The sequence below is a fragment of the Pinus tabuliformis genome, chromosome 4_1 (genome assembly GCF_031772625.1).
Source record: "Pinus tabuliformis cultivar Carrire ecotype Pingquan chromosome 4_1, CPIR1, whole genome shotgun sequence".
NCBI lineage: Eukaryota > Viridiplantae > Streptophyta > Pinopsida > Pinales > Pinaceae > Pinus > Pinus tabuliformis.
This window is the reverse complement of record NC_142303.1, coordinates 815,137,460-815,209,548: the sequence shown is the minus strand read 5'-3', so window position 1 is coordinate 815,209,548 and position 72,089 is coordinate 815,137,460. Positions and strand designations below refer to the sequence as shown.

Genomic DNA, 72,089 nt, shown 5'->3' with positions numbered 1-72,089 from the left:
TATTTTGGATAAATTAATGATGTAAAAAGTTATAATTTAGAAAAATAATAACCCTTTATAACTAAATTAATTAATATATAATTAATTAATTTAGTTATAAAGGGTTATCATTTTTCTAAATTATAACTTTTTACATCATTAATTTATCCAAAAAAAATAATAATTTATCCTACCCTCAGTCAAACTAGCTGTTATCCCTAACGACTAGTTAGCAACTCTCTACATCTATTTATCTAAATGCCTAGATCAGATTCCTCATCTTGTCCTGAAGATGAACCACACTTGCTGGTTTGAAATGCGTCGACGAGAATCTCTCTTATGTTATTTCTTCCGAAAGATGTTATGATAATTATTATAATATAAAATTAAAAGAATGGTCGTGGTCCAATGTCACATTGTGACAAAACTTTTCTCAATATGAAAATCAATCATGGTCCAACACCACAATGTGAGAAAGATTGTCTCAATATGAAAATCAATCATGCTCAACCATTATCAACCACAGTCAACGATGTTTATTTTAGGGTTTATAATATTTATCTTAGGGTTTAATATTTAATCCCTTGGGTTTAGTATTATTCCCTAAGGTTTATAAATGAATAATAAACGACCAAGTTAAGTTAACTTCAATATTTTATTTATTGTTGATATTGAAATATTTTCTATATCTCCATATATAAGAATGTTGAAAGAGTATCGCACAACTAACTTGGATCGACAAAATCCTAAATTCAACCTAACTTTAGATTTATCAAGTACCTAAACAGATCAAATCCCTCTACCTACAAATTTTTCCTTAATTTGTATCGAAATTAAGATGAACCTTGACATTATATATATATCACGAGCATTATTAAAATATTTTTTAATAATAATAATGTTCCCTTGGGTTTAACATTATTCTATTGTGTTTATAATCCCTCGAGTTTATAATAATAATAATAATCTCTTGGGTTTAATAGTATTCCACTGGATTTATTATTTCCTTAGGTTTATAATATCAATCATGGTCAACTATCGTCAATCATAGCCAACCATGGTCAACTATGGTTGAATGCCGCATTGTGACAAGGATTGTCTCAATATAAAAATCAACCATGTTTATTTTAGTGTTTATAATATTTATCTTAGGATTTGTATACTTTGGCTTTACAATATTAGTCCCTTAGGTTTAATATTATTCCCTTGGGGTCATAGTCTCTTGGAGTTTTAGTATTAATCCATTGGGTTTATTATTCCATTCAGTTTATAATATCAATCCCTTGGGTTGATAATATAAACTATGGTCAACCATGGTTAGCCATGGTCAAATGTCGCATTGTGAAAAATTGTTTCCATATAAAAATCATGGACAATCATGGTGAACCATGGTCAACCATGGTTGATCATGGTGAACCATGGTCAACCATGGTTGATCATGGTCGACCATGTTTTATAGAATGAAACATGGTCAATGATGGTCAACTATGGTCAATGATGGTCATCCATGGTCGAACGTTGCATTGTGACAAATATTGTCTCGATATGAAAAACATTCATTCTCAACCATGGTTCGACATCGCATTGTGACAAAGATTGTCTCGTTATGAAAAACATCCATGGTCAACTATGGTCAACTGTCACATTGTCATAAGGATTGTCTCAATATGAAAATCAACAATGGCCAATCATTTTTATTTTAGTGTTTACAATATTTATCTTAGGGTTTGAATACCTTGGGTTTATAATATTTATCTTAGGGTTTGAATACCTTGGGTTTATAATATTAATGATCTAGGTGGATATTGGTGGCCACCTACCAAGTCCACTTGGACCCCCACCATTGTTTCTTTCAACTTTTTAGTTTCCTTAATTGTAGCATAGTTTACTATTTTTAGCAGTTTTTTAGGTCCTGAACTTTCAAAGTCGTTTTGAGGCCCTAAACGATGTCTTTTGGGAAAACTGGGAGCAACATGGGTTTGTGGACCGATGTTTCTCTTCCCAAAGTTGTAGTTCTCGGATAGATCTTTCTAACGAGATACTGTGTGCGTCAAACAGAGATCGTATGCCAAATTTACAACCCCGGGAAGTTGATGTACCAATTTACCCAAACGGGGCCCATAGTTTGGCATTTCATCTTCTAGAATTAGGTTTTTGGATGTTTAGGGTTTTCCATTGTTTCTCAACAATAAATAGGGCTTCGAGCCTCATTGTAACACAGTTCAGAGGCATGTAGCCACCACATATCTTCTCAGAGATAAGCTACCATCGCCCTAGCTGGTTTATTTCCATTTTTGTTTGTAAGCATATTTTAGTATTTTACATTAATGAAATGAAGTATTATTTTTGTTGCATCTTTGTGTATATGGTTATCTCTGTATTTTGTTGCGTTCATGTTTAAATCCAGATCAGTGGTATAATAGCAATCTGCTTTTTTCCTCTGTTTTTCTTTGCATTTCCCCAACGAGGTCAGGATATAAGGAGTTAGGGCTTCAGCTGGTCGAACCTTTGCAAGATCAGCCTCGGAAATCCCGACGCCCTCCCATGGCGGATGAAAAGAAAGACGAGGGGGCAGGAGATCCTATCAAAATCTTGCTCGAAGAAGCCCTCAAGCAACAAAGGAACACGATGATGGACAACTTTGCCTAGATCCTTGAGCGGCTACCCAGGGGCGACGCATCGGCTTCCAACAGCTACTCTGGAAACGCCACACCATTTAAGGTACAAGTTAATTTTGAAATCCCCATATTCGAGGGTCAAATAAACACAGATGCTGTCGATAAATGGTTAAATCTGCTAAAGGGTTATTTTTCTATTCATGATTTTTCCAGTCGGGAAAAGATTATTTTCACTCTTCTCAAAGTAGCCCCCCACATCAAGGACTGGTGGGAAACCTACTGTGAGCATAAGGATGAAAGTACAGGCTCACTATTTTCGGCTGCACCCACTTGGAATTCATTCCGGGATGCCATCAAGGAGTAGTACTACCATGTCGGAAGCTATGAGGATTAATGCATAAAGTGGACCAAGCTGCGGCAGAGAAGGGACCAAGACGTGTCTGAGTTCACCAATATTTTCCATACCCTTTGTACAAAGTTGGGTATCAAGGATTCAGAGTAGCATTTGGTACTCAAATACCGTGGCTGCCTACACAAGTACATCCAGGAAGAAATAGAATTCCTGAACATCTCCTCGCTCGGCACTGCATACCGATATGTCATCAGGGTCGAGCAAAAGTTTAAACAGAAGAAGCGAGACTTTGGATCTACGAATCTGAAGCAAGGGAAAGGTGCCCCCAAACCGCAGAACAAAGGACAAATCCAAGGCGGGGCGACCCAAGACAACCCGCCAAAGCTGCAAGCAAAGAACAATGCCGCGAAGCCGAAAAAGGACACGGGAAAGTGGTGTGAGTTCCATAAGAGCTCCACTCACAACACAAGTGAGTTTCGGGCCAAGCAGTCACTAGTGGTTGAGCAAAAGGTTTCAGAATTGAATGCAGGTTCTGACTCTGAGTCATAACCAGACAAGGGGAATGACAAAGGGAAGAAAATTATCGATGCGGAGCCCAACGCCACCTTTGCCACCACGAAGATCCAGAAGGAGGAACCCGAAGATCCAAAGGAGGAGGAGCGTCTCTTCCACTCCCAGATGTGGGTAAAGGGATCTCCGCTACAATTCATTGTCGACAGTGGGAGCCAAAAGAACCTCATTTCGGCAGAGGTTGTGAAGCGGTTGGGCTTACCGACCACAACACATCCACAACCGTACACCATCTGGTGCTTCACCAAGGACGGGATCTTCGTGTGAGCCAGCAGTATCACCTTCCATACAACATCAAGCCCTTCATGGATGAGGTATTGTGTGACGTTTCTCCCCTTGAAGTTTGTGATGTATTACTAGGACAACCATACTTTTGGAAGAGACATGCTGTGTATGAATCAAGGCCCCGTGTTGTTATTGTTACTTTGGGAACTAAGTTGTACAAAATACCAAAGGTAGCACCACCTACCGCCATCTCTTTGATTACTGCAAAACAATGCAGTAAGCTCATTTTCAAAACCGGGAACTTTGTTTTCCCGATGATATGCCCTCAAGGAAAGACTAAGACGGTGGTCACGACCTCTAAACAGGGCCCCTCCGCATGACAACTACAAATGGACAAGGTCGTGGAGGAGTACAAGGACATCTTCACCTCCCCCGTAGGGGTTCCTTTGCACTGTCAGGTCAAGCACTCCATCGATCTGACCCCATGTGCACCGCTGCCTAATGGACCAATCTATCGGCGCTCCATTCTGGAGAATGATGAAATCAAGAAGCAGATTCAGGAGCTGCTGCAGAAAGGTCACATCCATCTAAGTTCATCGCCCTGTGGGAGCCTGATCGTGTTGGTACAGAAGAAGGATGGGACTTGGAGACTCTGTATTGACTATCAGGCGCTGAACAAGATCAATGTCCGTAATAGGTACCCGATCGCACGGATTGATGACCTCTTGGACCAACTAAAGGGGGGGAAATATTTCAGCAAGATCGATTTGAAGTCAGGATATCACCAGGTACCAATCGAACCCTCCGATGTGTGGAAGACTGCCTTCAAGGCCAAGGAGGGCCTGTTCGAATGGTTGGTGATGCCTTTCGGATTAACGAATGCTCCTGAAACCTTCATGAGGCTCATGGATGACATCTTGCGGCCATTCACCAACTCATTTGTAGTGGTATACTTGGATGACATCCTAATCTTCAGCTAGAGTTGGGAAGAGCACCTCCACCACATCCGACAGGTTCTCCAAGCACCGCGGCAACATAAGTTATGTGCCAATTTGGAGAAATGCACATTTGGCATGACCCAGGTTCAGTATCTGGGATACATTATTGATGAACAGGGGGTGCATGTGGATCCATCCAAGATCCAAGTCATTCAAGATTGGCCATCTCCAACCACTCTAACAGAGCTTCGCAGCTTTCCAGGTCTTGCCAACTTCTACCGTAGGTTCGTGTTGGGATTTCCTCATATCACTTGGCCCTTGAGTCAAGTCACCAAGGGAGGAGCGAAAGCAAAATTCTTTTGGTCTGAATCTCAATAGAGTGCATTCACAGAGTTGAAAGATCGCCTCTGCACGATACCCGTGTTCGCATTACCAGACTTGCAACAACCATTTGAGGTCGAGACAGATGCCTCTGACTATGCTATTGGAGTAGTCCTTACTCAACACGAGCATCCAATGGCATATCACAGTGAGACACTTTCAGACACAGTTCAGAAGTATCCAACTTATGACAAAGAGATGTATTCCATTGTGCAGGCCTGCCAACAATGGAAGCATTACATTTTGGGGAAGGAAATGGTCATCCACACAGACCATCGACCCCTACAATTCATACAAACCCAAGGGAAATTGCATAATGATCACCATCAAAAGTGGTCCACATACCTGCAACAGTTCCATTTGAATATCAAGTATAAGAAGGGTAGCACCAATAATGTTGCAGATTGCCTCAGTTGACTATTGATCATGGCGTTAACCACTGTGCTCAACTCTTGTGGACACGAGACTTCTGATTGGCCACTTCTCTACAAAAGCGACCCAGAATTCGGCCACACATACCAGACACTCTTGGAGGGTTAGCATGTTCCAAATTTTCACCTCCAGGATGCCCTATTATGCCACCTGGGTCGCCTTTGTGTTCCTTCAAGCGAGCGTGCCAAGATGATTTGGGAAGCACACTACAGTCGGGTTGCTAGACATTTCGGGGTCGAGAAAAGGGTGGTAAAACTGCAGAAGTATTTCTATTGGCCGAATCTTCGACACGATGTTAGGAAGTACATCAGATCATGCACTGCCTGTGCCATTGCCAAACCAACCATAAAGAAGCAAGGCCTCTATATCCCGCTGCCTACCCCTAGTCGACCTTGGGAATCCATCTCCATGAATTACATGTCAGGGCTTCCTTCCACTAAGCATGGAAATGACTGTGTTTTTGTGGTCGTCAATAGGTTCTGGAAGATGGCCATTATGGCCACCTGCAAGAAGAATATCACAGCAGAAGTCACTGCTAAACTATTCTTTGAACGAGTGTGGGTACACTTTGGGATCCCATAGTCTATCATCTCAGATCGGGACAACAAGTTCCTCAGTACATTTTGGTCTAGTCTTTGGTCGATGCTCGACACCAAACTCACTAAGTCCACAGCCTTCCATCCTCAAACTGATGGCTAGATAGAGGTTGTCAACAAGATGATCGTACACATTCTGCACATGTACAACTCAAAGCATCCACGCACATGGGACGAGAACCTCCCCTATGTTCAACACAGCTACAACCGAGCTCTCCACAGCTCGACTGGCCACAGCCCTTTTTAGGTGGGCTTGGGATTCCAGCCACTATGTCCCATTGATGTGGCCATGCTAGTTGCAGCTACTCACACAGATTTGGCTCATGTCCAGTCCGAAATAGATAAGGCAAACAGCTTCATTGAGCACATCCAACATATTCGCCAGTAGGTCCATGACATTCTGGAGAAATCAAATGCTAAGTACAAGTAGTGACATGATCAACATCGGGTGCCATACAAGTTTCAGGTGGGCGACAAAGTCTGTTTGCATTTGCAAAAGGAACGCCTTACCAGAGCCTATTGGAAACTCAGACCACTCTGATATGGTCCTTACATCATTACCAAGGCTATGGGAGACAATGCATTTGAGCTCAACATTCCCCCATTCCTTGGCCTGCACCCAGTGTTCAATGTGGACTGCCTTCGGCCATACTTTACACCATTACTAGACACATCCAACATTGCAGAACAGCTCACACCCACAGAGTTAAATCCAGATTGCATGGAACAAGCTGCAACTAATTGGATCATGGACACACAGATCAAGCACACTCACCAACAGAATATCCAATTGTATCGAGTTGTCAAAGCAGGCCAACTCCTTCACCAGGGCAAGTGGCTCACCAGGGACCATGTTCAGCAGAAGTTTCCTCATCTCATGGAGGAACTCAATGCAATGAGGACCATTACTTCCTAAGGGGGGAGGAATGATCCAGGTGGATATTGGTGGCCACCTACCAAGTCCACTTGGACCCCCACCATTGTTTCTTTCAGCTTTTCAGTTTCCTTAATTGTAGCACAGTTTACTATTTTTAGCAGTTTTTCGGGTCCTGAACTTCCGGAGCCGTTTTGAGGCCCTAAACGATGTTTTTTGGGAAAACTGGGAGCAACATCGGTCCATGTTGCTCATGTTGCTCTTCCCATAGTGTAGTTCTCAGATATATCTTTCTAACGAGATACTGTGCGTGTCAAACAGAGATCGTATGCCAAAGTTACGACCCCGGGAAATTGATGTACCAATTTACCCAAACGGGGCCCACAGTTTGGCGTTTCGTCTTCTAGAGTTAGGTTTTTGGATTTTTAGGGTTTTCCATTATTTCTCAACAATAAATAGGCCTTCGAGCCTCATTGTAACACAGTTCAAAGGCATGTAGCTGCCACATCTCTTCTTAGAGATAAGCTATCATCGCCCTAGCTAGTTTATTTCCAACTCTGTTTGTAAGCATATTTCAGTGTTTTACATTAATGAAATGAAGTATTATTTTTGCTACATCTTTGTGTATATGGTTATCTCTGTATTTTGTTGCATTCCTGTTTCAATCCGGATCAATTAATCCCCTGGGTTTAATATTATTCCCTTGGTTTCATAATCCCTTGGGGTTTTAGTATTAATCCCTTGGGGTTTTGGTATTAATCCCCAAGGTTTATTATTCACTTTGGTTTATAATATCAATTGCTTGGGTTTTTTATTCTCTTAGGTTTATAATATCAATCATGGCCAACTATCGTCAATCATAATCAACCATGGTCGAATGTCGCATTGTGACAAGGATTGTCTCAATATGAAAATAAATCATGGTCAACCATGTTTATTTTAGTGTTTGTAATATTAATCTTAGGGTTTATATACATTGGGTTTATAATATTAGTCCCTTGCGTTTAATAGTATTCCCTTCATTTCATAATCCCTTGGGCTTTTAGTATTAATCCCTTGGGTTTATTATTCCCTTTGGTTTATAATATCAATCCCTTAGGTTTAATATTCCCTTGGATTTATAATATCAATAATGGTCAATCATAGTCAACCATGGTTCACCATGGTTAACCATGGTCAATCATAGTCAACCATGGTTAACCATGGTCAAATGTCACATTGTGACAAAAATTGTCTCCATGTGAAAATCAAGGACAATCATGGACAATTATGGTCAACCATGGTCAATCATGGTCGAACCTAGCATTGTGACAAAAATTGTCTCGATATGAAAAACATCCATAGTTAACCATGGTTCAACGTTGCATTGTGACAAAGATTGTTTCGATATGAAAAACATCCATGGTCAACCATGATCAACCATGGTCCAAAGTCGCATTGTGATAAGGATTGTCTCAATATGAAAATCAACCATGGTCAACCATATTTATTTTAGTGTTTATAATATTTATCTTAGGGTAAATACCTTAGGTTTATAATATTAGTCCCCTAGTTTAATATTATTCCCTTAGGTTCATAATCCCTTAGGGTTTTAGTATTATTCCCTTCGATTTATTATTCTCTTGTGTTTATAATATCAATCCCCCAGGTTTATAATATTAATCATGGTCAACTGTGGTCTAATGTCGCATTGTGATAAGGATTGCCTCTATATGAAAATCAACCATCGTGAATGATGTTTATTTTTGTGTTTACAATATTTATCTTGGGGTTTATATACCTTCGGTTTATAGTATTAGTCCCTTTGGTTTAATATTATTCCCTTGGGTTCATAATCCCTTGGGGCTTTAGTATTAATCCTTTGGGTTTAAAATATCAATCCCTTGGGTTTATAATATCAATCATGGTCAACCATGATCAATCATAGCCAACCATGATCAACCATGGTCAATCATAGAATTAAACATGGTCAACTATGGTAAATCATGGTCAAACGTCGCATTGTGACAAAGATTGTCTCGATATGAAAAACATCCATGGTCAACCATGGTCCAACGTTGCATTATGACAAAGATTGTCTCGATATGAAAAACATTCATGGTCAACCATGGTCCAACATGGCATTGTGATAATGATTGTCTCAATATGAAAATCAACTATGGTCAACCATGTTTATTTTAGTGCTTATAATATTTATCTTAAGATAAATACCTTAAGTTTATAATATTAGTCCCCTAGGTTTAACATTATTCCCTTGGGTTCATAATCCCTTAGGGTTTTAGTATTAATCCCTTGGGTTTATTATTCCATTGTGTTTATAATATCAATCCCTTGGGTTTATAATATCAATCATGGTCAACCATGGTCAATCATAGCCAACCATGGTCAAATGTTGCATTGTGACAAAGATTGTCTCAATATGAAAATCAACCATGGTTAAACATGGTTCAATGTCGCATTGTGACAAAGACTGTCTCGTTTATAGTATTTATCTTAATGTTTATATACCTTGGGTTTATAATAATAATCCATTAGGTTTAATATTACTCCATTGAGTTTATAAGGCCTTGGGTTTTTAATATTATTCCCTTGAGTTTATTAAATTGTGTTTAATTATTTTTTATAATGTTTGCTTATGTGTGCTATTATTTATTTCTAAAATTATTTTAAATTGTTATTCATTAATTTATATTTATTTATTATTATATAATATTATTAGTATGTAATATTAATAATATTATAAATTTATAATGTTTGATTATCTGTGCTATTATTTATTTTTAAAATTTATTTTAATTTGTTATTCATTAATTTATCTTTATTTATTATTATATAGTATTATTAATATGTAATATTAATAATATTATATAATACTTTTATAATAATATTATATTATATTATTAGTAATATTGATATTGGTTGATATACACCTATCGTGTTTATCAACCAAATTTAATATAAATGTGGTTGTGCTAGTTAAAAAAAAATGAATATGTTGTAAAGTAATTAGAAGTTGAAAAAATATTTCAACAAGAGATTTAAATAAACTATTTGAAAATATATGTTAACTAATTTATGTGGATATCAACTTCAAATATATCTATGTATAGAGGAAGAAAAAAAATTATGGTTAAAATTTTAATTTGGTCCTATATATACTCTATTTAGCATTAAAAAATACAAGTTAAACAATGAAAAATAACACATTATATTTTGCATTCTAAAATCTTATACTTTTCAAAAATATTTCAACAAGAGATTTAAATAAACTACTTGAAGATATATGTTAACTAATTTATGTGGATATCAACTTCATATATATCTATGTATTTTTATTTTTTTCTAGTTAAAATTTTAATTTAGTCCTATATATACTTTATTTAGCATTAAAATTTACAATTTAAACAATGAAAAATAACACATTATATTGTGCATTCTAAAAAGTTTGCACGTGAAGAAATTAGATCCCTCTCGGCTCATGTTAGATCTATACTTAAGATGGATCTATGCTAGTAATATATTATATAACTTTCCAGATTATTTTATTATTATTTAATTTCATAGCCGTTTGAATTTATCGTTGCATCTCTACTCTAAACTTGTGGGTTGTTGATCTTACTTTCCATTCTTTTCCTAATGATTAACTTAGTAGAGGTTCGAAACACATTGATCCAAAAACTGATGTGATCTATCAGGAAGAATTTTGCTTGATAATTATGAATGACAAAAGCCTCAAACTGAGACTTCATATATATATATATATTAAAACTATAGAAATTATATAACATAATCAATAAAAATTAGATTAATTTTTTATCAAACTAGATCCATTTTAGATATGAATTTGTCAAATATTGAAAATTTTGTAATTATACATTTAAAATTTTATTTCCAAGTTTCATTTATGTCTAGTTAATTGCTAATATTTGTTTTAATTATTTATTTTTATGTCATTGTGGAATTTTTGCTATCATTGTTTCGCTATGAAGTTTTAGAAGTTAAAATAAAAACCCATTTGAGACGAAATCATTATGAACCTCGGGTATGAATTTCAGATCTTGTTTCACTATATTTTCGGAGATATGATCTGCGGAAGTTATGGTTTTTGCAATCTCCAGAATTCCATCTCAAACAGGTCATCGTGGCATTTTCGCTATAATTTTGTTTCTACGAAGGTTAAGACTCTGAAAGTAAAACCCATTAGAGCTGACATCTTGGTGAAGATCGGGTCCAAATTTCAGATCTTGTCTCGCTATATTTTCGGAGATATGATCTGAGGCAGTTATGGTTTTTGCAGATTCCCGAATTACATTCCAAACAGGTGACCTTGGGAAAAATGTCATAACTTTCTCTCTAGGCATCAGATTGAAATTTAATAAGAAGTTATAGAAAGAGTACGGACTTTAGTTTTCTGTGTATTGTTTTCAGATCCGAAGGTCGGAACATTGACACATGGAACATCGTACAAGTTCGCTCTACTAAAAAATTATATAATCAGGTCATCGTGGGAGGTTGGGCATAACTCTTTCTTGGAGAATCTAATTTTGATAAGACTAGTGGCATTAGAAAGAGGACTCAGAGAGATACCGCAGGAATAAATTTCAAACCTAGGAGATCCGCAATTACAGAGATACAACAGATTATATATCGAGCTTCTACAAAGCGAAAAATATCCAATCCAGTCAACGAGCTGCGGTTCGATCCAATTCGGGGCACGTGCGGTCTATGGTCAGGTTTGCTGATATCAGGTGCACACATTCCTTATCTTTTTCTAATACATATCTACTCATATCTTTTCAAGTATGAATAATTCACCATAGCTACCAACGATTACCAAAGGTAGACCTAGCACAGTTACTCTACAGAGCCTTTATGAGTATATAGAGTCTTTAGAGAAACGTAGAGAGGAAAGAGAAATCAAACTACAAACAGAGTTAGAAGCCATGTTGGAAAATAAATTCACAACTCTTGAAGACAAGAACCAAGGAGTTAATATTGCTACCTTGTTTGATTGCACATCCTATGAAATGTTGAGAATTATATGCATGGGATGGGGGAGTGATTAAAAAGGTGTTGGACAAACTTTTCTTTTTTCAACTTCTTCAAGTTATTTTTAAAGTCATGATTCAACCATTCATTTGGTATATTTGAACTCAGCAACATTATAAATGTCTTTATAATGGTGTAGGTAAGTGCATCATGTTGACAAAATTTTCATAAATCAAATTCCATTAGAGCGTATTATCAAAAATCTAATTGGCCTAGAAATTATGAGTGAATTCCACATCTGTGATGAAAAAGACAATCCTATTTTATATTAATCCATACAATATTATCAATCTTACATGTGATTTTATCATAACAATAGGCCATGATATCATTATGGCATGACATTTTTGTCCTTTTCAAGTACTTCCTTTTCGTCTTGTGCAACTAGAGTTTTATTGTTCTTGCATTTTAAATAAGGGACCTTACCATGGTTATGTTTACTACAAGCATAAAACAAGAATAAAACTCTTATGGCTAAATTGTCGGATATGTGTTGTATTATTTGAATGTAAGTAGGCTATGCATTTAGTCACAATTAAAGAGTACAAGGTCATTTTCAACCCATGGTTTTATATCCATCACATTCTAATACCACGTAACATATTAGCATTAAATGATGTTGTAAAATACCTATGAATCAATAATGACATGATCCTAGTAACTAAAGAATAAGAAACCATGTTAGGTGAAATTTGAATTTTCGTTTTATTCTTTATTAATTTGTGTATTCCTCTTCCTCTCAAAATGAGTTACATGTCTTAACTAAGTTTGACAACTATGATCATTTTCTATGTTTTTTTAATCAAATCCAAGACAAAGGAAAAAGACCTAAAGACTAAGGAAGCATGGAAATCGTAAAAACCATCAAAGCATTGACCATTTCAGAGGACCTTAAAGCTTAACAAAAAGAACACAATCAACTTAAGGATTGCACTAGGACAAAAGCTCATAGAAACTTCACAAAAAGTGCTACTAGGGGAAAAACAATACAATAGTCAAATTATCATTTCAAAAAACTTCGTGACATATTTTAGCTTAATTATTGTATGTTATTAATATAATTTTATTTCTCTTGTACATATCATAATATAAGAAAATAAGACGACCATTACACATGTTTTTGGCCAATTAAGCAACAATTACTTTAAAGGTAAATTTGTAAGTTATGATTTTATTTATTGTAAGTATTTATTAATAACAGTTGGTAGGTTATTGTGTATTGATTTCTCATTGGAAATTATTTATCGGTTTCTCATGTGGAAATGCAATGGTAAGACTATGGATGTGAGCCAACGTGACAACCAAATCTATCTCACCAATTAAATCAAATAAAGAAATCCATTTAAGATAAAATATTATATATTGAACATCCCCGATGGGGATGTGGCTCGAGTATAATGGTGACATGGGTAATCGCGCCCACCACCCTGGTGATTGAGTGACATGAGGGGCATTAAAGGATGGAGGTGCCATGGCCACCCCCGTGCATGCAATCACATGCATGGTGAAGTTAATATGGATCGTCAGATAATAGTCAATGGAGACCAAAGTGGAGAGTGACAGGAATGATTGAACCATCACCTTGTGGAGAATATACCCTCTACCATTATTAGAAGGCTTGGGGGTGAAATTCGGGAAGCTGGTAATTTGAATAGAGAGGAAAGTAACAATTGATTTAACAATCAAGATGGCCTCCCAAAGTTAGGAGAGGGCTTGACACACCAGCATTGCCAAGCATATTTTTATATTAGAAGAAATTTAAATAGTCTCGTCGTGAAGCTCAGAGAAGTTGTGTCAGTGGAACAATATGGAAACCTAGAGGAGGGAAGGGGTTTGTTGGTGGTCATCACGCCCGCAATTACAAGATCAACCATCACACTCTACATGCAGAAGGTGGAATATGACTTCTCTTAGGTGATTGTGAACCCTTTCAGGTTCCTTTGCCTAGTAGTCATTCACTTTCTGAATGCCTAGCTCATTGGACTGCTTGTAATCCCCAATGATGAGAGTGTGAGTTATTTTATTGCTTGGTTGAATTGGTTTAGTTGTGGTGATTGTGTTAGATTTTAGTTTGAGCACTGGGGAAGATTATTGTTTGTGTTAGTTGAGCCTTGGGTGAATTCATACTCACCTGTTATGGGTTATTAGATTCCTTTTAATCTTAGTTGGGTCGACTTACTTGCGGTTTTTGTGTTTCGAGATCAACTGAAGTTTGAACCCCGATGAATTTTTAGCTATGGATTGTGTTTTTTTTATTCCTGTATAGACCTCTGTCAGTCAGACACCACGCAACATCAGCGCATGAAGAGCTAGATAAGTGGGGGGATGAGGCCCTTAGGGCCACAATCATGCCCAACAATAAGCCCAAGGGGTTTTTGAGGCTTTCCAATTGGGCATTCCCACTGATATTCATAATGAGATTCAAACCCTTGAAACCATGGCAGTAAGAGATAGACATGCTCTTTCTGATTCAGAGTTATTGGAGGAGTTTGGGTAGATAGTTTCAAACCCTAGACATACTAGGGGCCAGAAAAAGGAATGCCTCCGAGATTTATTTATGTATTGGAAGATGAAAACTTTGATTGGTAGGATTTTAATGGAAATATATGATGATCAATACAATATCTTTGCTATCGATGCAAAAAAATAAAAAAATAATATATCTATATGTGTGTGTGTGTGTGTGTGTTAGAGAGAGAGAGAGAGAGAGATTCCACATGGACATGATGGATGCTTTCTTGGATCAAATTGAGCGTCATATCCCATGCATGGCTACCTCATCTGCCCCTCCAGTTATGGTACAAGAAATCTGGCACCAATCACCTCTTCTGACTCATAGTTGATGCATGTTTGTTGTTAGTTTTTTATGGCCTGATGTCTTTATAAATACTCTAGTTATGCTTCCAATGTTACATTTTATGCGTCTTTGGACTTGCTACTCTATAGAAATATGGTAAAAAATACATGTTTTCCCACTGGGCAAGGCGAGACCATCTGCCGCAAAGCTGGATGACAATGTATGGATGAACTATGTACTAAATTTTTGGTTTATGTGAGGTAATACAACTTAGCTTACAAAATAAATATTATATATTAAATAAATGTATGAGAAATGATATAGGCTACACACACACCTAGTGAAAAGATGCATCATGATAAAAAGACATGTCTCAACTAAAGGACATAACTCTTAATGAAATAAAACTCCCATATATATATAGATATAGATATTCACGACATTGCCTTCTCTTTTAGGAATTATTTGTCCTCAATGTATATTTATGGAAGGGATTGATGTCTTTTCTCTTTTCTCATGATGTATTTGCTTCATTATCTATTCTTGGAGTTGTCATAGTTGTTGATGCGAGAGGATATGAGTCTCTCAGTACTGAGAAAAACTATCAAATTGTAATAATATCTAACTAACCTAATTTAATTCTTGTAGAATGTTGCATTTCCATGATGATTTTTTATCATGAGATTCAATTGCACCGACATCAATATTTTTCAGAAGACAAGTTAGTTATATCCATCCTAATTTTTATTGATACACTAACTAGTAAAGATATCTGCTATTATGATTTGGATGTTGACAATGACTTCTTGTAACATGTTTTTTGTTATTACGCTTCTAACATTTGCTTGATTTACTTTTGGAATATTATTTTTTCACTCACTAGCGTTGATTGGTTGGTCGTTGGATCTTTGTTTGGAATTTCCATCGTTTATACTCCAACATGCGAAAATATTTTTACTTTAACCAAATTGGTATCTTCTTGATATGATATTAATTGGATCTATCTATGCTCCCTTCTCCTTAACTTGGATTTTTTTATCTGATGACCTTAATGCTTCATTCTCAATAAATTGTTCAAACTTTTTGTTTAGTGACTTCTTTTAATCTGTTAACTTCTTAAATTGTTGAATCAAGTTTTGACTATTATTCTTGATGCGAGAAATTTCTTCTATTTTATCTATGATAATTTTATCAAATTCCTTTTGTATCTTCTGCATTGTTTTTTTATTACCTTGAAGGATTACTTTTGAGATATATTTGAGGTGTTTTGATGAAGATACCAGCAAATTTGACTTCATTGTAGTGCCCTAGAGTGCTATTTATTTCTTCCTATACAAAAACATCAAAAACTTTTTCTCCATGTTTAAGATAAAGGTACCCAATTTTCCAAACTAGGGTAAATCGAGAACTATGTGGATCTTTTTTTTTTAAATATAGTGGCAACATTGAATTGACCACTTACAAGTCCTTTATTTCATATTTTCTCTTGCAAAAAAATATTCCTTTTTTAATTATAATTAACTTTGAAATTAATAATTAATTTGCCAAAACATAATTTTCTTTTTAATTCATATTCATAACTATATTAATTTATTTTCTCTGAATAATTGCTTTTAATATAAATACTCCACAACCTGAAATTACACAAACTTTATGTGAGAATATTTCCATTTTGTTAAACCATCTTAGATCCATCTAACTTTGGATCTATCATGCATCGAGAGTTAATAAGAAACAGCTCAGTTTTTCCCGGGGTTTGGAGTGCATAGTGAGCCTGCTAGGAGAGTTATGTCGCTCGACCTTCTCAGACATGTATGCACATCACCTTTGTTTGGTAAGCTCTATTTAGTATTTTTAACTATGTTCTGCTACCACAACTTCCATGGTGCTCAACTCAGTTGAATCGACAAGTGAGGGTTTCTTCTCTACATTAACTGATTACTTCCGTTTTTTATTTTGTTTTGTTTTAGAGTCTTCATTTCGGTGGCGGTAGGAAGAGAAAGAGACAAACTCTAATTGGTGGTAGGTATCATCTCTTCCCATAGGTATTATATTCTTATTTACCTTGTTTTCCTTTTATTTGTTTTTGAGTCTGGTTGCTAACAACTTCCTGTTTCCTCTTCTTTGTTTTGGAGGGTTTTCATTTCGAACATGGCACCAGAAATCTAGCTCGGCTCTTCTTCTGCATGGGAACGACTTCGGGTAAGCCCCAGGGAGTCAACAGGTAAAAGAGGCCCATGGTTCTATGTTGAAAGAAAGATTACTGGGACAAGTGAGCAGTTGATATGCCTTGTTCAAGCTAATCCTTAGGGTAAGTCGACAGAGGGTAAATGATAGGGAGCACCTGCTTATGGGCTAACTCTATTTGACCCTGTCCAGGGCATCTGGGACATATTGTCCCTAATCCCCCAAGTTTTTTTTGTTTTGTTTTTGTTTTTGTTTTAGGGTCTTTGTTTCCACGGCGGCAGGGAGAGAACGAGACAAAATATAACTGGCAGTAGATCTCATCTCTTCCCATAGGTATTATATTCTTATTTATCATGTTTTCCTTTTATTTATTTCTAAGTCTAGTTGCTAAAAATTTCCTCTTTCCTCTTCTTTTTTGTGCGGGGTTTTCATTTCAAACATAGCACCATAACACCGGCATGGCTCTTCTTCTGTGTGGGAATGACTTTGGGTAAACGTTAGGGAGTTGACAGGTAAAAGAGGCCCATGGTTCTATGCGGAAAGAAAGATTACTGGGACGAGCGAGCAGTTGATATGCCTTATTCAAGCTAATCCTTAGGGTAAGTCGGTAGAGGGTTAAACATAAGGAGCGCCTTCTTATGGGCTAACTCTATTTGACCCTATGACTGCCCCTAATTCCCCAATTTTCCAATGGGATTCCCTTATTTTTCCACTGCGTTTGGTGGATTAGAAACTTGTTGTAATTGGAGGATGGCATCCCTCTCATTGGGAGGCAACAAATTCTTTTTTATATATGATTTCAAGTCCAGTACATGGCACATGGGACCTATATGCCTAGGGTTCGATCCTACTTCACTTGCCTTGTTTCTCGTGATGTGATTATCTATGTTTCCGGAGGTCATGCGTTGTTGCGTTTGGTAATTTGTATTTCTTCCATAGGCAACAAGTGATGTCCTATAATAGCAAGGAGAATGTTTGGGAAGTGGTGGCATCTCTTCCTAGAGATATGCATATTGTTACTTACGCAACAATGTGGCGTGATAAGATATTTTTGAGCGGTTCTGCTTTAAGTGTGGTGATCGGGTGTGTTACATGATGGACAAGTCTTGAGCATGGGTTTGTTCACCCAATTAGGTTGCTTTCAATTTTTTATATTATTGCTCAGAAATGATGGAATTATTTTCCTACGCGGCGAACTTTAAAAGCGCAGATGGGACTAAGCAGGCGAACAAAATCATTTAGGGCAAGATAAGATGTAGACATTGTTTTATTGTCTTTGTTAGTGTGAAAAAAAGAGCAAACAACTGATACAAATTTTTGTAGTCTAAACGTTAACATATTTGTCTTTTTGGCAATTATTCTAGTTAATTCTAGCTCTGAAATTTGGGAGGGAATTTTTAGAATCTTCGGTTTCAATGATATAATTTGCAGAAATCTAATGCTCTATGGTTTTTTTCCCCGGAGCTTAATTCATCTATACACTCAAAAATCCTTTTTAAATAACGTAAGTTCACAGTCTTACCAAAAATTGTATAACAGAAATCCTGGAAAAAAATAGGATTAATATCATTTCACATGTTTTAATACCTTCTACATTATAGAATCATAACATCCTTATGTGCTTGTTCCCAAGTTCCCTTACGTAAACATTTGCAAAGAGCTTCCTCCCATCATGGGAGATATATGGATTCTCCAAGAAGCCCCCGTACTTAACTTGGTATTCTCTAAGAAGCCCCCATGCTTAAGAAAAAATATAAAGTTACATGATTGAATTCTCAAAATGTGAGACAAACAACCTATATTCAATAAAAACCTTAGCATCTTCTATAGGAAAGCCATCACTTGCATTGTGAGGCTTGCATTGATAATGATCTAAATTTGAATGTGACAAAACTAAGTTGTGTGATAAGTATGTAATTTTTGTCTTTTGTTTTTTTTTGTTTTTGTTTTTGTTTTTTTTTTTTTAAAGTTGTAGGTGGAAGTAAATCATTGTGATTGTTGGCCTTCAAAAAGAATTCTATTAAAAAAATGAAGGTTGTAATTTAAATATCAACAAGGGAGATGCAAGGAGAACTTGGGAGGGAAATAATAGAAATGAAAAATTTGAAGACAAATGGACAAAAGAGTCAAGGAGCATGTCCATGATGAGTGGGCGTGCCTTTTAACCATGTTTCTTTACAATTTTGTATCAACAATGAGTAATAATATAAAAAAAATTATGTATAACACACTCCTATGTAATTATCTCCCAATCCTAATAAAATCCCCATTATATGTTGGGCATCTAGGATAAAAATTATATTCATTTTGGTGTGATTGTTTTCTCTACCTACTTACACTATTATGGTTGTATTTACTTACTACCCCTCAACACTTGAATCAAATCCTTGTTGGCTTGTATGCTAGTATGAATAATACTTGTGCTTTGCTATTAAATGATTAGCTTGTTTAGAGTATTGAATCAATTAGATCCATATGCTTAGTTTTTTAGCTATATTTATAAAGACCATCATATCACATTCATTTTGAAGACAACCCCTATGTTTTCCACTAGATGAGCTAATATTTGCGTACCAACTCTATCAAAACTGACTAGTTTTATATAATTGTATATAATACATATGATCTCTCCAAATGGGTTTTCCATTTTATGATGATATTTATCCTATTTTATTTAATTATTTTATAAATAATTTAAAATAATTATTTAATATTACATTTTTGAGTTTATTTCACAACTTTAATTTACCGGCTACTAGAAGTTTTTCAAGTGTATTATTTGTAAGTCAATGAATATTTTCAATATTAATATTGTGACTAGGATTAGATTTGTTATTAGTATAATCTTTTCATGTGAATTGACAAGTTAATATTTTGATTAATTATTTGAAAAATCATTTCAAGTTTTTAATTTTATTAATGATAAATAATATATATATATCAAGAAAATGTTGAATTTGTTTTTTAAGTAAAGAATTAAATTATAATAAATTTATAAAAATAATATATTAAAATTATTTTGTAATAAATAATTAGTCTATAACAATTTAAATATAATTTTAAGTTTTAATAAAAAATAATAACTTCTTTCTCCATCATCCACATTTGTATTCATTTTATAATTTAACTATTTATAATATAATTATTTAATTATTACATAATTAACTTAAAATAATTATTTAATATTAAAATTTTGAATTTATTTCACAACTCTTTCCAATGTATTATTTGTAAATAAATGAATATTTTCAATGTTGATGTTATGACTAGGATTAGATTTGTTATTAGTATAATCTTTTCATGTGAATTGGCAAGTTAATATTTTGATTAATTATTTTGAAAAGTGATTTCAAGTTTTTTATTTTATTAAAGATAAATAATAAATATATCTATAAATTTAAAAATGTGAATATATAATTTTATTATAAGCATTAATAATTATTATAATATAAAATTGAAAGAATGGTCGTGGTCCAATGTCACATTGTGACAAAACTTTTCTCAATATGAAAAGCAACCATGATCCAACGCCACAATGTGAAAAATATTGTCTCGATATGAAAATCAATCATGCTCAACCATGATCAATCACAGTCAACGATGTTTATTTTAGGGTTTATAATATTTATCTTAGGGTTTAATATTTAATCCCTTGGGTTTAATAAACGACTAAGGTTTAATAATAATATTATGAGCGACATAGTTAACTTCAATATTTTATTTATTGTTTATATTGAAATATTTTCTATATCTCCATATATAAGAATGTTGAAAGAGTATCGCACAATTAACTTAGATCTACAAAATCCTAAATTCAACCTAACTTTAGATTTATCAAGTACCTAAACAGATCAAATCCCTCTACCTACAAATTTTTCCTTAATTTTTAAGTTCGAAATTAAGATGAACCTTGACATTATATATATACAAAATGTGAAAAGAGATTAACCTTTAAAAAAATTACATATCACAAACATTATTAAAATATTTTTTAATAATAATAATATTCCCTTGGGTTTAATATTATTCTATTGTGTTTATAATCCCTCGGGTTTATAATAATAATAATAATCCCTTGGGTTTAATATTATTCCATTGGGTTTATTATTTCCTTAGGTTTATAATATCAATCATGGTCAACTATCGTCAATCATAGCCAACCATGGTCAACTATGGTCGAATGCCGCATTGTGACAAGGATTGTCTCAATATAAAAATCAACCATGTTTATTTTAGTGTTTATAATATCTATCTTAGGATTTATATACTTTCGGTTTATAATATTAGTCCCTTAGGTTTAATATTATTCCCTTGGGGTCATAGTCTCTTAGAGTTTTAGTATTAATCCATTGGGTTTATTATTCCATTCAGTTTATAATATCAATCCCTTGGGTTTATAATATAAATTATGGTCAACCATGGTTAGCCATGGTCAAATGTCGCATTGTGACAAAAATTGTTTCCATGTGAAAATCATGGACAATGATGGTCAACCATGGTCAACCATGGTTAATCATGGTTGACCATGTTTTATAGAATGAAACATGGTCAATCATGGTCAACTATGGTCAATGATGGTCAGCCATGGTCGAACATCGCATTGTGACAAATATTGTCTCGATATGAAAAACATTCATTCTCAACCATGGTTCGACGTCGCATTGTGACAAAGATTGTCTCGTTATGAAAAACATCCATGGTCAACCATGGTCCAACATCGCATTGTCATAAGGATTGTCTCAATATGAAAATCAACCATGGTCAATCATGTTTATTTTAGTGTTTATAATATTTATCTTAGGGTTTATATACCTTGGGTTTATAATATTAATCCCCTGGGTTTAATATTATTCCCTTGGTTTCATAATCCCTTGGGGTTTTAGTATTAATCCCTTGGGGTTTTGGTATTAATCCCCTAGGTCTATTATTCTCTTTGGTTTATAATATCAATTGATTGAGTTTTTTATTCTCTTAGGTTTATAATATCAATCATGGCCAACTATCGTCAGTCATAACCAACCATGGTCGAATGTCGCATTGTGACAAGGATTGTCTCAATATGAAAATAAATCATGGTCAACCATGTTTCTTTTAGTGTTTGTAATGTTTATCTTAGGGTTTATATCCATTGGGTTTATAATATTAGTCCCTTGTGTTTAATAGTATTCCTTCATTTCATAATCCCTTGGGCTTTTAGTATTAATCCCTTGGGTTTATTATTCCCTTCGGTTTATAATATCAATCCCTTAGTATTCCCTTGGGTTTATAATATCAATAATGGTCAATCATGGTCAATCATAGTCAACCATGGTTCACCATGGTCAATCATAGCCAACCATGGTTCACCATGGTCAATCATAGTCAACCATGGTTCACCATGGTCAACCATGGTCAATCATAGTCAACCATGGTTAACCACGGTCAAATGTCACATTGTGACAAAAATTGTCTCCATGTGAAAATCATGGACAATCATGGACAATTATGGTCAACCATGGTCAATCATGGTCAAACGTAGCATTGTGACAAAGATTGTCTCGATATGAAAAATATCCATAGTTAACCATGGCCCAATGTTGCATTGTGACAAAGATTGTCTCGATATGAAAAACATCCATGGTCCAACGTCGCATTATGATAAGGATTGTCTCAATATGAAAATCAACCATGGTCAACCATATTTATTTTAGTGTTTATAATATTTATCTTAGGGTAAATACCTTAGGTTTATAATATTAGTCCCCTGGGTTTAATATTATTCCCTTGGGTTCATAATCCCTTGGGGTTTTAGTTTTAATCCCTTCGATTTATTATTCTCTTATGTTTATAATATCAATACCTTAAGTTTATAATATCAATCATGGTCAACTGTGGTCTAACGTCGCATTGTGATAAGGATTGCCTCTATATGAAAATCAACCATCATCAACGATGTTTATTTTTGTGTTTACAATATTTATCTTGGGGTTTATATACCTTCGGTTTATAATATTAGTCCCTTGGGTTCATAATCCCTTGGGGCTTTAGTATTAATCGTTTGGGTTTAAAATATCAATCCCTTGGGTTTATAATATCAATCATGGTCAACCATGATCAATCATAGCCAACCATGATCAACCATGGTCAATCATAGAATCAAACATGGTCAACTATGGTCAATCATGGTTAAATGTCGCATTGTGACAAAGATTGTCTCGATATGAAAAACATCCATGGTCAACCATGGTCCAACGTTGCATTGTGACAAAGATTGTCTCGATATGAAAAACATTCATGGTCAACCATGGTCCAACGTCGCATTGTGATAATGATTGTCTCAATATGAAAATCAATTATGGTCAACCATGTTTATTTTAGTGCTTATAATATTTATCTTAAGGTAAATACCTTAGGTTTATGATATTAGTACCCTAGGTTTAATATTATTCCCTTGGGTTCATAATCCCTTAGGGTTTTAGTATTAATCTCTTGGGTTTATTATTCCCTTGTGTTTATAATATCAATCCCTTGGGTTTGTAATATCAATCATGGTAAACCATGGTCAATCATAGCCAACCATGGTCAAATGTTGCATTGTGACCAAGATTGTCTCAATATAAAAATCAACCATGGTTCAATGTCGCATTGTGACAAAGATTGTCTCGTTGATAGTATTTACCTTAATGTTTATATAGCTTGGGTTTATAATAATAATCCATTATGTTTAATATTACTCCATTGAGTTTATAATGCTTTGGGTTTTTAATATTATTCCACTGAGTTTATTAAATTGTGTTTAATTATTTTTTATAATGTTTGCTTATGTGTGCTATTATTTATTTCTAAAATTATTTTAAATTGTTATTCATTAATTTAAATTTATTTATTATTATATAATATTATTAGTATGTAATATTAATAATATGGAGGAGGAAACCTATGAGCAGCCCACAAGAAAAGTCGGAAGGAAATCCCGTAGAGAAGCAAGGGAAGAGGAGGCAGAAAGGCTCAAAACCCAAGGAAGCCAGCCCACAATAGAGATGTCTATCGGGAGAAACTCCAGGAACAGGCCCCCTAAGGGAGGCTCCCACCCCACCCCTGGTAAATAATGCGCCTCGTCTCTTGGAACTGCAGAGGTCTGGGTAACCCCTCGAAAGCAGAAGCGGTCAAGGATCTTCTCAAAATAGAACCCTCAGACATTCTAATGCTCCAAGAGACTAAGATAGAGGGGAAAGCCCTCCTAGACATCAGCAAGAAGAAATGGAAGAAAAGCACAGGAAGAGCAGTCAGCTCAAGAGGCTCATCCAGAGGGCTTGCAACTCTTTGGACAGAAGATCTCTTCCAGCTGAACAAATACCATGAGACCCAGCACTGGATCTTCACGGAACTAACGCATTGTACAAGTAAGTTAACCATCTCCCTTTTCAATCTTTATGTACCTGTCCTGTATTCTGAAAAGAGAGACTGTTGGAACTCCCTTATTGAATTCCTTGAGCAGCAGTCCCCTAGCAATATTATTCTTGCTGGGGATCTAAACATTGTTTTAAAATCCAAAGAAAAAAGGGGAGGAACTAACAGCAGAGACCCCATGCTTCCCATGGTGGAAGACCTCATACAACAGTGGGAACTTCTCGATTTCACTCCAGTCAAAGGGCTCTACACATGGTCCAACAACAGAGTGGGTGAGGATCATATTTCCGCTCGTCTGGATCGTTTCCTAGTCCAAGATGCACTGATGATGAACAAGAAGATAATTATCACCAAAATCCTACCCAAACTGACCTCAGATCATAAACCAGTCCAGCTCATTCTGGAAGATGAAGAAGACCTTGGTCCAATCCCCTTTCGATTCAGCCCTCTTTGGACAGAAAGGGACGGTTTCATAGACACAGTGAAAACAGCATGGGCCAAACCCGTCACAGGGTCCTCTAGTTATGTGTGGGAACAAAAGCTCAAAGCCACAAAGCAAGCCCTGAAGGAATGGATAAAGAAACCTGCCCCAAATCCAACCAGCCAAAGAAAAGAAATTGTTCAGTCTTTAGAGGCTCTGCAAGTCGAAATGGAAAGCAGAGATATCACTCCAACGCTGCTTGACAAAGAAGTTAAAATTCAATGTTCAACATTTCGATCCTTCCGGATGGAGGAAGAGTACTGGAGAATCAAATCTTGAAGTCTGTGGCTGAAGGCTGGCGACCGGAACACCTCCTTCCACCGCCAATATCGAGCAAGACTCTCCAGAAACCATATCTCTGAAATAACAACAACAGAGGGGCAGATCTGCAAAGGGTTCAGCCAGATAAAAGAGGCAGCTGAAAGACATTTCAGACATCTCTACACCACAGGTAATCAAGCCAACGAGGAGGAAACTGCTGATCTCCTCTCCAACATTCCTCTCCTGGTCAGCCCTGAAGACAATTTCGCTCTCATTAACCCCATCACTGAAGAAGAAATCACTAAAGTCATCTGGTCTATGGATTCGGACAAGGCCCCTGGGCCTGATGGATTCACTATACACTTTTATAAGACTTGCTGGGACATCATCAAAGCGGATCTTTTAAAGATGGTAAAAGGATTCATGAAAAAAGCTAAGGTAGGAGGAGGAACTAATTCCACCTACCTCGCCCTTATCCCTAAAGAATCCAACCCCGAAACCTTCGCCAGATTCAGGCCAATATCGCTTTGTAACGCCTCCTATAAAATTCTGGCAAAGCTTCTTGCTAACAGGATAAGCCACTGCTCAACAGGCTGATCTCCAGCAATCAAGGTGGCTTTGTAGAAGGCAGGCACATCCTGGATAATGTCATCCAAGTGCAGGAGATAATTCACTCAAGCAAACAGCGAAAAGAAAAAGGTATGCTGATAAAACTTGACATGGCCAATGCTTTTGACCGAGTCAATCGCTCCTTCCTTTACAAAGTCCTCCATTCCTTTGGCTTCTCCCCCCATTTTGTCAATCTCATCGCTGCCTGCACTCACAACCCCTGGATTGCCCCTCTTGTAAACGGTCGTCCTACCTCTTTTTTCCAAGCCCAGAGAGGACTCAGGCAAGGATGCCCGCTCTCTCCCTTCCTGTACATCCTGATGGCGGACTCCCTTAGTAGAAAGCTATCAGCTGAAAAAGTTTCAGGCTCCCTTCCTGGCCTCAAACCCTCCATTACCTCTCCAGCTCAGAACCACTCACTCTTTGCGGATGACTCTCTCCTCCTGGGAGGCGCCTCTGTTAGAATAGCCAAATCCTTTGACTCTGTCCTCAAAAGCTATTGCAGGGTCTCGGGAGCCTCTATCAATGAAAGAAAAAGTGAAGTCTATGGTTGGAACATTGGGCAGCAAGAGCTCACAAGTATCTCTAACATTCTTGGCTTTAACGGACATGCCCATTGGGAGAAGATAAAATACCTTGGCCTCCCCATCACAAATGGCTTCAATAAGAGGTCGCTGTGGTCCGAAATCATCAGCAAAATTAAAACAAAAATTACAGTCTGGGGAGGATATTGGCTCACAAAAGGAGGCAAGGTCATCCTGATCAAGACTGTGTTATCTGCGCTCCCGATTTATCAAGCAGCCTTCCTCCTCGCCCCAAAAAGTGTTACGGACCAAATCTCCAAAATCCTTCGTGACTTCCTGTTATGAAACCAGCTCAAGAAAAGATAGAAAAGATAAATCCACGCCTTAGAATTCAGCCTCTTCGAGGGGGCAACCTCCTTTACATTACATAAATCAACAATTCTTGGATGATACAAATGAAAAAACCTCCTTTCTATATATAGGAGTCTAAGGGGTCATAACATAATTAGAGCTGGCATAACAATAATAAAGTAAGGGCACAATAATAACAATAGTGGGCTTCTATGGGGTACATTAGTAACAATATGGGCACTACATGGGTACATCTATATAATAAGTGGGTTTTACTAATAACAATAAGGGGTTACACTAGTAGTATAGGGGCCTAACATGCCCCTCTCCTTCAAAAAGCGTTGTCCTCAACGCTTGAGTAGTTCTTGATGCTTTTGTATAAAATTCTTGTCCTCCCATGTGGAATCTTCAGCGAGTAAGTTCTTCCACTTGATGAGATACTCTGAAATTGATCGATTTCGTAGCTGTCGGGTTCTTGTTTCTGTGACTGCTCCAGGTTCCAATATGATTTTTCCTTCCTTTTCAATATCTGGCAATATTGTTTGAATTGGGATCTTTTGCAACTTTTGAATAAGTGGCCATACTTCTTTGTCCTTCTTCCATTGATCCCTTGCTTCATTTATCCAATCTGGTTGGATAATAGAAATAGCACAAAACAATGCTTCCACATCCTCATCCTTGAAGAGTCTTCCCATTTGGTAAGGTCGCCATTTTTTTAATGCATGTAGTATTGCCAACATTTCCTTCTCATAAATAGCTTGCTTTAGATGTAGTAGTAAAAATACCTGGTCGCCTACATCAAAACATTTTTCACTATGATGTTGATCTACCTGTTGTTTCATTTGATTTTGCACTGAAGTGGCGTTATCCTTTAAAAGTTGGAGAACTTGTTGTTGATGCTCGATGTGATCTTTCACTGCTTGAACCTTTTTCTTCTTGATATGTCCTTCTATATTTAGAGTTTGAGGAGTGGTAATTTCTTCCAATCCTTTACAAGATATGGTTGGATTCATTTCTTGACGCTCGATGTGATCTTTCACTTCTTGAACATTTTTCTTCTTGATATGTCCTTCTATCTTGATAGTTTGAGGAGTGGTAATTCCAACCAGTGAATTACAAGATATGGCTGGATTCATTTCTTCTTTCTTGATTTGATCTTTCACTTCTTGCACCTTTTTCTTCTTGATATGTCCTTCTATCTTGAGAGTTTGAGGAGTGGTCATTCTTGCCAATAGTTTACAAAATATGTTCTGATTCATTTCTTCTTTCTCTGGGGTCAGGTCTTGGCATATATCCTCTTCTTTTGATGTTTCTTGATCCTTTTCTTCCTCCTCTTCATACTCTATGTAAAATAATTTCTTCTCAGCACACTTATGACCTTTAGTGCATTTGCTGTCACAATTGTAACAAAGCCCTTTTTCTCTTTTTTCTTCCAATTGTTGTGGTGTAACCCTTGTAGGTTGTGGAATGCTAGGAGAAACAACATGTCCATCTTTAAAGTTGTGAGGGGTAGGCTTCCTTTTTGCCATAATTTTACTTTCAAATATGTCACAAAACCCTTTTACTCTTTCCAATTGTTGTGGTGTTTCTCTAAAGAAGGTGTTGCTCTTTGTATCCTCATAATGTGCTATCATTTCCTCTGTGAGCATTGACCATGTAACAAGTTGTTTACGAGAACAAAGCCCTTTATACCATAAAAATTGATCCGGTTCTAAATATGAAGATGCAATACATACCTTTTGTAACTGTGGTACACCATGTAGATCAAAATATTGCTCCATCTGAAGTATCCAATTTACCGGATCCTTGCCATCAAACTTCCTCATCTTACTTTTTCTTGATTTTAAAACCTCAATCTTGAAACGACTGTAACTCTGTACTTGCGGATATTTAAGTTCTGAAATTGCTACCTATAGTAGCCCTCTGTGTCCTCTTTCCAATGCCACTAGTCTGATCCAAATTGGATTCTCCAAGGAAGAGTTATGTGAAATCTCCCACAGTGACTTGCTTATAGACTAGTTCAGTAGAGCGAACTTGTACGACGTGCCACGAGTCACTATTTCGACCTTTGGATCTGAAACACGCAAACAAGAAACTACAGTCTGTTCTCTTTCTTTACCTTCTTACGAAATTTCAATCCGATCCCCAGAGAGAAAGTTATGACGATTTTCCCCAGGTCACCTGTTTTGAATGTAATTCAGGAGTCTACAAAAAGACCAAATTACTCAGATCATATCTCCGCAAATATTGCGCGAAAAGCTCTGAAATTCGGACCCAAGGTTCAGCACGATTTCTTCTCAAATGGGTTTTTTTTGCGACTTATGAAACGTCACAGAAAAAAAGTTATAGCGAAAATTCCACGATGACCTGTTTGGAGCAGCGAAACCCTAGAATCCAAAGCTCTGATACCAAATGTTATGAAACCAGCTCAAGAAAAGATAGAAAAGATAAATCCACGCCTTAGAATTCAGCCTCTGCGAGGGGGCAACCTCCTTTACATTACATAAATGAACAATTCTTGGATGATACAAATGAAAAGACCTCCTTTCTATATATAGGAGTCTAAGGGGTCATAACATAATTAGAGCCGACATAACAATAATAAAGTAAGGGCACAATAATAACAATAGTGGGCTTCTATGGGGTACATTAGTAACAATATGGGCACTACATGGGTACATCTATATAATAAGTGGGTTTTACTAATAACAATAAGGGGTTACACTAGTAGTATAGGGGCCTAACACTTCCTCTGGCAGGGGGGGAAAGGAAATCAAAATAAATTTCACTTAGTGAAATGGGACGTGGTCAAGCGTCCAACTACTGAGGGAGGACTACAAATCCGTGATCCGGCATTAGTCAACCTGGCGTTGGGAGGCAAAATTATGTGGAAGCTATTCAAAGACCCCAAGCACCCTGTCTGCGATACGTTGAAATCAAAATACGCCCACAAGATGCCGCTCAGAAGTCTACAGGCAGCTCAAACAAACAACAGCACTCAGGTCTGGAAATTATGCAGTAAAAGTTTGAATTTCTTCATAGGTAAGGCGTACAGGATCCCAGGGAACGGAAAACATACAAATATGTGGCATGATAGAATAATGGATCGAGATCCCCTCGCGGAAATTGATGAAATCGCAGAGCTAAAAAACTGGTTGGAACGTGCAGGGATAAACACCGTTTATGATCTGTCCAATTGGGATTGTCACGACGATTGGCAAGGCTGGGACTTTTTTGGAGTTCCAGATCGGCTAAACCAGCAGAAGCGCGCCCTTGAAGAACTGCTGGAAGAAGCGGCCCCAGTGAATAGAAAAATGAAGGATAGCTGGGGATGGGGGCAATCTGGAAGCTACACAACAGCAGCAGCTTATAACGCCCTCCAGCCAAACAGGAATTGCAGTAAACCACTGGATTTTTGGAAGAAAGTTTGGGAACCGCTAGCTCTTCCTAAAGTAAACTTCTTCTTTTGGACACTGGTCCACAACAAGCTGTTAACAGGAGACAATCTGATGAAAAAAAGCATAGCTGGGCCGCATAGATGTGAGTTGTGTAGAAGCAGCTTAGAAACTGCCAAGCACCTCTTCATGGAATGCAAGTTTGCCAAAGAAGTATGGGGACTCATACTACACGAGCTACAAATCACAGTCCCCCCTTTTAACTTTGTTGCTGATCTATTTGACTCATGGAATCAATGATATCACAACAAAATCCCCAGCAAATCTTTCTGGAGAAAGTTTGGAACGTTATCCCCAAATTTGTATGCTGGCAGATCTGGCTGACCCGGAATGACCTGATATTCAATGAAAAGTTGCAAGATCCTTTCTCGGCAATGGTAAAGGCCAAATCCCTCCTCCTTGAAGTAGCCCAACAACAATATTTTTCAGATGACTCTTTTCTTTTCCCTGAAGAAGAGAGGTGGCTGGGCCCCCTCTTCCCCTACCCTCGGAAGCAGTTATCAACCCCTCATGCAGTGAATCCGGAATGGCGCAAAAGAGATTCTGAAGCCACCATTCAAGAATGGTGGCGAAAACAAAAAATAACCACGATTTTCTTCGATGGAGCCTCCAAAGGCAATCCTGGGACAGCAGGAGCTGGAGGGGTCATTTATGCCTCAGACGGATCAAGAAGGGATAGCTTTTGTTGGGGCATCGGGCAAAAAACCAACAATCAAGCAGAGATCCAAGGCCTCCTCAAAGCTTGTCAAATAGCCAGAGACAGGGGAGACAAAGAATTCCAAGCTTTTGGAGACTCAGAGATCTTAATAAAAAATTTAAATACGGGCAAATTGTTCAACAATGCAAGTCTCAACAAAACTTTGAACAGATTAAAGAGAGTCCTGCTCGACTTCGACTCCTACAAATTCCTCCATATCCTCAGAAGCTTGAACAGTGAAGCAGATCTGATGGTGAACAAAGGCTGCACTCTTGGGAAAGGACAACTCCTCATAAATGATGAAAGCTCATTCTATCCCTGTAATCCATGAGGAACATGCATATTGTAATAGCACAAGAAACAAAAACATAAGCAATGTAATGATGGCTGCCATGGCGTAAGTCCAATCTTTTCTCCAAATAAATAAATCATACCCGTTTCAGTTAAAAAATATATATATATATTAATAATATTATAAATTTATAATGTTTGTTTATGTGTGCTATTATTTATTTCTAAAATTTATTTTAATTTGTTATTCATTAATTTATCTTTATTTACTATTATATAGTATTATTAATATGTAATATTAATAATATTATCTAATACTTTTATAATAATATTATATTATATTATTAGTAATATTGATATTGGTTGATATACACCTATCATGATTATCAACCACATTTATATTAATATAAATGTGGTTGTCTTAGTTAAAAAAAAAAAAAAAAACGAATATGTTGTAAAGTAATTAGAAGTTAAAAAAATGTGTGAATTAGATGTTTAAATCTTATACTTTTCAAAAATATTTCAACAAGAGATTTAAATAAACTATTTGAAAATATATGTTAACTAATTTATGTGGATATCAATTTCATATATATCTATGTAAAATATATAAATAAATTATGGTTAAAATTTTAATTTGGTCCTATATATATACTCTATTTAGCATTAAAAAATACAAGTTAAACAATGAAAAATAACACATTATATTTTACATTCTAAAATTTTATACTTTTCAAAAGTATTTCAACAAGAGATTTAAATAAACTACTTGAAGATATATGTTAACTAATTTATGTGGATATCAACTTCATATATATCTATGTATTTTTATTTTTTTCTAGTTAAAATTTTAATTTAATCCTATATATACTTTATTTAGCATTAAAATTTACAATTTAAACAATGAAAAATAACACATTATATTTTGCATTCTAAAAAAGTTTGCACGTGAAGAAATTAGATCCCTCTCGGCTCATGTTAGATCTGTACTTAAGATGGATCTATGCTGGTAATATATTATATAACGTTCCAATTTTATTATTATTTAATTTCATAGCCATTTGAATTTATCGTTGCATCTCTACTCTAAACTTGTGGGTTGTTGATCTTACTTTCATTCTTTTCTTAATGATGAACTTAGTAGAGGTTTGAAACACATTGATCCAAAAATTGATGTGATCTATCTGGAAGAATTTTGCTTGATAATTATGAATCACAGAAGCCTCACACTGAAACTTCATATACATATATATATATATATTAAAAATATAGAAATTATATAACATAATCAATAAAATTTGGATTAATTTTTTATCAAACTAGATATATTTTAGATATGAATTTGTCAAATATTGAAAATTTTGTAATTATACATTTAAAATTTTATTTCCAAGTTTCATTTATGTCTGGTTAATTGCTAATATTTGTTTTAATTATTTATTTTTATGTCATCGTGGGCTTTTTGCTATAACTGTTTCGCTATGAAGTTTTAGAAGCTAAAACAAAAACCCATTTGAGCCGAAATCACTATGAACCTCAGGTACAAATTTCAGATCTTGTCTCGCTATATTTTCGGAGATATGATTTGAGGAAGTTAGGGTTTTTGCAAGCTCCAGAATTCCATCTCAAACAGATCATCGTGGCATTTTCGCTATAATTTTGTTTCTACGAAGGTTAAGACTCTGAAAGTAAAACCCATTGGAGCTAACATCTTAGTGAAGCTCGAGTCCTAATTTCAAATCTTGTCTCACTATATTTCCAGAGATATGATCTGAGGCAGTTAGGGTTTTTGCAGACTCCCGAATTACATTCCAAACAGGTGACTTTGGGAAAAGCATCATAACTTTCTATCTGAGCAACAGATTGAAATTTCGTAAGAAGTTACAAAAAGAGTACGGACTGTACTTTTCTGTGTATCATTTTCAGATCCAAAGGTCAGAACAGTGACACGTGGCACATCGTACAAGTTCGCTCTACTGAAAAATTATATAATCAGGTCATCGTGGGAGGTTGGGCATAACTCTTTCTTGGAGAATCCAATTTTGGTCAGACTAGTGGCATTGGAAAGAGGACTCAGAGGGATACTGTAGGAAGAAATTTCAAACCTGGGAGATCCGCAATTACGGAGATACAACAAATTTGATATCGAGCTTCTACAAAGTGAAAAAAGATCCAATCTGATCTGTGGGCTGCAGTTCGATCCAATCTGGGGCACGTGCGATCTACGGTCAGGTTTACTGATATCAGTTGCACACATTCCTTATATTTTTCTAATACATATCTACTCATATGTTTTCAAGTATGAATAATTCACCACAACTACCAAAGATTACCAAAGGTATACCTAGCACAGTTACTCTACATAGCCTTTATGAGGATATAGAGTCTTTAGAGAAACATAGAGAAAAAAGATAAATCAACCTACAAACACAGTTAGAAGCCATGCTAGAAAATAAATTCACATCTCTTGAAGACAAGATCTAAAAACAAATAGAAAATAAAATAGAACTATTGGAGAAAAAAATGGAGGCAATGGAAACTAGGTTGCAGGTTATAGAAAAACAAAACCAAGATACGAACCAAACATTCCAGCAAGGAGATGCTGATACTTTAGAGAGTCTTAAAATGAAGGACATGATTAAAGAACTAGAAGAAAAAGTTAATAGCCGCCTCACCCTAAATAGTGTGGCAGGTAAATTAGATATCAAACCAATTAAAGATGAAATGAAAAAATTGATAAAATTAGACCATGAGCATAACGAAAGGGCCTTGAGCCTTATAATCTTCGGTTTGAAAGAGGAGGTAGACGAGGATATTTTAGCCATAGCCCAGACAAAATTACATAATAGATTACAAATTGAAACAACGTGTATCACAGAAGCAACAAGGTTGAGGAAATTAACTGAGAATAAAGGAAGGCTGATCCAAATAAAGGTGAGCTCTACTGACCATAAGTATGACATACTTAGTAAAACCTCAAGTCTAAAAGGAATAAGAATATTTATAAATGAAGATCTCATTCCAAAAGATCAAGCAGAATTAAGAAAGGAGGTTCAAAAGGTAAAAGAATCTAGGAAGAAAGGAAAATGGGCAATAATCAGAAATAGAAAAGTCATTATTCGAGGTAGAAACCAAAAAGATAGTAATAAATAGAAATTCAACATGCTCTGGATTCTTTCTTGGAACTATCGGGGCTTTCCATGGAACAATGGCCCCAAGATAAATTGGATCTCGAATGATGTTGATATTATATTGCTTGTTGAAACTCGGGAGCACGAATAATCTAAGGTCCCTAACATAGATGGCTTTGCACTATGGTCTACCTGGAACAAGCGATCCTCCCGTAGAGGTATTTGGGGTATAGCTTGTTACATTAAGAAGAACATCTCCCCCATGCTAGGATTTATAAAAACGACCCTTACAACCAATATAGTTGGATAGAAATTACTGACATTAATGATAAAAAGACCTACATAGCAATCTGTTAATTTTCGCCCATCAATTCTAACTTCTATAAGAAAAAGAATCTAGATAAAAATAGTCCTTACAGTGGTTTAGAAAATGATATTTCTAGCCTAAGGAATGAAGGTAATATCCTTTTAATGGGTGACTTTAATGCTCGAACTTCAAGCAACCAAGCTATTCTTCTAAGCAATCATTCCAACCCTAATCCTCTTTGGTTAGACAAAGACCTTACTCTGGCTAGCTGGTACAAAAGGAGCTTTGAAGACCTTGGGGAGAATTTGTTTGGGTCGGAGCTAGTCAAGCTCTGTAGTGCTCAGGATCTCATAATTTGCAACGGTCTAAAGAAGTGGCCCAATTCTAGCTAGATGACCTGCATCCATGGGCTTGGTAGTAGCGTGGTAGACTATGTTATTTCCGATCTCCCTTTATACAACGAAATAATAAATTTTGACATCTTAAACGACCACGAGCCTGACTCTGATCATAGGCCTTTACTTATAACTCTCAATTTTGTCATGCATAGAGATCCCATATAAGATAATCCTTATAGCCAAAAGAACTTAATCTTTGATAGAAATAAAACAATCTCTTTCTAAATGAATTAAAAACTAATTTGCTTCCTTTATCTAGTATAGACAACATAAAAGACCTCTATCATAATTTTACTACAACCCTCTCATATTATATTAACAAGTTCTCAATTGAAGTTTCAAGTAATAAAAGAAATAGCAAAACCAACCCATGGTATGACAAAGATTGTAAAACTGTGAGGAGAGCAATTAAGGAAGCTGTTGATGAATTTCTTAAAATTGGCAAGATAAAAATATACAAAGCCCTAACTAAAAGGAAAAAAGGCAATATATTCGTAAAAGGCAAGAGAATCTCTTACACCTCTCTAAGGTAGCTCCTAAGAAATTCTGGACGCAGATTCTAACAAGGAAAACTAAAGATAATAATAAAATTGCTTTACACGACTAGAATTCCTATCTTAAAAAGCTTTATGAATCTCCAAATGTCATGGATAACTTTGAAACCCCACTCACAACGAAATAATTTTTCTCATTAGAAGACATTGATTTTGGGGTTAAACGCCTGGAAAATGGGAAAGCTAAGGACATTGAAGGTTACCAGGCAAAAATCTTAAAAATTGGAGGTCCTGTCCTCATCCCCCACATCCACAAGCTTTTAAATCAAGCGGTCAAGCGAGGGTTCCCTAAACCATGGAATCAGAGCCTCATTATCCCTATTTTTAAAAGTGGGGATACAAATAACCCCTCTAATTATCAGACAATTATGATCAACCCTCTCTTAGCCAAGTTATATGGTATTATTTTGGAAAAGAAGTTGAGCATATGGCTTGAAAGTGAAGGTAAGTGGGCTAAAGGCCAAGCGGGTTTTAGAAGGAAGCACTCAACAACGGACCACCTCGTTACGCTTAGGATCATTGTGGAGGAATGCTACAATGATAAATCCAATCTCTTTTGTTGCTTTGTGGACTTTAGAAAGGATTTCGATACGGTTCCTAGAAACAACCTATGGAATATATTAGAAGAGCTAAAGGTTCCTTTCGAGTTGAGAGCTGCCGCTATAAGGTTATACGAGAATGTAATTGCCAAGTTAAAGAGCAATGAGGGGTGGTCGAAAGATATTAAGTGTAATATCAGAGTTAAACAAGGTTGCCCCCTCTCCCCTACCCTATCTGGAATTTACATCGACAAGCTAGAAGGTTTTTTAGAGGAAGCAGGCTGTGCTGACACGATCTTAGCTGGGATAGTCATCATCCTTCTTCTCTATGCTGACAATATTGTTCTTCTCGCAAGGTGCCCATTTGATCTTGATAAGAAACTTAGAATTCTTAAGGATTTCTACTCTACCATGGGTATGACTGTTAACATTGACAAAACAAAAGTTATGATTATCAAATCCAAGAAGGACACTTACGCTAATTTTATGTATGACAATAGTAACTTGGAGGAAGTGTCTTCTTACAAGTACCTAGGAATTGATATTCATCACAAGCTCAATTGGAACTATAGCATTGAGAAAAGGATTAATGGGGGGTGGAAAGCTTATTTTGGTCTTGAAAATAATTGTAGAACGACAAACCTTGTAATGTGGGATATAAAGAAGTTCCTCTTTGAAACTTTAGTCACTCATGTTATCTTATATGGATGTGAGGTTGGGGGTTGCATCATCTCTAGAGAATCCTAGAGAAAGATTGAGCAAATCCAGAAGCATTTTATAACGTATAACCTCAAATTAAAGGCAATACACCATATCCTATTCTGCTTATAGAAGTGGGTCTTTCCCCTATTGAGAGCCTAGCTATGACTAGGCTTCTATTGTATAAGCACAAACTCAATAACATAGGAGACCATAGACTTCCTAAGCTAACTTTAAATTCCAACCAAAACCACCTAAGGCTCAAACGAGGTTGGTATAAAGACAACATGGTCTAGTTAAACCATTGGGAGATCGACGAAAATGTTGCATTGCAAAACATTAATAACATTAAAAATATTGCTACTTCTAAGTTCAAAGAAAAAATGTGGTGTGAGAAAGATTTAGCAACTAAAAGAAAATTAAGATATTATAAGGAGGTCATCAACCTCACCCTAGAAGATCAAAAGTATCTCTCTATTTTAACTAGCTCATGAGCTCCATAGTGAAATGGGTCGTTGGGCAGTTCCTAAAACACCATGGATGGAAAGGATATGCCATCTTTGTGAGAATATGAACATCGAGGATGAAAATCACTTCCTCTTAGAGTGCCCCGCATACAACCACATTAGATCTCAGTTTCATAATCTTTGTTACAATACTGACCTTCCTAGCCTTTTACGATGTCAAAATTATAGTGAGCTGTGGAGGTTTCTCTCTAAGCTTTTTGAGCATAGGAATAAAATCTTAAATCAAACTAAATAATTTGTTTCTTTAGGTCCGATAGACCAAAGTTTGGTCTCAGTGGACGTTAACCATCATCATCATCATCATCATCATTAATCTTATATTATATTAATAGTAATATTGATATAACCCGGATGCGGGTGATTAAATTGACGTTAATGCAGATTAGACAGAAGGACGGCAGGCGGCCAGGCCACATGGCCACCCGTGTCCCCTTCCATGCCAATTTATGGCAAGCCACAGTCGGCCTGCAGGCACCATTACTTTGGTGCTCAAGTCGAGGAATTCGTAGCAGGCATAAGGCCATGGCTTCCGCAAGCCATAATCCATTCATCCCATCCCCGCTAAACTGCTCTTGCCCCCCTCATGCTGCGGAGCCGAGCTCACACACAATTACAGGGAGGCACTGTTGGATTCTCCACTGTATTGATTTGGGGAATGACTTCCATTTCTCCCAAACCACTCATTGTGCTTTGAATTCCGCCCAGAATTCCTCTGCATCTCTTCTGAATAGCCTCATCAATTCCAGAATAAACTTTACCTCCCCTACTGCAATCACTGATAACAACACAGTCATTTTGGCCCAGACCAACAACCGTCAACCAGCCATGCCGCGTACTCGCCATCGAATGCGTAGCAGAAGAGGTGGTAGTCGCGGCAGAAGCATTCGCCTCCCCTCGACGCCCACCCCTGAACCAACAACTCCTTCCTCATCCCCTTCTACTATTCATTCCAGAGGTCATTTCTCTGGCAGACACCCTGACACGCGCAGCGGTAGAGCTCAGGCACAGGCCCATGGTGCCAGAAGAATGAACACTGCTACCCAAACAGCCAACCTCCCTACCCCCCCTCACCCCTCTCACCACACGACCCAATTTCGCTTTCACAGTACGTTGCATCATCCCGATATCATTGCCACTGTCACAGTGACCTTCAGTGAGGAAATCAGTCCACAGGATGAGTAGGATGCTCAGACCCGCAAACCTAGACCAGAGAAAGGGAACAACAACAAGCAGCAGAAGGCAGATAAGACGAACAAGGATGGCCGTGAACCAGAGAAAGGAAACAACAGCAAGTAGCAGACGACAGAGAAGACGAGCAAGGCTGGTCATGACAGCATTCTGCATGGCGAGGATATGGCTGGAGGCAAGCATGCAATCGAAGGCAGTTCGGGTGGCACGCAAGCAGTTGGTGGCATCCCGGGCAGCACGTCAGGCAAGCATGCAGTCGAGGGCAGTTCGGCCGGCTCGCAAGCAGTCGGTGGCATCCCGCACGACACGTCAGCAGAGGATGATGATTGGTATGAGTACACGTGTCGCATTGTGGAGGAGCCTCCACCAGACGATACCTAGGGGGTCCAAACAGACTGCTGGTCAAGTTGCTAGGTTTCGATTCGCCGCTCTCTTGTTGTTTCATGGGGTTTTTTCTCTACTGTTTTTTCAAACCATGTGGCTCGTTTTGATTGGTTTTGATTTAGGACCCCTGTGTGGGCCTTTTTAGGTTAAGAATTGAGACCCCTGCGTGGGCATTTTACAATGGGTTCACTCGGACTGGTTTCCCCTCGGTGGGCAGTCGAGTTTTGTCTTCTTGATTAAATTTTGACATAACTCTGTTCAGCACCGCAGAGGCCGGAGCCTCGCTGTATTTTTAATTTTGTTTTTATCAATAGAATAGTATTACTTAGAAAAAAAAATAGTAATATTGATATTGGTTGATATACGCTTTATCAACCACATTTATATTAATATAAATGTGGTTGTGCTAGTTAAAAAAAATGAATATGTTGTGAAGTAATTAGAAGTAAAAAAATGTGTGAATGAGATGTTTAAATCTTATACTTTTAAAAAATATTTCAACAAGAGATTTAAATAAACTATTTGAAGATCTACCCGTGGACTTATCTAGTAAGGCCTAATTCCAGGGCGTCGAGGAGATTTGACCCCTTAACCTTCTAATTGGTAAAATACATAACAACGTCAACTCAACCAATTAAACTATCCTTTAAAGCTCTTTTTATTTAATCATTTATTTTTATATTAATATTTTTTTTTTTTAACTAAACCATATATATTAAAAAAAATTATCCTCATTATTTGATTGATACATCTAATTAATTTGATTTAATTACATCAATCAAATTAAATATGAATTTATACGAGTACTTGATTATTATTTTTAATTATTTTTGAAATATAATATTATTAATTAAATTTAAAGTTATATATGAATTTATATGAGTACTTGATTATTATTTTTAATTATTTTTGAAATATAATATTATTAATTAAATTTAAAGTTATATATATGTATATTTTAAATATTATTTAATTTTTATTTTTAATTATTTTTAACATATAATATTATTAGTGTTTAATGACGAGATCTCCCTTCATATTAAAGTATAAAAATAAAACACCTCGCCACTATTATTTAGTAAAATGAATCCAATTTTTAAAATCATGTAACCGCTTCGCTTTGATCCAATCAACTTTGGTTAGCATGATCCAAGGAGGTGGTCATCCTTGGCCGCCTCATGTGGGATGATGCAAATACGACCTCTAATATCATAAATATTATAATAATTGAACAATCTAGTTTTCTAAAGGTTAAGTTAAATATATTCTGACATGGAATAAAAGGTACACTGAATCCTCGAATGGGTTGTTGACGTTTCTGGTTGACTACTTTTTTGGCGCAGGACACGGAGTGGTTTATTGAGGTAGAGGAATTGTTTAGACGGTCAAAAGTGATCGGAATTTAGGTAAAAAAATTCAAAAAATATTGTAAAGGTATTGTTTAAATCGTGTTTTTGAAGCTGGAAATGGATTCACCACCATCAAAAATGTCTAATTAAAATTTTGAAATTTAACAACTATAACTTGGATTTACAAAAATTCTTGTCAAATTTTCTCTCGAATTTCCATAATTTTACGGACAATTACTCGGGCTAAGTAGACTACGGCGCCTGACATTGACCGACTTAGTAAACAACTCCGTTTCTTTAATTTAACGGTGGGTGGAATTAAATGTAACGACGTCAGGCAAGACACCGACATCCCGTCGGACAAAGCCTCTTTTCCATTTTGTTTTCAAAATATAAATTGACCCAAACACTATCTCCATCAATTACAGAAATTGACTGATATCTAAGTCTTCGTGGTTTGTCTCGGTACAAAGCGTGGGCAACGTGGGTCTCATTTTCTAAAATCAATAAAATTAACAACTAATTGACTACAAAACAAATGTGATGATTTCTGTGTGGTCATATCAATAAAATATTGAACGAACTTTACCAGATACAACCAAACCGTTTTCCCATTTTCGCAACCGACACCGACAGTGACGTGACGTTTAGCTTTTTGTTAGCCAACAATAGTTTGACACGCTGACATTTCTGCTTCCGTGGAAATTAATGCTCTATTAGCAAGCGGTCTGTGAGCATATAAGGCGTATATACAATGTATATATGTAGTGAACAATGTGAAGAAAACTCTGCCATTACCGCGTGAAGTTTTTGACTGTGACCAATGGAGTACTGAAAGTTGTGGGGCTGAGTACTTTTACACGTCTGCGACACGCTTTCGTCAAGAAAACTGTGGTTTTTCCACGTCAACCAAAGAATTATACGCCGTAGCGCGGACAACGACGCCTTAGAACCCGCGTCCACGTCTTCTTTTTTAGTTAAACCATGCGCAGCTATGCTGCAAACGAAGGTAACAGGACTACGAAATAGACGGAAGGGTCCCGGGAACTGAGATTTGCAAAGAACTGTGCGGAGACTCTGCCGCCGTTCTGCACAGCCGAGACCGGGGTACTTTGCTTGAAAGAGCAGATTTTTGCGAATTTCTCGTGAAATGCACGCATGGCTGCTCATCTGAATAGCATATTGGTACTCTGCAGCTCGAGTTCTATCCACCGAGCTGCGTTTCGCCGGGTTCCGAGTCTTTTAATGTAATTAAGGTCGGTTCCAGGGTTATCAGGAGATATTTTTATAGATGATTCAAAGGGTTTTTGCTATTGAAAGGAGTTCCGGTATGGCGCGTATTCGGCATTGCTTGATAACGATGCATCTGTGCTTGTCTCATTCCGAACTTCGAAGTAGAAGGAATTGCGCCAGAAAAAGCTTAATGTGGGTGATATGAGATACGAGAGAAAAATATTTAAAGTTCAGCTTGTTCCTTTCCTTGCATGTCTGCAATTTCAGCTCTCAATTACCGGTTTGACATGACCGGTTTGGATTAGCCTCACGCGGGGTCTCCTGGGGCTGAATTTACAGGCTCAAAACAAATGTTGGAAACCGGAGCCGGGAACCTTCTTTTTCTCTTTGTAACGGCATTGGCTTGAATTGCAGTTCCTGCTGCTGGAAAACAGTTATTAGAAAGAATGGAAGTTAGATGTAACCTCAATTGGTTTTTTGGCCTACAGTTCGGCTGTGAGAGGCCGCAAGTGTCCATAAGAGCGCGTACATTCTCGTTAATATTCTTCTTGGCTTTATATTGTTCCATATTTTGCGGCAAGGTTGTCGAATCAAAGGCTTCTTCATTGAATGGAATAAGATTAGGCTTGCAGGAAGGCATCGAATTCGGTGAGTTTTTGTGTTATGGATAGAAATTTCCTCATAGCTGCAAGCTTTTTTAAGGATCGGCTCAATAATGTCAGTTCTAAAAAATTTCATAAAAGTTTGCTTAGGAATTTCTTGATTTCTGGTAGCAAACCGTTATTGGCGTTCTTACGACCTACCTTAAGATTCGATCTGATGTTGCAGATTTTGCTTAAAAATTGAATATTTTAATGCGTTTTTGTACGATATTTACTAAAAAATTATTGAAAAATGTCCAAATGCTGCGTCAAGCGTTTGCTGTAGTTGTTTTTTTGGTGGTACAGATGCTTCTTAAACGTTTTGTGCTGGTTGTGTGAATGTATTGGATGGTTGATGTGTGAGGTTAGAATAACTCTGAATGCAGGTTAACTTTAAGTCTCAGAAGTTTTTAATGAATCCCCCCATTTCTATTGCATGAATTTTAACTTGGTTGCCTTCGTCAGTCTCAAGGGCAAAATTGACGCCCTTCCCTGTTCCGATGCGATGATGCTGTCTGACAATTAAAGAAAAATAGAAGTATAGTTTGCAATGAAACTTATACTATATTGACATTTTGAGAGTTGTCCTCGTCCCCAATGTAAAAACTGCTGCAGAATTTCTAATCATTCTGCCGAAGCAAAATTAATCAATCGCTTCTCTAACTGATGGTAGATTTGTTGTGTAGGAAGACCAAATGTGATCGATTTCCCCTCAGGACCTTCGATGCGTGGCCTGAAACAAATCTTGCCTGTGCTTGCCACTGGGCCTGTAGCAGTTGATGCTAATACCACGGATTCAAACAGTTCGCTTATTTTGGCTGAAGATCGGACTAGGAGACCTGATATATTGCACAAATTCAAGCGATATAGAGGTGGATGGAACATTACAAACAAACATTACTGGGCTGTAAGATTTCTAAACATTCTGGTGCATCTGCCTGCAACTTTTTAAACATAAATTAAGATAATAAGCACAGAAAAAGGAGTGGCCAGTAATATTTTGAGAGTTTTCCCATTGGTCACACACCATTCTCTAGACCAAACCTAAGCCAGTGTTAAATTCGCAGAGATATATTTTTTCATAAAAAAATGCCTTATTTCAGTTTTCTTATAGGTTTGGTAAGTTATCTCTGCATTTGAAGCAATTTACTTTTTTTCTAACTGAAATCTGTGTAGCTTTGAGAAATTTCCACTTTCACCTTAGGAAATTATGATTTATCATTTAGTAGCAAAAATCACTTTCTGGCTGAATATAAACGCTCTTCTTAGTGACATAGTTTAAACAGATTGCCTGTTTGGGGCCATGGTCAGTGTTGACCAGGGACCTCAAACTTTTATAAAAATTGTCAGCCATAGATCTTGACAAAGTCAAGAAAGTGGTTGAGTGCAAATGTTATGAGCCAAGACTTGGAATCTGTTTATTTTTCTGAGAAAACTGATGAGTGCTAGGAATGGAAAACAACATCAATAAACAAAGCTGTAATAATCGTGAGAATTAGCATCAACAGATTCAGGACTAACAACAGAAATTCCAGTAATTTTTTAACAATAGATTTGTAGCACATTCTATAGCACTAACAGCAGAAGAAAATTCAACAGTAACTGTGAGTAACAACACCTCAATGTTCAAAATTCTCAGCTCATAAAGTTTGAAACTTAACCAACAATGCATGGATGCAAGTTCAGGCCCAATTCAAAACATTATCAATGCTGCCCTTGGCCCAAGTAGTCTCTTCCAGACTACCTGTAATAGCACACTTTACCAAAACTCTTGTTCTTATGCCCAAAAGCCCATTTCATAATCAATTTACAAACTAGAAGAATCCAATAAAAGAGGTGGTACAATACTCCATGATTGACACTTATGACTAGGAGCTACTAAATACTAAATAGAGATGGAGAGTCGGAGATACAAGGGTCTCAGGAGTGAGAGGGACATTAATGTGAGCATGCATCAGTAACTCTTGATGCGTCATAAAAAATAACCAACGGAGTTATGCTATTTTAACCTTTAGGGCTGCCATCCGGCCTGTAAATCACCTTCATCTATGTCTGGCCTATCTAACACAAAACTGGGTATTCAAAATAATGTTTTTCACTGTTGATTTTTGAGCAATGAACATGATAATAGCACTTCTTCTAATCTGGAAACACTGAATGAGACATATTTTGAGGTACTTTAGTCTATAACAGCAAAGTTGTATTTCAGTGGTTTGGTTTTGAGAAGCAGTTTCAGTTATAGCTGATCCTTCAGTGTGAACAGTGGCATGAATCCTTTTTGGAATACTTTATGTTTCTTCCATCCTTTTTCATTTACTTTTACTGATACTGGTTTTAGCCCTTTTTTGGATTCCATAGGTTTTCTTTTCTTTTCAGTTGAACCTGATCACAATGATCCTCAAATAGGTAGCTGACTTCTATTTTCTGCTTGTGCAGTCTGTTGGTTTTACCGGTGCTCCTGGTTTCATACTTGCTATTCTATGGTTTACTATATTTGGCTTGGCCTTGTACATACTTTGTTGCTGCAGACAAAGGATCAAAGGGGAACAACAAGGGTTGCTGTTTTCTTACTGGATTTCACTTCTCTTGCTAATTGTCTTCACATGTGCTGCAGTGTACCTTTCTATGCTCTATTCCTTTTTTTCTTCATTACTTGTAATATTTAATTTTGCGGGTCTTTGATGTGGTCCTAAATTATATGTCAGTAGACATGGGTGCTAGATCTTAAGATTTCTACATGATGAAATATCATAAAAATTTATAATTTAGAGTTATTTGGTATAATGCAAACTTGGTGGATGCTTGTGCCAGAGTCTGCATTATTTAGTGTTTTTAATGCTATCTGATTTCTTTTGTAAATTCTAACAAGTCAACTTGCCAGATCATTGAGTTGACACAAACTGTCTAGTTTTCTTTGAAGTTTGTGTAACTTCTTTTTCCGACAATGCCATTGTTTCTTATCAACATTTATTCCATAGATTATTCCTTTTGATGCTAATTTGAAGTATGCTTTGACTTGTTCCTCATTTAGATTTATTTTGTTGATGCAGAATAGGATGCTCATTGCTTTCCCTGGGACAGGATAAATTTCATCGAGAGATATCTGATACTTTGGAGTTTGTGGTCAAACAGTCAGATGTCATAGTTGAGAACCTTAGGAATGTCACAGAGTACCTTGATGATGCAAAAACTATAAGTGTAGCTCAAATTGTCATCCCAGAAGACGAGCAGCACCAGATAGAAGAGTTGAATGAAAACTTGATAAGGGCAGCAGATGAGCTTGAGGAAATAACATCAGACAGTGCAGACAAAATACAGAAGGCCCTTGATGTTGTGTATGTTTATCTGAAACTTTGTTAACCTAATTAAAAATTAGTTGTTGGATCTTTTCCATTAATCTTTGCTTTCTGTCAACTAAAGTATGTGGGACTTGTGATAACAGGCGAGATGCCTTAATTGTGGTTGCGGGTGTGATGATTCTCTTAGCAGTTCTTGGCCTTTGTATGTTCCTCTATCTCTTTCTCATAACACACATAGCACATGTCCACACCCACCAATTTATCTGAAATTCTGATTGTCAGTTACAAAATCATTTAGTATGGAGAATAATTTTGCAATTGTCGTTCAATTACTTATTATAATACAATGCTATCAATGGTTTATTTTATTCTACAACTCTTACCCATTTCAAATGGAAAGTGCACAAGTGTTTATAATTAAGATTTCCTAATTATCTACATTATTTCTGGAATATTTGTTTTTAAATCTTTCTTGTACAGACTGAAAATATCTTACCCTTTATATTACCAATACCAACAATTCTGCTTTCATTGCTACTTACTTCTATGTTCCATGTTGGTGTTGGAAAACTTTAATAATTAGGCTGATGTTTGTGATGATGGTTTGCAGTACTGGCGGTTCTTGGTTTCCGACATATTATTTACATGTAAGTTCATTTGGTTAACAAGTGTTTTTATTGATCCTTTGACAAATTCAGTATGCTTGAACTCAAACATTGTGAAAAATTAGATAATTTTTCAGTTTCTTAACTCCATGATCTGTTTCTGGCAGATTGGTTGTCATTGGATGGTTGCTTGTGGCGGGTACATTCATTCTTTGTGGGGTATTTACTGTTCTCAACAAGTAGGTGGCCATTTTCTCAAAATAGGCCTGTCGTAGAATTTCAATTTTTCTTTTCTCAAAGCACTATAGCTGTTCTTGTATTTCATAGATTTGTGTTTTCTTTACTTCATGGTTAATTGATTTCACCATTCTTCTGAAATTTACCTCTGCAATCTAGCGGTGTGCTTACCTAGCCCTAATCATGTAGTGCCACTGGCCTTTTAAAAGAAAAAAGGGTAGCAAAAATTAATGGCCACCACCATAAGTTTCTAATGAGGCATAATGAACTATTCTTGAGATCATCATGTAAAAGAGTAAGTGGGGCATTACATGAAAAAAATATTTGAAGTGATCTAGCAAAATCTATCAAATCATTGGCAACTAACCAAGTATTTGATAATGAGAAATACAACAAGTGTTTGCCTTGAGGGTGCATTGTCATATAAGTCAAAGACACATAACTGTTGTGTTAGTATTTTGGAGACTCACTGTGCACACAGTGACACACGCACTTTACACATCTAATGAACTAAAACACATTGATGTGTCTAACTAAGAAAAAATTATGCACAATGGAACTTATAAAACCAACAATTAGATCATGTACAGTAAACATATTACACACAAGTTTTGTCCAATCAACAATTCTCCATTAAGTTCTTCTTAGGGCCTATTCGGGCTCCCTTAACGGGATAATGGCCCTAGAGGAAATTACATATACAACAGTTACCTTGGATTTGATCCAACGGATCAAGCCCTAGATTTGTCCTCAATCTGGCTGATCTGGATCTCCTTTGTTGTTTGTGCTCTTTCCTCAAGCCTGACACAATTGAGTATCTCACTCACAAAAATCTTGCAATATTACTCATCTAGATTTCTTGCTCACCTTTGATATTCTCTCTCACTGTCTAATGCCCTTGCACATCTCTGTGCCTTGCTTGTCCCCCTTGGCCCTCTTGGCCCATTAAGCCCTACTCAGCCCTCTCAGCACTGCTTGACCCTCTTGGCCCTCTTGGTATTGCTTGGTCCTCTTGGCCTTTTTGGCCTTGCAAGGTCTAAGGCCTACTCGACTTTCTCGTCCACAAGATGCTCTCTTTTTGACCACCTTCCACAGGCCCTCAAGGGGTTAGAGGCCTACTCGACCTTCTCCTTTTGTGAGAATCACTCTCTTGTTGACTACCTTCCATAAGCCCTCTCAACCCTCAAGGGGTTAGAGGCCCTACTCGACCTTCTCCTCTTGTGAGAATCACTCTCTTGTTGACTACCTTCCATAAGCCCTCTCAGCCCTCAAGGGATTTGAGACATACACTGCCTTCTCCTCCACAAGATGCTCTCTTGTTGACCACCATAAGTCCTCTTGGCCCTCCATAGGTCGCTACCTTCCACAGGCACTCTCAACCTTTAAAGATCTGAGGCTACTTGGCCTTCTCTATAGGATGTTCTCTTGCCAACCACCTTCCATAGACCCTCTTGGCCCTACTTGACTCTTTCAACTCTTGTAGCCCTCTCGGCCTTGCTCGACACTCTCAACTCTCACAAGAACGAATAACTCATCCTTGTACTTATACTTTTCCAAAGGGTGCAATACCATGGGTCATAATACAATGGTCATCATAATAACACGGGTAATACCATGGGTCAATGGGTGCAAAACCCCATCACTTAGCCCACTTGCCCCACACATTAGAATACACATGACACTACCCAAAACATCAACCCTCCCTCTCAATGAGGGATGTATTCTCACAACACCACTTGGAAGTGGCTTTGCCTTCAAACTTGGAACACATTTCCACCCTTGATGTGTTACCATAGTTGCTTCATATAACACAAGCAATTCCCATTGTATGATAGGGACCCTTCTTTGAAGACATCTTGCTACTAGAAGCCTTCTGCTCTTGAGCATCCTACATGGCCATCTTGTACCATGACTTACTAAACCTAAAGGATGTCTACCTCTGAGTCTGTTGACTCCTAAACACTGACTCCCTCTTGAGCCTACTCACTCCCTTTGAGGCCTAATTTTGTCTGACTTTAGGTTGCAGGACTTCTTGACGCTCAAGGTTTGCACTTGACCTTCATTCCAAGTTTTTCACTTGGATCTCCAATGGCTATCCCAACCCTCGGTCCTAACTTCTTGGCCCTTCTCCTATCATAGGAATGCTTAGACCTATAAAAGTATTTGCTCGAGCTACAAACTTTAACATTCCCTCTTAGTGAGGAAGGTACTTTTGGGTTAACAACTTGGAATTGGCTTACCCTTTGGTTCTTGCACAATGTCCCAAGCTTCGTTCTCTTTCTTGTAGCTCCCAGTGTTAGGTCTTTCTAGCATTGTTGACAAACCCTCGACTGGTATGGTCTCCCTCTCTCCCTCCGAGGGTTGAGCTCTGACAATCCTATTGATAAACCTTTGTACATTTTGTACAGTCTCTGCTAGTGGCCCTCGGTTGCTTTTAACTTTGTCGGCTTGTGCTTGTCACGAAAAATCCTCTTCCCAGCGACTCCTGTTGGCCTTTGCATCTTGTAGCTACTAGATCATGCCCAACATGGCAGTCTACCTGCGGCGTAATCCTTCACACCACTCCATGGCATTGCTTCCACAAACCAATCCTGGCAGCTGCCTACATAGTCTTGTCGGCAGTCCTGGTCACAGTCTTGCCTTGGCCTCTCTGCTTCTGGTTGCTTTCCCTTGTAGTATGCATAGCCTCGCTAGTACTCACTATATTTGTACCACAACCTCTTGTTGTAGCCAAGGAACTGCATTGACTGGAACTTGTAACTCAATCTCACTAGGAACTTTTGCACACTGGAAGTCTACCTTTGAAGAAATTCAGCCTGGAAAATTTTGGCCCATCTATTCACCGACAACTTAGCGCTGCATCTTCCCCTGGCATAACCTCTATTGCTACAAAAAATTCGGCTCTAGCAAATCGACCGCTCCAATAAATCGACCTCCTTTTTGCTTCAAAAATTCAACCTTGCAATCTCCAACAATTCGACTTGTGAGAAATGATTTCGAATCCACTTGCACTCTTCCTTCTTTGCTGTTACAATCTCGTTGAGCATTGTTGACACTGTCAACTTGTTAAAATTGGCAACTAGGGCCAAACTCCACCTTGGACAACTCATATGATGGAGATGATATTTTTGTTGGATTCCTCTTTCCGAGAGGTGCAAGATTGATCTAAAGATCATTTCATTCTGACAAGTAAAAATGGAATTATGAATTTATTTCTTTTATGGACAAATTGTTAAGGTCGGCGCCAGTCAAATGTAGGCTTATAAAGCCCAACAGATGTGTCTCTTCACCCTCAACGTTGTGTATAAATAGAAGAGGCATTTTCCTCATTTGGACACATCTCAACACACATCTTTCTCTCTCCTCTCCTCATTGGTTCGTACAACAAAGAAGCAACTCTTCTTCTTCATGCATTGACTTGGGTTAACCGAAAATTTTAAGGCGAAATTTTAGGACTGCTTTTGGGCCATCTGTAGCAGCGTTGACCAGCATTGATCGAGGGTCAAACCTCCACCTTTGACTGAGTTTTTCAGGCAAAAAGTCTGATTTCTTTAGGTTGCATCTCCTGGCATAGAAATCGATGTATTTGTAGCTGTTTGACCTGCGTTAATTGTTCGTTGACCAGGTTTGATCAAGAATTTTAGGACTCTTTTGGGCTGATTTGAACTGTCTTTGGAGGCCGAGTTGACTGGGTTTGACTGAGCTCATTTGGAGGAGTTTTTTTTATGTTGGTTTGACCAGTGTTGACTTTCTGGTTAGGGCATCATGTTGATTGTTGTTTGACTGGGTTGTTTTGACAGTGTTTGGGCAAGGAAATTTTGTGTGATGTACTCTCTCTCTTTGCTAACTTTTGAAGAATAAGAAGATTTGATCAAAAAGGGTTTTCCCCACTTTGGGGTTTTTCCTTGGCATCTGCCAAATATTATGTCCTCTTGTCTTGGTTTTTCTTCTGCTTATTGTTTATGTTCCATCTGTATTTACTGTCAATGTTAATGTGATTGCTAATCTGGAATTTGATATGGAGCTTATAAGAAAAACTGAAGTAAATTGCTCTCAAGCATAGAACATACCATTGTTATCTAAAACTAACACAACCTAGCTATTTGCAATACACACGCGCTAGCAAACTTGTCGGCATCACATGCACCCAACGACTATTGCTTAATCTCTTGCTCAGACTCACGACTGGCTTAAGTTGCAACCCTTGCAAACTTTGCACGCTGTCCCCTACTCAATAATTACTCGGTCGATTGCCTTTTGCTCCATGTCTCATTAGGCTTGCTGATCCTGGCGTTCATGTTCCATATAAGTAGTTTGCCATACTTAGCCAACTCTCTTGTCACAAGTCTTCAAAACATTGTCGGTACTTGCAACAATTCCTATAACTCCCTCTCAGAGTTGTCACCTATTCAAATCCCTTCTCAGAGACCATGCTGTAACACCATGTTAGAATTTTGGGCACTAGACTTGGTGCAAACACACACACACCATATTAGTTAACAACTTCCAATTAACTTTACGTAGCTAATGAACTGAAACACATTGATTTGTCTAACCAAAAACAAATTATGCATAGTGAAACTTATAAAACCAACAATTAGATTATGCACAATAAATGTATTACATACAAGTCCTACTCGATCAATATTTCTTCATTAAATTCTTCTTAGAACCTACGTGGGTTCCCTTATTGGGATAATGGCCCTCAAGGAAATTACATATGCAACACTTACCTTGGATCTGATCTAGTGGATCAAGCCATTGCTGTGTCTAACCAAAAACAAATTATGCATAGCGAAACTTATAAAACCAACAATTACATTATGCATAGCGAAACTTATAAAACCAACAATTACATTATGCACAGTAAATGTATTACATACAAGTCCTACTCGATCAATATTTCTTCATTAAATTCTTCTCAGAACCTACTTGGGCTCCCTTATTGGGATAATGGCCTCAAGGAAATTACATATGCAACACTTACCCTGGATCTGATCTAGTGGATCAAGCCCTAGATCTGTCCTTGATTTGATTGATCTGTATCTCCCTTGTCACTACATTCTTTTTCCTTGAACTCGGCAAAAGTGAGTATCTTACTCACAATAAACCTATAATTATTACTAATGCACGTCTCTTGCTTACTTGAGAGAATCTCTCTGTCAATGTCTTGTGCCCCTGCACATCTTTGTGCCTTGCTTAACCCTCTTAGCCCTTTCGACCCTCTTGGCCCTGTTAGCCCTCTTAGCTCTGCTCAACCCTTAGGCCCTCTTGGCCCACTCGACCATGCTCGACCCTCACGACCCTGCTTGGCCCACTCGACCTTGCTTGACCCTCACGACCCTGTGTTGTGCTACTCGACCCTCTTGGCCCTTTTGACCTTGCAAGGTTTGAGGTTGATCTTCTCCTCCATAATATGCTCTCTTGTTGTCCACCTTCCATAGGCTCTCTCAGCGCTCAAAGGGTTTGAGGCTACTTAGCTTTCCTCTTGTGAGAATCACTCTCTTCTTGACCACATTCCATAGGCCTTCTCGGCCCTCAAGGAATCTGAGGGTGATTTGGCCTTATCCTCCACAATATGCTATCTGGCCTACCACCATAGGTCCTCTCGACCCTCCACAGGTCGCCACTTTCCATAGGTCCTATCAACCTTCAAGTGTTTGAGGCCTACTCAGTATTTTCCTCCACATGATGCTCTCTTTCCAACCAACTTTCCAAAGGCCTTAGTGGCCCTGCTAAGCCCTCTCGGCTCCTTTAGGTCTATTTGATGTCAGCCCTTCTCAACCTTGCTCACTAAGCCACGAGAACAAATCACTCACTTTTGTACTTATACTTTTCTAAAGGGTGCAATACCATGGGTCATCAGAGTACCATGGGCAATACCATGGGTCTATGGGTGCAAAGCCCCATCACTTAGCCCACTTGCCCCACATGTGAGAATACTCCCGACGCTAACCAAAACATCAACATGTTGCAACTAGATCTAGTTCATAATCATTGGGCATGGGACACGAATTATCTAAGATGGGTCATCGATAAATAATGACTCCCATCCATCACCTTGATTTTGCTCCTTTAGTAGTTTGGCCATCTAGAAAATGGCCAGTGTGTTGCAAGGCGCCTTGCAATTTGAAGGCAATGGGGGAGCCTCATTGTGTCAACCATGGGATTAGTTCATGTGCTTGCTTACATGATGATGGTGCACGAAATGGCTAGATCCCATACAAGGCACATCTAAGATGGCATCACCAAACACTAAATAGATTGCTCCTATGGTACTCTAGAGATGGTATAGGGGGCCCCATCCTCATACTCTAGAAGTTGTTGTAGATGCTTAGAATTTAGAAAGTGTTTCTTCACTCATGCTTGAATTTATGAGAACAAATTAGCTATAAATTCACCTTGTCCAAGTAGGTAAAGGAAATGCCCTACTTTTACTTAAATAAGATTCTATTGCGTCTTCTAAAGATGGAATAAAAGTTCCATTTTGAAAACATGCCACACTGCGCCAAAATCTGCAATCCATACTTATTTGGTACCAATTAGTGTTTCCTTCCAAGTCTTGTTGAATGGGTGTGTTTTCTATCCATTTCTAGGTAGCCTTGACCTTTTTGATAGGAAATATATATTTTGTTTTTATTTATTTTGTGCTTTGTTTCTATTTTTGTTTGTTTGTGTTTGTTTTGTTGTTTATTTATTGTTGTTTTGTTTATTAAATATTATTTTTGTTTTTTTGTTGTTGTTATTGTTTGTAATTTGGCCAAAAAATCGCTGAAAAAATCGCGATACGACTAGAAAAAATCGCGGGGCATTGGGATAGCGCGTTTTATAAGAAAATTTATGAGTTTTATTTCTCATTTTTAGCAAAAAGCGGACTTGTTTGAGAGCTGAGGAGGAGAGGAAGGCATCTACTAGGGCAGAGGAGGAGAAAAACGAGAGATTTTAGCATCCCAAGCAAGAGAACTTCGTGTTTGGACCAAATTTCTTCGGCAAACCGTGGTTTCCAGGTATGGGCACCAAATTTGGCCATTTTGTTTTGGTTTTTTTCTTGTTTTTGCTTGGGTTTCTATAACCCATTGATTATCAATGATTTTTGAGTGGATTTGATGTGGTTTTTTTTCATTTTTGTTGCATAGAGTGGAGAGGGTTCATTTTGGTCAAAAATGCAAAAACTTGATTGTTAGATCTATTAGTTTAATTTTTTCTTGTGCTCTACTTTTTTGCATCATTTTTTGTTGTGTTAGAATGTATATTTTTTCTATTATTGTTGGATTGAGTTGAGTTTTTTTTTGTTCGTAAAAAATTCAATGTGTTGTGTAATGTACGTAATTTTTATTTTTATTTTTTTAACTTGCAATTCTTATTGTGCCATAGGTTCAACTTCAAACTTCATTTTACATTAAAACTCAGGAGTTCAACCAAGTTACAAATATGCCAAGGAAATTGGACCCTCTGTGGGAATTTGGTGAACTTGATGGAGGGTTTGATAGAATGAACTCGTCTTTCAAGTTGTGTGGGCAGCATATGTCAGGGGGTTTATAGATTGAAGTATCACCTTGTACAAATCCCTGGACGTGATGTAGGGCCTTGCACTAATACAAATGCGGAAATCATCCAAAGAGCCATGAGATCATTGGAAGAATTAAAGCAAGACAAAGTGACCAAAGCAGATCTGAAGAAGCAACTAGCAGGAAGAGTGTTAGGAGGTGAAAATGGAAGTGACCCTGGTTTTACTTCAGCATCAATGTCTACAACCAATCTTGTAGCTACTTCATCATTTTTTGTTCCTAGAACCATGCCTGGTTCACAACCATCTATCACTTCAATACTTTAAAAAATGAGAAAGAACAAGCTGACAAGTTGTTGGGCAAGTTTCTCCTTTGGAGTGATATTCCTTTCAGCGTTGCAAGGAATAATTCATTTTTCCAGCCTGCTGTTGATGCTATTGCAATTGTTGGCTCATGGTACAAAATCCCTTCTTATGATGACTTTAGAGGCCGCATTTTTCAATATGAAAAAGTTCACGGCACCAAAAAATTGGAGGAGTGTAGGGCATCATGGGCATGAACAGGATGCACTGTGATGTCAGATGGTTGGATCGACTAAAAGGGGAGAACCCTTATAAACTTCTTGGTTAGTTGTCCCAAGGGGACAATGTTTATGAAATCTGTTGATGTATCTCACATATCAAAGATACAAAATTATTATGTGATTTGCTGGATGTGTTTATTTTGGAGGTGGGTGTAGAACATGTCGAAGTCATAACGAACAATGTTGCAAATTATGTTGCTGCTGGCAAGATGCTTATGGAGAGACATTCTACTTTATTTTGGACACCTTGTGCTGCACATTGTATTGATTTGATGTTGGAGGACATGTGAAAAATTTCCTTTGTCAAAGATATTGTTGACTCATAAAAAAACATTACAAAATTTATATATAATCATGCATCTGTGCTTAGCTTGATGAGAAAATTCACCAATAACAAGGAGTTGGTGCGCCCGCCATTACATGGTTTGCCACCAGTTTCATATCTCTTTAATCCCTCTTGAATTCTATGTGGGATGTGAAGAGAATGTTTCTTTCAGAGGAGTGGTGTGCTTTGACAATTAGCCGCAAACCAGACGGAGAAGCCATATGTAAATTATTTTAATACCAGGAAAACTTCTGGGCGGGAGTGCAGGAGGTGTGCACTGTTACTGAACCTTTGGTAAAGGTTCTTCAATTAGTTGATAGTGAGAAGCCCGCAATGGACTATTTGTATGAAGCCATGGATAAGGCCAAAGAATCTATTCGGGCCTACTATGATAATAAGGGAGATGAGGGGTTTCAAAAACAACTCCTCTTATGGGAAGTGATTGATGAATGATGGAACAACACACTCCATCGTTCCATTCATGTTGCAAGGATTTAGCTGAACCCCGCATTTTCTTACCCATGTAGGTTCTTATTTGATGTTGAGATCATGGATGGATTCTTAACCCGTGTTCAGAGGATGGTGCGATCTCCAGCAGAACGTGCAAAAATCTCCAAAGAAATGGAGATATATAGGATGGCAGGTGGCACATTTGGCTTTGAGATGACTGTGGTTGATAGGAAGACTCAAATCGCAGGGATTTTTTAGTTTGTTTCAAATTTCATTTTTTTCTTATGTTTATCTTATTTGTAATTTTGTTGTAGATGCATGGTGGACTCGCTATGGTGCCAGAGTACCCCAAACATGTAGCTCCTAAGGATGCCAACGCAACTGGAGTGTATTTGAAAAAATATGCAACAAGAAGCGCAACAGGTTAAACTTAAAACTTAAAATATTCCAAATTTCCAATTAATTTTTTGAATTCATTAAATAATAATATATATATATATATATATATATATATATATATATTTTAATTATTATTTTATGATCTTTGTACAAGTTGGAGTTCGAGCGACTTAATGACATGGTCTACGTCTACTACAATTTTCGATTGTCGGTGAGACAACTTGAGAGGATACCTGATATGGAGGCCATCTCATTGGATGGGATTGACACCACTGCTGCATGGAGGGTTGAGGCTGAGAGGCCTCTCATGGAGTCTGCCGATGATTGGTTAGAGTAAGAGGTAGTGGAAGGCATAGAGGGGAGAGGAGGAAGAGCAACATGAGGAGGAGGTGACACCACCTACCCAGGCTACCCCTAGCACCAGTAGAGGACGTGGTCTACCTCCTCTAGCTCCTAGTTCTTCAACTTCTAGAGCACAACAGAGTCCACTACCAACTCCACCGGCATCTACATCTAGAGGGAAAGGGAAAGCTATTGCATTTTCTCACAAGAGGGGCAGAGGAAATCAATAGTATTAGTTATTTGGTTCATTTCATTGTATATGACATTAGTATTAGTCAGGACTTACTATTCAGGACATGATTCACTATTATGTGTGACGTAGCACTAGAAATGATATTGCACATCTTATATATTAGTTCTTTTATCATATTTATGTGCCAATGTATTTATTTTATGTTGTAGATGCTTTAGATATTAAAAAAATTGAAAAGAAAAGAGAATATTTTGTATTTTACAATTTTCTCTCAATTTTTACCGATTTTTTCCCCTCGCTGATTTAATCCCGATAACGATTTTCGCAACATTGATCCAGAGATTGATGACCAAGTGAAAATAGTCTTTTTAGTCTCCAAAGATGATTTCCATACCTCTTTAATGTGATGAAGCCATGTATTTAGCTTTCATTGAAGTTATTTTGTCTTGTTGAGTCTTAAATTTAACATTAAAGCTGGATCAGACCATTTATAGCCATCCATGGGCTTATATTTGATGATGGAACCACTTCTTCAAACACAAAAACCCTAACTTGCATAACAAACAATCAAGAATTCAATTCTAGATCTCATGAAAGATGAACTTGTGAACATTATTCACTATACAAGCTCAATTGAGCCCAAGGAATCCAATCTTTGGTTATTTAGGAGAAGACATCCTGTAGGATCTTAATGTTTCTTCAAAATAATCACAAGGTTTATAACCATGAGTTCTCATTAAGAGGCCCCCTTTCATTTGAGACAATATGGGACATCAAAACAAGTGTTTAAACATGAAGGGCAATGTGAAGTTATCCCCTTTTTGAAGTAGAATGTCTTTGATTGCTTCCTAAGCCTTCCAATACTTTTATTTTGTTTGGGTCAAGGGGTTTATGGGTGATGCAGTGGGGGTATTTGAACTTTTGAAATTTAATAACTTGTTGACCTTTTTACCCATAGGGAGCACCAATAGAGCTATAGTGCAAAAGCAACTTCTAGGCTTTGCCCCCTTCCAAGGATCTGAGGATTCACTTAACCCACAAGGCAAGTGGGGTTGCTTATGCATGTTGATAACTCCCAACCTTCTCTAATCTTTGAGAGTGTAGCACATGTTCTAGTTAACCCAATGGAAGCATATTTCATCCTTGGTTAGCACAATTAAAGGTTCGATGAAGCTTCTCATTCTCACATGTCCAAGCAGTGAGGGGGGCCAACTAGAGAGTACACAAATGGGTGGCAACAAGGATCTTTGTGTATATTTAATATCGGGCAACCAAAGAATCAAGTTCGCCAAACCACTTTGTCACGTCCATGCCCATAAACAGGGTCTTGATGCGGGATATGTGAATCCTCATTTTGGATACAGAGTCAGATACAGATCCACCAAGATCCATGTAGGATCTGCCATGTAAATGGATCCCTCAAACTCGGAAACAAATCCCATGCTACTGAAACGAATCTTGTGCCAGCTAGCCCTCACATGTTGGATCCCAAACAAATGACATTAGATTTTTTGGTTTATTTTTATTTTTTGAGGATATTTGTCGCCTATTTGAAGCTCGAAAAACCAAATATGCTATTTAGATTTTTAGTTTGATTACTTATTAGTAGTTTGTAGGTTGTATAGTTGTACAAGTTATTACCTATAGGCTATACGTTATTACCTATAGGCTAGTATGAAAGGTCTAACACACCAAATTCTTAATTTTAATTTTTTGATAATGCTAATAGGATGGCTTTAAGACAATACATAGATAATAATGTATACTATATAGTATACATTGATAATTTAATTAGATCAATCCCATTCAACTCTTTGTGAAGAGTCTCTTACATCAGTATGATGATAATTTAATTAGATCAATCCCATTCAACTCTTTGTGAAGAGTCTCTTACATCAGTATGATAAATAGACTATAGCATGTTCTCAAACAGTGTACAATATTCATTTACCATTGTAACTAGATGGAAATTTTTAGATTTAAGGAAAATTTCAGGGAAGATGACAGGTCGATCATGATGTAGAGTTGAAATATTCAAATGATGAGCACGTAGACCCGTTTTCGACACATAGTTAAACCTGCTCTAGATCACCAGAGTGATCATTGATGAGACACTAAATTTTGTATCTACATTATCCTTTTTTTATAAAGAATAATACATTATGATTTCAGTCTTCAAATTTATAAATTATCTAATGATTTCAGTTATAATGTTCTGATTCATGAAAAGTTTTGATTTTAACTTTGAATATGTGTTTTAGAATTAAAAAAAATATAATTGTATTTTTTGGTATGTGGCATTACTCAACCGTATTCAGATCCTAGCTAACTAATTTCTTAATGTATGCTAGTTCTCACTCATTTCTCAAGTAGACACAATTTAACGTCAGCTTACTATTTACTAATTACTCATGTAGACCCAATTTGAGGCAAGCTTACTATCTATTCACATGAGTGGCCCCTTCTTTCGGTCATAATGCCGTAACATTCCGTCCCTTTTTGGAATGCTTCATCCTCAATGATAAGATAAAACACCTCTATATGATCTTCATAAGTGGTATTGAATTCTCATCGTTACTAGTACTTCTCTATAAGAAATCGTTACTAGTAATGCATCTTGATAGTTTGTCTTCATATAATTATGATCTTTATAAGCTGGGATTGAATTCTCATCGTTCCTTATTATCTATCCATCAATAAGAAATTCTTACTTGGCGACGACTTTTAGTTTTTCATATAATTACTTTGAACTTTGATTCTATATGTCATCATTTTGCTAATTTGTTGACTCTGGTGGTACTTAATAATATCTTCTTGTAGTGTAATTGTTCCTCGGTTTTTGATTCTATAAAAGTCGTTAGTACTACCATCTACTTTACGGGAAGTGAGGATTACTTTCCCGTCTTTCTTGTATATTTACTTGGTAACGACTATGTTTCATACTTTTGACGATTCTCCTGTATTGGCCACAAACTTATCAATCTTCTTTTCTGGTACATTAAAAATTTGTAGCCTGCGCCGATCTTTGATTGTCCATCTTTTGAGGGATTCTATTGAGTGTTTTCCTCGAGTTTTCAAGTTTGGCTTTTACCGTCTCGAGTTAAAGTTCAACTTCTCCAAGTATTCTTTGATGACCTTGTTGTACCTTCTCTTCCTTATCCTTTTGAAGTGCGATGCTGTCCTTTCACTTTCATTTGTTTTGGCAATTCTTGTTTGCATTTCTAATTTGATATCATCTCTATTTATGGATTTTTTTTACCTTATATATATTGCTTTGTCAAGTCTCTTGGTTATCTCTTCATCCATGATCTTTGATTTCACCTGATCATGCGACTTTTTTCACCTTAATTTTTCCATAAGGGTTTGATTATCATTTTACAACTTTTTAATTTTATCATCTCTCCTTGCAGGTTCTTCCTTTGAGTCAATGGTATCTTCCTTAAGGGTTTGATTATCATTTTACAACCTTTTAATTTTATCATCTCTCCTTGCAGGTTCTTCCTTTGAGTCAATGGTATCTTCCTTCAATTTGCTTGCCTATTTTTTTGTTTTTTGTTTTTAAAGTTCCTAACCTGCTTAAAAAGTGCTTGACTAAAGGCCTAGAATTTGGAGAACGAGTCATTTCTTCGTAAGTTATTTCTTGAACTTTTGCATGTTTTCTCATTTTTTCCTTTATTTATTTATTACATAGCTTTATTAATGTGGAACAAATGACCAAAAGTAAGTTTAACGGAACTGCACAGTACATAAGTGGCAATTCAAAGTGGGAGTGTGAAGGCCACTCCTATAAAAGCAAGAAAAAGGAAAAGCAAGTGGTCACTCTTAGAATAGACTTCTGAATTTCTTCCCAATATAGCTATAATTGTGTGTTTTTATGAAGACAACACCACCAATCAAGAACTTCACAACAAACATGTAGGCTTATAAATAAGTTAATATTTATGAATAATGTATTTCTCTAGTTTTCCCTTATTATATTCAATTCTTCACTAGTATCGATATCGTCTTTATCTCCATCAAAATATGGTATTGCTATAAGATACTTAAAAATAAATACTTGAAATCTGGGTTTAAAAATGTAAGTTGAAAATTTGTAGGATTATGGATTATAGTGTATCCATATAACTCTTCAAATCCCACTTCAATACGAATTAATGCTAAAAGTATTGAGATCAATATACAAGATCATATACAATCATCCACGTGACTATACTAATATCCTATATAAGATATTTAGGAATTTTAACTCATTATTCATGTATGCCCAGTTCCAGTTCTACTGTTTACCTATATGATCGACCCATGATATAATATATGGATTAAAGTGCCATAAGATGCTGTAGTCTAACTTTTTTATGTTTTGGTTTTTTTTGACATATTTTTTGGTATTTCCCTCAAATCCAGCAGGGATTTGTTAGAGTCACAAGATTGAGCTGTGTAGTCTGCATAATCCAGGTGCCCCAGGGGTTTTTGAAGGCATTGAATCCATTTATGCATTCAAAAATGCTTTTTTAAACATGGAAAAATCACAATCTCACCTAAAATTGCAAGGCTGGATTCTGGCCAAAAAAACCCAAAATATAGAAGAATCAAACAGTGCCTTTTTTAGTTAATCTGGGTTAATATGAAGAGCTCTTAGTTGCTTGTCAAATGTGTAGGCTACCCCTCCTTTATTATGATGGCCTGATAGAGTCAGCTATGTTCAAGTTTGTCTATTGATGCTTAGTGTAAGTTCCATTAGGTTAATTTTAGCTCCGTGATTCGGGAGGCTAGTATGCAATTTCTGAATCTGTAGTTGTCTGTCCTAGCAGCTTCAGTGGTGTCCGAGGACAGTGTTCGCACTTTCCACGGAGTCCTTCATTGTGGTTTGGATGTGCGTTTATATGGAGCTCGCTACTAATATCGTATTTTTTATAAAAATGCTAAATAGTTTCAGGGTAGTCAATCTTTATCTCTTAGAAAAAATGTTGTCTGGATTATGAAACTGCGAGGTGCTCAGTTTCAGAAACTAAACTAGTGTACATTTTCAATTCTATCTCCCCAGTAAATAAATTAGGGCCTCAAATATATCCTTATTGTCCTGAGAAGAATGTTATCTTAGATTTTGATGACCTTTAGCCCCCCATTTGTTACTAAACTGAGTTATTGTTCCTTCCATCTGTTTACTGTGCACGTGAAGAAGATTATCTACTTTCTGAGCATGTGAGCGGGTTTCAATAAAAGTAACACTCCTGTAAATAGCTAGTTTGTTGGCTTTTTTGGTTGCAGTGCTATTACAGATGCATGCGTGGCAATGCAAGAGTGGGTGGACCACCCCAATGCAGATACTACTCTAGACAGTATTCTTCCTTGCGTAGATAAATCCACGACGAATCAAACTTTGTATAAAAGCAAAGAAGTAACAAGTGACTTGGTGAATGTTACAAACCAAGTGATAACTAATGTTGCAAATGGAAATATGTCTCCCAATGCTGGTGCCGCTTATTACAACCAATCTGGCCCATTAATGCCTGCGCTTTGTAATCCATTCGATTACCAGTTGAATGATCGACCATGTTTACCTCAAGAAGTCAATTTTACCAATGCAGCTCAGGTATTTGCCTTGTATCTACTACTATTCAGCATGCGTTTTTCAATATTTTCTCTGGTCTGATGAATGCGGATTCTCCTTGCAGGTCTGGCAGAATTATGTCTGCGACGTTTCCAATGGTATTTGCGTTACACCTGGCAGGGTAACACCAAACATATCTGCGCAATTGGTGACAGCAGTCAATCTCAGTTATGGCTTACAGCATTACACTCCATTTCTCCTGAACCTGACCGACTGCACTTTTGTGCGTGAGACGTTCACAACAATCAGGCAGGCTTATTGCCCTGTTCTTCAACTACATGTAAAGTGGGTGTACATTGGGTTGGCACTAGTATCAGTTGGTGTCATGCTTTCATTGATATTCTGGATTATCTGCACACGGCAGATGCCTCACAGAGATGAAAAGTTTAATCCAATTACAACCAAAATGATGGACAAACCATCTGTACAAATGGAAAGCAAAGAGAAGGCCAGTGTATAGGCTTGTCATCATACAGAATAATACCAAGTGAGCATGAGGCGTGTCTGCAGTGAATAGTTTAGTGCATTAAATGGAAAATGGGTTGTCTTTATATGACAACAACATGGATGAACTGATGGTACAAGTGCAGTTCCAGTAAGTCTTGGAGCCACACTAAGTGCAAGTTCTTAGCAAAATGCGCCCGGCCAGTTTGGTACTAGACGACAAATAGTTTAGTTCTCCAGAGGTGATAAAAGTTTCTATTTCAATATATGTAGTACTTTCAGAAAGTGGAGGATTGTTCACAAGAGAAAATATTTTGTTTTTGCTCTACAGCCGTAAGGCTTTCAATTTTCGATCACAGCATGTCCTTGTAATATTGAGTATAATGTCGCGATTTATAGATTCTCACACTTGCTCTCACATACACTCTTTTATCTTATGTGATCATTACCATGCACTACTATTATAACAAGCATCAATACAGCTTTGGTTTTTTGGGGGGGATGTTTCAAATTTTCATTACCATGCACTACTATTATAACAAGCATCAATACAGCTTTGATTTTTCGGGGGATGTTTCAACTCATGTTTCAGAATGGTGCATATTGTAAACGTGACGTTCCAGACGTTTGTTAGAGACAAAAATTGTAATGTCTTTGTAATCTCAAGAAGGGGCGTAGAAAACAGAACTAGTACATAATTAGATCGAGGGATCACTTGGTTTTGTCATTTCTGAAGTATTGAACAGATTCAAAACAAAATCCTTGCTACTAATGTAATATATTTAAAATATTATCACTGTCTGAATGGTTGCATTCCATTATTACACCGTATAATTGATATTAATTTATTATTCACATGTGCCAAGAATATATATGGATATAGAATTTGCACCAATTTAATTATATATTTAAGCTAATTATATATAAATGGCTAATATATATCACAAGTAATTTTATAGGAGGATGGGAAAATACTACGTGAATTATAACGCTGCCATTGTCGTACTTAGAAGGTGGAAGTGAAGATGGAGAATATTGCGTGCATTATAACACTGCGATTGCCATAGTTAGAAGGTGGAACCGAGGAAAATATTGAGCGAATTATTTAGTATATTATAAATTATTCAATATTTTTTTCCATCTCATATACTCCATTCTAAAAACCATTATCTCATTTACTCCATTCTAAAAACCATTAGCATGTCATACTAATACCTAGAAAGTAGAAGTGAAGATGCGATTGCCATAGTTAGAAGGTGGAACCGAGGAAAATATTGAGCGAATTATTTAGTATATTATAAATTATTCAATATTTTTTTCCATCTCATTTACTCCATTCTAAAAACCATTATCTCATTTACTCCATTCTAAAAACCATTAGCATGTCATACTAATACCTAGAAAGTAGAAGTGAAGATGGAGAACATTGCGTGCTTTATAACACTGCCACTGCCATTGCCATTGCCATTGCCATTGCCATAGTTGGCATTGTCATAGTTAGAAAGTGGAACTGAGGAAAATATTGAGCGAATTATTTGGTGTATTATAATTTATTCAATATTTTTTCCATCTCATTAGCTCAATTCCTCTAAAAACCATTATGTAAAATGTAAAAGTAATGGAAAATAGCATTGAAATTTTAGAGAAAGGTAATGGAAAAGAATATTAAGATTTTAATATTTTTTTTGGTCAGTATCATGAATTGTAAAATTTCTTTTCCATTTCCTTTCCTAAAGCGGCGAAGGTTTTTTAACTTAAAAATTTTGAAATTTTTACACCATGGTGAAGGTTTGTAACCTAAAGACTATCGTAAAATTTCCTCTCCTAAAGTGGTAAAGGTGGTTTTTAACTTAAGGATTTTGTGAAAGTTTTTAATTTGAGAATTTTGTGGGTTTAGATTAAGAATTTTGAAATTTTTATACCATGGTGAAAGTTTTTAACCTAAAAAATTTTCAAATTTCCATACAATGGCTTAGTGTCGGCCTTCCTAAAATGGTGGTTCAAGATTTAAGAAGATTTTTGCATATTTTTTTAATATTATGGAATTATATATATATATATTTTAATATAATTGAATTATTTATGTTATTATAAAATTTCTTCTCTATCTCCTTGTGAAGATTTTTTTACTTAGATTTTTAGAATTCTCATACAATGGCTATTTTGTAAAATGGGTTAACACTCTAGGAGGCTTTTTCTTTGACTATGAAATTTCTCTTTTCCTGAAATAGTAAAGTTTTTTTTACTTAAACTTTAGAAGTAAAGTTTTTTTACTTGAACTTCAGAATTGCAATGGCTCACCTACAATTACAAACAAAATGACAATATTAACATATATAGGGGACATCCATATGATAGTTACATATGCATGATCTGCATGTATTGCAATAATATACATACAGAGTAATATGAAAAAATATCTAAACTTAAGTTAATAAATGCAATAGTTTACATACTAGTTAATATGGAAAAATATTTAAACTAAGTTAATAAATCAATCATCAAAGTAAATTCTAACTTATCAAAAAATATATTAAATGGGTATTTAGTAAGTATATCACCTTTACATATATAAATGATAAATCCTTAATCAAAAGAAAATAATTTAATATAAATTATGTTACAATTGTTTATATAAATAAAATAATAAAACAATTTAATTAAAATTGTAAATAAAATAAAATAAAATAAAATAATAAAACAATTTAATTAAAATTATAAATTAAATTAAATTAATTTAATATTTAAATAAAGTTAATATTAATAAAAATAATCAAAACTCATTTAAAAAAAAGGTAGAATCAGAAATCAAATATGGATAAAAAGATTTGATCAAATCTATAGCATGGATGGCTCCACTTAACAAGGAGGAAGAAAAGCATTGTGTGGACTAGGGAAATAAAAGGAGGGGAGTACTACTAAGACAAAGGGAAATTTTTTAGTGCAGGAAAGAGGAAATTATTGAGAAAGCAGGTAGTGCATGAAAGAGGAAATCATTGAGAAAGCTACATATTGAGAGATTTCAATTATTCTTGAGTTTTTGGGCACTTACCTCATTTGGTTGGGAGGTTTTGGTCATTTTGATAACGAAACTGATTGTTGGAGGTTTTGGTCATTTTGATAACGAAAGCTGGAACAACCGCCACTAAAAACATCGTCAGACAAAAATTGACTTCACTAAAATTTAAAGTATTTATTGATGATTTATCAAATTTTAAAAAATGTTTGCTTGTTTCATAAATTTAAAAGTTCAATTTGTAAGAATGATAAATTAGGACTTTATTGCTATTATAAGCTTTACAAGAATTCCCATCCCATGACCCCTCCTAAAATGGTTTAGCAATCTATTTTTGTTTTTTGATTTTTAGAATTTTTCAGACACTCAACTATCTATTGGGAAGGTCTTTTTTTGACTTTTGGTAATTTTCATCTAATGATACAATGTACAATGTTCATGAAGCAAGTTTATAAATATTAAATTTATTAGTAATATTAATTTACTTTAGATTTTTTTTGGTAAATTAGATAGAGAATATAGAAGTTATTTTGATTTATCCTACCAAGATGTTTGATAGAGTGGTTAAGAGGCCACTTACTTTTGCTTTATTGAACATACATTTAGAATATTTTAAAATGTTCTAATTTGGAAAAGTAGGATTACAACCCCTTTCTAGGATTAGATGGCACCACATTGACTTGAGGGTGGTTTTCAACTTACAAGGTATTATAAGTATGATGTTCTCAAAGTTCTTTTTATTAGATCGTTCGATAGAATTTTTATTTGTCAATTTATGCTTAATTGATTTATTGACCATTAAGACATTTTAGAAGATTCTAAAGTGTGATTAATCAGAAAGACATTCTCATTTGCAATATGGATCACAAAAGTCCAAAATCTAAGATTCTAAAATCTTTCAACTTAAAAAATTATAATATAATTGGAAACCCTTCCTAAGATTAGATGATACCAAAATGAATTGAGGAATGATGTTTTCAACTTACGTTATGATTAAGTCTTAAGATTTTTTTTTAGTTATTCTTAATAAATTGTAAGTGACTTCTAACGAGGACAATGGATGTAAACACACATCACTGCACATTAATTAAAGAAAAAAATTGGGAAATAGAGAGAATGGATACAAAATCACTTTCATTATAACAAAAGTAAAATATTTGTCAATTTAAAAGAACCTACAAAGATATTGATTATGTCAATCAAGTGAAAAATCCAGTTGTATTGCAGCTTAAGAGCTTGATTGCAAAATATTGACATCTATATACTAGGTGATTGATTATTGTAATTAAATTGCTCTTACAAGATTAATATATCACTTTCTTGGCATATATACCAACACAATTGTCAAATTCATAATTAAGAATCAAAATAGAACATAATATAGAAATAAAAATTAGATTCACACCAAGAGAGATTTATAAAATTACCTATATTAACTCTGGAGGTTTTTTTATTTTAGAGATTGAAATTAGTGTCACTTTTTTCCAATTTCAACCCAATATAGTATTAGTAATAATACTCAAAATTTTTCAAAATTAAATTATAACATTTTGCAATTATGATCAAAAAAATTATAAAATCCACAACCAAATATACTGGTTTACATAGTTAACAACAAAATGGTATTGGAAAAAAATGGATTAAATTAAAAAATATTTATATATTTATTTATTAAAAAAAATGATATTTTTAAATGATAAAACTGGTGAAAAAAACCTAAACATAAATTTTATTTTATTTTAAATAGAAAAACTTATCCAAAAATAAATTTACCTATATAATTTTTAGGTATTATTTTAGTTATGTTCTTTATTTTTAAATATATTCGATATTTTTGTTTTGGGTGAAATAGCTTTTTAAGTTTATAATATTTTTGTTAGGGTAGAAATAGTTTTTAAAATTTATATATAAAGTATTTCTCTGCAATGTATTTTTGGGGTATGTTTTTTGTTTTTAAATAAATCATTCATTTTAATTTTTATGCGCGTTACCTCACCGACCTTTGTCGCCTGTCGAAAGCCTATCCGAAAATGCCACGTATCAGCGGGAGTGCGAGTGCGAGTGCGGCGCTTGACTCGACGGTGCTGCTGCTGAGAAGACCAACCCCTCACCTATCCGAAAACGACACGTCTCGGCGGGAGTGCCAGTGCGGTGCTGGGCTCGGCGGTGGTGCTGCTGACACGACTAACAACTCACGGCATTGTAGAACGCCGCCGCCACTGCTGAGGAACGAGGCTAAGAGCTAACCAGCCTGCTATCGGGCCTTTAATGCACCCGATAGCGGCCTCACCATACATACATGTCCATGTCATCCATCATTTCTCTGAGAGCTCGACGGCGACTTTTTCCGGAAACGGGTGATCCATCACCTCCGAGCTGGCACCTGCTGTGCTGACGCATTTTCAAACCAACGCCCGCGCATTTTCAAATGATCCCTCGCACCAAACATTCATTTGCTTAATTCGCGCTCCCGGAACAGGGCCTCTGCAACCCTCTCGAGCATTCGTTTCTCCTGCTCATGGCGCTGGCTCAGCTCGCAAGGCCGCTCACGGTGTTGAATCCCTTATGAAGACAATTTTTTTAGGATGGGTTAATTTATCTCTTTCTGTGACCGTCTGAGATTGCACAAGAGGAACTCTGCTAGACCGAACCCTACTATAATTACACGGAGATCTGGAGCAGACCAAGGTCCCTGAAACTGTGCCCTAACTGTGTAGGTCAGTGAAAGGACTGATATGAATTGATGGGTGACTCCAACTAGGCTTGTGAAAATCACAATTACAGTGAATAGATAGTTGGCAGGTTTTGCTACTCCAACTGCTAGACGGGTGTAGCAAGAGAGTTATAGCACTCTTATGCTGTCCAGTGTTGATCATATCCATTTATCATCGCAGCATCATCTGTAGTTCACATCTGAAACACACAATTTGGTCTGCTGATGCTGCAATGGGAGGCATTACTTCCTAACATTTTAGCACGAGTAACCACTGCAATTACGATTTAGTTACATTTTCTTAAATACATTTCTGGCGTTTGGCAATTGCTGTTTATAAATATTTTTGACAATTTTCACATTATATAATTCATTTTTTTTCTTTATAATTGTGTTTTTGGATTATCATTATGAGCCTTCTCTGTTTACACTACAGACAAATTTACTTTGACATAGAGGCCTAAGGAATCAGGGTCTACAAAACCGAATTGTGTTAACATTGCACAAAGGTTTAAAGACCTTTTTCCTTCAAAAATAAGATTAAGGAACAATCCCTAACTCTGTTAACATTGTACACAGGTTTGAAGATCATTTTAATTAAGTGCAATTTAATTATTTTGTGTTTTGGTTTTTTTTTTTTTTGGGGTTATAATTTTCGGTAAGATTATGATTTTGTATTATTTAAAATGTTTTTTTGAATAGATAAATAGATTAGTACTATGAAAATTCCTTCTACTCACACATCTGGATTATGCAGATTTAGATTATGTAGATTTTACAACTCAAACTTGTGATTCTAACTCTTTCTTATTAAATTTCAACAAATTAAACAAAAAAATATAACAAAAAAACACCAAAACATAAAAGATTTGACTGGATTAAACTAACCCTTACCAAATGGAATATTATAAAAGCACTACAGAACTATGCTTTCAATGTTTAAATCAATGAAAACTACAGCTACTCCCGACCCACAAGATTAAACATTTCTATGAAACAAAGATATCAGAAATTGCAATAGTAAATGGTTTAATCAAACAGTCAGAAATATGGCAATGAATCAAAATCAATGAAAACTACTGCTACTCCCAAGCCAGAAGATTAAACATTTCTATGAAACAAAGATATCAGAAATTGCAATATTAAATGGTTTAATCAAACAGTCAGAAATATGGCAATGAATCAAAAAAATATGTCCAAGCAAATATCAGTGGGAAAAAGCCACTCAAGGTTATACATCAAATCCTTCAAGAAAATAAGTAAAATTTCATGCTGGAACACATTTTCCCTTTTAATTTTCATTCATCCAGCCCAATTTTGAACCAGAATTGAAAAAATATTAATACAGAACATGAAAAAAATTATAAATTTGCATGGGAGAAAACACAACTACTTTTCGTCTGACATCAATATCTACTGTAAGCTGTGTATAATCATGTCTCACATAACTAAATATCAGGAATCTACAAATTTTACAACTAAAAATGAAAGGTATCACGTTTACATTTTCTAAAAAGTATTTTATAAGGGAACAAATTACACAATCTCCCATATCTATCTAGTTGGGACCCTGATATATGTAAGATCTTGAGCCTGCCAAACTTCAGGGCCTGCTCATATCTAGGGGGTTTAAAACTGTCTTTTCTTGTGCCCAAACTGGGGTGAGAACATGTTCTGTGCTTAATATACAACGAACAATATATGATTCAGCTTAAGCCATATATAGATCAAGGCAAGTGATCAAAGTTCCAGCCCTTCCCATTTTATAGTGGGTTACTGTATCATGTTGATGCAAACTTGGAACCCTGACGTTACCCCTATTAATACAGAGTTGGGGATCCATGTTAAAATGAATTACTGTATTGTGTTAATGCTGAGTTGGGGGCCATGCTAAAATAGGTTACTGTATTATATTAAGTTGGGTGTTAGGGTTCAAAACTCATTACACATCAAATAAATATTAAAAACTCGTCCAAAAGCCCAAACAAGAAGATTCAATCCGTAACATATGCAATAGCAAATTCATCCAACAATCTACAGAGGAGAATGCCACTGTGAAAACATATACCCACCATAGCACACAAACTATCTATAACCTGATACCATCAATCACAAAATCCATGAAGAGATAACATATCTGCAACTGAAAATTAAAACAGCGGAGAAAAATTATTTTAGTTCTTTTCATGTCCCTAAATGCCCCTTACACAGGTCAAAGCCTAATCTATGAAAGCCTAAGGTGAAAGCCTAATCTCTGAAAACAACCTTAATATTAGACTTCAGCCAAAGATACAATTCTGATATATACCATACAATGACAAGAAGCACCTTTCACCAATGCAAATAACCTAGAACTAAATAATATTGCATTTCTAATTTATGAGCTGATATGCCAACCAGTCTTCAACCAGCAACTAATATACCATGCAATACTCTGAAATAACACCATTCACTGATAAATATGAGCATCATTAACAAGCTGGAAATTGTAGGGCCATTATACAAACTCAATAAAGAAAATACATGGCATTAAGTATAACAGAGGAACCTGATATCATACACAGCAATGAACCTTCATTTCAATATTCAGCCCCTTGAGGAATATCAGCAGGGATGACTACAGCTATTCGAGCTCTTCATTCCTCAATCTTTAGCCTCTGCCACAGTCCTGAATACACTACAGGAGTTTACTTGGTGACTGATATACACGCACAACAACTAGATGTATCTCGGCCTCTTTTTAATCTTAAGCTTCAGCCACTAAGGATAGTTAATGCAGCCAGCATATAAAGAGATAATTCGACCCAGTAATGAAGGTGATACGACCCTCTCAAGCAGCAGAGGAACACGACCAGCAAGGTAAGGAACTCAGCTACTGGAAAATGGAGAAACTCGGCCCAGGTGTCCCCAGAATATGTTCCCCTGAGATGCCAAACTCGATCCAACTAAGAGCAGCCAACTCGTCTCTCTAGATTGATGTGCACAACATCTTTCTCCCAAGAACTTCAACCCAATGAGAGAGAAACTCAGCCAGCAAGTAAAGTGAAGGAATCTTGTCCCTCTCAACAAAGGAAATCGACCCACAAAGAGTTCAGATTTGAAGGTCACGAACAGCGATGAAATGGATACCTTGACCCTCAGAAATATAGCTCATCTAATGGGTAATGTGCAACTTTCTTAGGTTAAATGAGACAGAGCAATGGGGCTAACGCTTTAAAAAACCTCCAAGAAAAATATCCTATGAAACTAAAATGAGTCCTCACTATCCCTGAATATGCAGAGCTAGGATCACTGTTGCTTCTCCATGGATCAAAAAGCAATGTTTGTAAGTAAGAGAAACAATCTACACACAAACAGAAAGGAAAAAAAATAAGTTACATCATCTGTAAGAAATGGTGAAGACAATGTGGTAAAACAGGGGTGTTACTTGGTACTTTTTACTGCAAACTGCAGACTGGGGGAGCTTTGTCAAACAAACACCTTAAGGATATGGATAGTCTCTCTTGAGATGGGCTACAATTTCAAATCTCTTCTTACTCATTTGACATGAGCCCTAATGTCAAAAGGGCAGTGAAACATTCAAACTTTCAGGAACATAAGATTGCATTAATTCTCATAGGTTGTGGAGAATACAAACACCGTACCTGGGATTCTGTTGAAAATTGAGTTACACAGACAGAGGTTTCAGTAATAGGGTTGGGTCTTCAGAATATAAACCCATGTCATGATCCATATTTGTCAAGGAGTTGTTGGATTTTCTTTGCAACAGATTTTGCATGTTGTTATGTTTCTTTCAGCTATGTATTGATTATACCAAGATGAAGCATTTGAAAGTCTATAATACTATTTTGTGTATGGGTACAAAAATATGAAGGGGAGATAGTGAATTATGCTCTAAATGTGGTTATATCTAGTGGGGTCTTGAGTGTAAATTGTACACACTACAGAAAATTGCACTTCAAGTGGTGTTCAATATTTATAACATGAACTGTCGCTCATATGTTTAGTCAATATTCATGTTCGCTCATTTGTACAGAGATTTGAAGAATGAAGAAGTGGGACTTCATCAATGAGTTGGAGGTTGAGGACCCAGAAGGAATCACAAATTTTTCAGCGGAAGATTTGACATGGACAAAAGTAACAGGAGACCAAGTCGCGATTATTCCATATTGTCGACTTCAGGATTTTATAAGTGGAGAGCAATTGAGGGAAAGTAAACCTTCTCAATTTGTTGCTAAAACTCGACGAATCAAAGATGTGAAGGATATCAAGAAGACAAATGCTTCAACATATCTAGAATATGTTGTGTGAGTCTCTCTCTCTATATATATATATTATTTTGATTTTATTTAATTTTT

General features: G+C 36.3%; 2 protein-coding genes across 3 annotated transcripts; both read left to right on the top strand.

The window, feature by feature from the left end:
* Positions 1–29,498: 29,498 nt before the first annotated feature.
* LOC149178728 (uncharacterized) lies at positions 29,499–30,308 on the top strand. The gene has a single exon (XM_089422216.1). The coding sequence runs from the start codon at positions 29,499–29,501 to the stop codon at positions 30,306–30,308; it is 810 nt and encodes a 269-aa protein (XP_089278342.1).
* Positions 30,309–41,128: 10,820 nt separating this feature from the next.
* Positions 41,129–62,420, top strand: LOC149178727 (uncharacterized). Of its 2 annotated transcripts, XM_089420408.1 has the most exons (9): positions 41,129–42,013; positions 42,693–42,913; positions 44,443–44,621; positions 45,057–45,341; positions 45,449–45,507; positions 45,916–45,952; positions 46,078–46,149; positions 61,216–61,540; positions 61,623–62,420. In XM_089420408.1, exons 1-9 carry the CDS (start codon positions 41,812–41,814, stop codon positions 62,016–62,018), a joined length of 1,776 nt encoding a protein of 591 aa, XP_089276534.1. In that variant the 5' UTR covers positions 41,129–41,811; the 3' UTR covers positions 62,019–62,420. The 2 variants fall into 2 exon arrangements, with proteins under 2 accessions (XP_089276534.1, XP_089276535.1); XM_089420409.1 differs by lacking the exon at positions 44,443–44,621 and having other exon boundaries at positions 41,876–42,013.
* The last annotated feature ends 9,669 nt before the right edge of the window (positions 62,421–72,089 follow it).

Bases quoted from the DNA above. Each gene is read 5' to 3' on its own strand.
- LOC149178728 (XM_089422216.1), top strand. From the start codon at position 29,499: ATGTGGAAGCTATTCAAAGACCCCAAGCACCCTGTCTGCGATACGTTG.
- LOC149178727 (XM_089420408.1), top strand. From the start codon at position 41,812: ATGGAAGTTAGATGTAACCTCAATTGGTTTTTTGGCCTACAGTTCGGC. The intron at 42,014-42,692 runs GTGAGTTTTTGT...TTTGTTGTGTAG, and splicing joins GCAGGAAGGCATCGAATTCG to GAAGACCAAATGTGATCGAT. The intron at 42,914-44,442 runs GTAAGATTTCTA...CTGCTTGTGCAG, and splicing joins CAAACAAACATTACTGGGCT to TCTGTTGGTTTTACCGGTGC.